The 72089-nt window shown below is 38.7% G+C and overlaps 2 protein-coding genes across 10 annotated transcripts; both read right to left on the reverse strand.

The window, feature by feature from the left end:
• Window positions 1–2581: 2581 nt before the first annotated feature.
• Window positions 2582–41200, reverse strand: Spink7 (serine peptidase inhibitor Kazal type 7). 9 transcript variants are annotated; one of them, XR_009375301.1, is made up of 5 exons: window positions 40920–41168; window positions 38965–38999; window positions 12304–12329; window positions 9959–10089; window positions 2582–2758 (listed from the first exon to the last, which is right to left on the reverse strand). XR_009375301.1 is itself a non-coding variant. In XM_059246402.1 (4 exons), the coding sequence occupies exons 1-4, from the start codon at window positions 40109–40111 to the stop codon at window positions 36964–36966; spliced, it is 393 nt and encodes a 130-aa protein (XP_059102385.1). In that variant the 5' UTR covers window positions 40112–40608; the 3' UTR covers window positions 36761–36963. The 9 variants fall into 9 exon arrangements, 1 of the variants encoding a protein (XP_059102385.1); XR_009375303.1 differs by lacking the exon at window positions 40920–41168 and adding an exon at window positions 40641–40801; XR_009375302.1 differs by lacking the exon at window positions 12304–12329 and having other exon boundaries at window positions 40920–41167.
• Window positions 41201–55691: 14491 nt separating this feature from the next.
• Spink13 (serine peptidase inhibitor Kazal type 13) lies at window positions 55692–62663 on the reverse strand. Its single transcript, XM_059246523.1, has 5 exons — window positions 62458–62663; window positions 61835–61918; window positions 57378–57415; window positions 56217–56344; window positions 55692–55947 (listed from the first exon to the last, which is right to left on the reverse strand). The coding sequence occupies exons 2-5, from the start codon at window positions 61911–61913 to the stop codon at window positions 55899–55901; spliced, it is 294 nt and encodes a 97-aa protein (XP_059102506.1). The 5' UTR covers window positions 61914–61918; window positions 62458–62663; the 3' UTR covers window positions 55692–55898.
• Between the last annotated feature and the right edge of the window lie 9426 nt (window positions 62664–72089).

Consider the following 72089-nt stretch of genomic DNA (forward strand, 5'->3'; position numbering starts at 1 on the left):
CAAAAGCGCCTGCTGGCTGCATAAGAAAATGCATTACTTTCTACGTTAACTTTGAACATCCATAAAACGGACGCCAACTGGGAAGGTATAACCCATAAAGTATAATTGCTCAGCAGCAGAGCCCTTCCCTAACAGCCTTTGACTTGGAAGGACTCACATAACTAAAGGAATAGAAAGGATATAGTACAGTAGGGTTTTAAAGACCCATAATGAACACTTGGTTTTAAAGAGAAAAAGGTAAGAACAGAGGTGGTAAATGTTTCTCTTCCTTGGAGTCTGATGGCAACTAAGCGTGCCTAGTTGCTCTGTTGAGAGACATTTTGAGGCCACACCCAGCTCAGTGGAGAGTGCTGTCATTAATTACCAGCAACTTATGTAGGCACAAGAAGCAGAAGGGATGGACATAATGGACAGTTGTCATCTAGGGGGTTAGTTGTTTCTCATAGGAACACAGTTGGCATTTTGGAGGCTCTTTTTTTTTCCAACAGGACAGGACATTGCAGGGCTTTAGTCACTAAATGCTGGTAGTGGCTCTAAATGCTAGTAGTATCTCTTGACACAGAGATAAATAAAAATCAAGGGAGAAAATCAGAAAGAGCATGGAGTTGGGTGACTGGGAAAGTGGGGAGGGTCTGGGAGGAGTTGGGGGAGGAGTCTTAAAGAAGGGTGAAAACATTAGAATCTATTGTATAAATTTTTTTTCAATAAAATCAAGACTCCCATGTACTTTAAAAGCCTGGTATGGAGCTAGTATTTTTTGTTGTTGTTGTTGTTTTTCGAGACAGGGTTTCTCTGTGTAGCTTTGCGCCTTTCCTGGGACTCACTTGGTAGCCCAGGCTGGCCTCGAACTCACAGAGATCCACCTGGCTCTGCCTCCCGAGTGCTGGGATTAAAGGCACGCGCCACCACCGCCCGGCTTGGAGCTAGTATTTTACTCAAGCATTATTGTGTTCGACAAAGAATGACTTAATATGGATTTATGTGAGGATTTAACTAGAGTCTCAAGGTCTTCAAGACAAAGGAAGAAAAGGAGGAATCTCCAGATTCTAGGACTAGGCTGAGCTTTGTAGTCAGAAGATGGATGAGAGTGGGGGTGAGAATGAGACACCAGCAGAGAAGAAGATGTTCATGGTGACAGAAGAGTTAGATAGAATCTGACAGCAGGTGTTGATATGCCAGTCATAATAAACAAAAGGGAAGTGGAGCCCCCCCCCCCCATTGTGTGGAAAGCAGTATTACTTAAACATCAGTGCTACTTGGGTTCCCTCACCCCACCTTAGTGCTCCACCGTCACACCTACTCTTTGGTCAGCATGCTGGCTTTATTAGCAGTACTAAGCATCATTCTTTGCTGCACCTGACTGCATTAACAATATTGACCACTTAGGTTGTTTGGAGGACAAGGTTGTGTACAAGTTAATAAAAGGACCAATAAATCAACAAATATTCCTTGTTCATCAAATCTATTTTCAGTCTTTGTGACTCTGTAGATGTCCTTGAAGAAGAGAAGAAAAAAGAACAGGAGGAGGAAGAGAGGAGAAGAAGAGGAAGAACAGAAGAGGAAGAGGAAAGGGAAGAGAAAGAGGAAGAAGAAAGAAGAAGGAGAAGGAGAATAAAAAAGAGGAGGAGGAGAAGAAAGAGAAGAAGAAGAAGAGGAGGAGGAGGAGGAGGAGGAAGAAGATGAAGACGAAGAAGAGGAAGAAGAAGAGGAAGAGGAAGAAGAGGAAGAAACTTTCTTGAACAGAAGAGATCAAGTGCTACATTTGTAATGGTCTCATCTAAAGGGCACCAGGAACACATTAAGCATTGAACAAATTTGGGTTGTTATTCATCACAGCCTTGGAGAAGGCATACCTTGGAGAGCCACAGAACATACCTATAAGAAGGCATTAGAAAGAACCTACTGTAGGAGTTTGTATTGTTGAGCTCATTCTGAGGAAGTTTTAGAGAAGGGAGGCTTTGCTTTGGACTGGGTACTCTCATAAAGTAGACACAATCTTTCAATTGGGTGTCTTCAGAAACCTTAATTAGAAAGAAGGATGATTGAGTTTAAGAAAAAGTAAGAATAATTGGTGAAACACCAGTCATTTTATTAGTCTTAATATAGGGGTGTATGTGATATTCTGTGGTTTAGATAATGTGCATATCTTACCAGTATTCAGACATGATTAATCAGTTATTCAACCTTTGTTGTGATTCATCATAGGCACAAAGTGACTTTGTCAGACATGAATGTTCTGTGGAACTATTCATCTTATCATAAGGCTCATACATAACAGGAAGCTAGACTGTCTTGCTTTCCTCTTTCTCAATTGTATAATATTGTTAAATAATTATGTGTTTTCTTGTTTCTTCCCTGGAGTGTAAGCTGCCGAAGTGCATGCATTTTTTTTGTTACTATTGATAACCAAGAATCTAACCAAATTTCTGATTCCCATGAAAAATAATACTTCCTGGCAAAATGACCAGTAGTTCAATTGGTTCTTTAAACTTAGTTATCAGGGAGAACTTTCAATTTATTGTTTATTTCTAAAATCAAACAGTTTCCACATGTCTCATTAATTATATCTCAAGCCAAAGAAGAGCTTTCCACAAGATAAAATTTATTGATTTTTAAAGGTAATAATAATGAATTTTGCCTTATGAAGAAAAGATGATGCTTGATTCAAATGTCTCACTTATGCTGAATGAAGAATAGTCAAGAAGTAGGCTTCAGACATTTTCCATTGAATTGGATTCGAAGAGTGAAATCCAAAGCTCTAAGGAAAAGTGATATAAATATTTATACACAATTTGTATGAAATATAATCTTGCTCCTTCCTCGTCTAATTGTATAGTAAGGGATGGGAGCCTTGATTTGTAAGCTCCTGAGTTACACATGGGCCTGAGCTACTGAGATTTGCTTCTCATCTCACTAAATATTTCTATCACACCTTTCTGCCATGGAGATCCCTTTGTTTTATAACCATAGTGAATAATAATAGATTTTAGCAAAGACAGAAGAAACCTGTGCCCTGAGAGGTAGAAAGAGTTTATGTATCCTGGGAAAATCTTTTCCCTTCTCTGAATTTTAATGATCAGATCTATAAAATTATGACAATTTTGGTAACCTACTGACAGATTTTGGGAGACTCTGTAGAAATGCTGAATAAACTGTAAACAGGAATATCACCTAGCATGAGAAAAATACCGTAATGGTCAAGCAATAAAACAGAGGAGTTATGGAAAAATCAGTGAAAATGTATCAGCAGACTCATAATTACAAGGGAAAGTCAATTACTACATCTTACACGAAATTGCTGTCAATAGTCTTTACAGGCATATTTTATATAAAAGTGGGCTAGCTTCTTAAAAGCAAAAAACACCCCATATGAAACCCATTTGAAATGATGAAACATCTTTTCTATAAATACACCCAGTAAAAACTTGGGCAAGAATATTAAGTTTGGAGTCCATTTTTATATATGAAAGGGAATGACTCCTCCATGCCTACCCTACTACATATTATGGCTATGAGTATTATAAGGGCCTTGCTTTGGGAAATTGTTTTCTCATAGATGTAGGCTTGTATCCTTATTAATTGAAGTCTGAGAGTAACAGCATCTTCCTTGATGTTTGCTTTTCTTTCACTACACCTAGCTCCAGTCCAGTGTCTGGAATTCACCACATGCTTGTTAAACACTCATACGGCAAATGACAGTTAAGAAAGTTTTTGCAGTGCTCAGGATAAAACTTAGGGCTTTATGTCTGCTTGGCAAGGACTTGGTCCCTGAGCTACAGCTCTCAGTCCAAGAAACTGTTTTTGTAAAACTCTAGATTTCTGTACAGATATTAATTTATATTCTTGAGATAAAATGGGAAGCTAAGCCTGCTTCTTATATGGATAAAATTTGCAGGCTTATTTCTAAGTTGGACAAGTCGCAAGTCTCCCTAGGTTTGTTTTATGACATATAAAATGAGAATTAGATATCTTTATATCTACTGTGTAAGACCGTTTTGAATAGTAAAGAAGATAGTTCCTAAGTGGAACCAAACACAGTATCTGGTATATAATACATTCTAAGTTAAAATCACATATATTATTAAGTCTTAAAAAGATTATGATCATGTATTCTTTTAATACTTTATATTAGCTTATTTGTATATAAAGTCCTGTCTATATATATATATATATATATACATATATATGTATATATATATATATATATATATATATCATGTGGTAGTTTCCTTTTAAAACTTAATGTTATGTCACAGTTGTTTTTCAGAAACTTAACGTTAGATACATAATAATTTTTTTAAACTATATTGGTTTATGTGGGATCTGATTGTAACTCAATGGTATAGTTATCGCTAGCATGTGTAACACAGTGGATTCAGTTCCAAACACTACAATAAACAAATGAATCTTTAAGCAAAACATAAAGTCAAAGACTTTGGGTACAATATTCAGCAGAAGCATTACTGTGGCCTGAACAAGGAGGGAGGCATGTGTGTGAGGAGTGCTCTGGGCTCTTGCTTTATCACAAATATGGCCTGGGCTCACATTTTTAATTCCTGAGAAATCCAAGAAGAGAAAAGCTGAAGGCTTAAAGAAGCTAACTATGAGAGTGTGGATCAGACACTCTCTGTTATGGGGGAACTCCTCTGAAACGGTGCAGGAGGCATAGAATGGATTCCGGGACTGGCCTGGAAGAGAGAGAGATGAGCAGGAGAACAAAGGTGTACTAAAGATCAAGGCATGCCACAGACACAGGCTCTTAAGTGACACCACCATGGTGAAAGATGTCCGTTCTATTTGAGAAAACTACACGTTGTAATCTCATTACTGTACGAAGAGATGCTAAGAACTCTTTGAAAAATAGCGTGGGAAATATTTGCCAGGAAAGGGCATTGGAGCACTGACACTCATTGCCTTGTACCTGCAGCAACACAGCTGCATTGGCATAACCAAGTGCTTCTCAGAAAATATTAACTATAAATACACAATCAAGTATAGAAGCTAGGTATTGTCACATTTCATTTTGCCTAGTATTTACTCTCAGAGCTACGGTGCTGACATCTGAGAATTATTCCTCGAAAACATCTCTACTGCTTCCTAAGCACAGGGTACAGAATAACCAAATAAGCTGAAACAGCAACACAAAGGGCCCAATCTTCCTACTTCCAAACACAGAGAAGAAGCTACAGTAATGAAGGTAGCGAAGTAGTGGGATAGAGAGCATACGCACCAGAAGAACGGAGAGTTCAGAAACGGAATATTTATAGCCAAACTATTTTTGAATCAAAGTGCTAAGACAACTCAATGAAGGAAAGAATTGGCTTTTTTCACCGTGTTTCTGGGACAACTGGGTGTTCGTGTGCAAAACAATAAAGCTGAATGCCCTAACACTGTCAGCATCACACAAAACCCAAATAAACTGCACAGAGAAATGAAACTGTGCCAGGAAAATGAACGCAACTGAAAAAAAATGTATATTAAGTAAATGAAGTCAACCCCACTCTCTATGCTTTTTCTCATTGATAGTTTGTAGTTTTACATGTGCACATCGAGTCACATATATATGCGTGTGTGTACATATCTAAAAACACATGGAATGAAAACACAAGTGAAACATCTAGGGGACAAAAGGCCAGGAAAGGGAAGTGGAGAGTGTGATGAAGAACAGGCTCAATATTCCGTATATACGTGTGCAAAACCTTCAAAAACACTTAAAAGTCCAAATCTCATAATGCCCAGCATATTCAATCCTCATCACTGTAAACATACCCAAACAAAAGCAAAACCAAACCTCAAAATAAACCTTCAAGGACTTAGAAGTAAAATCCATCACTCTTTTATTGGATTAAAACATACTAGTCAATTTTCACATCCCCGAGTTAAATAATGACCCCCAAAGTACAAGTAATAGTTCAATTGTATTTCATCAAAATTAAAATCTTTTGTGTCTTAAAGGACATGGTTAGTGAAGTGAAAAGACAACCCTCATATTGGAGAAAAGATTTGAAGTTCAACATAGCTTATGGAAATTGTACACATAATAAAGGATACTTGCAATTGTGCTGTAAAAACACCGATATGAGTAGGGAGTAAGAAAGGAGTCCGAATAAGCATATAAATGACTATTAAGTCTACGAAATAATACCTATCATTAGTCATTAAGGAAACACACGACATAATGTCAGGTACCACTTCCTACTCATTGGCATGATTATCATCAAAATAATGGGTGATAACAAGCATTGGTAAAGGTATCTTGCTGGTGGCATTATAAAACATTACATCTGATTTGAGAACAGCTTGATGATTCTGAAAATGTTAAGCATAAACTTACCATATGCTCCCTAAAACGTCTACTCATAGAATTATGCTCAAAGAAAAATCAACAGTATATGTCTAAGTACATGTTTGTATGTGAAAGTCATAGCAAAATTATTCATGTTGGCCCTAAATGACAACAACCTAATGTCCATGAATGGATGAAAGAGTAAATACAATTGTCATATTATTCAGCCATAATAAGACATGAAGAATTAATGTTCCCTATGGTGTAGACGAGTCTTGAAAAACTCATCTGAGTAACCAAAAGCCAGAAATGAAAGGCTTCATATAGTTTCATTTATAGAAATTGTCTAGAATAGGTCAAATGTAAAAGCAGAAAGTAGGCTAGAAGTTTCCAAGTGCTAGCTGTCCAGGGTTAGAGGGGTTGATTTCTTTTTTATGAAAATTATCCTGATTTGACCTAAGTCATACTCCATGAGAAGGAATGCCCATACCTGACACTATTAGGGTATCCAAGAACCAGAGACTAGATAGCCCAGAGACATAGGGTAAAACCAGACACTACTGGTCAGAAAAAAAATCAATAAAATGACTCCTAATGATATTCTGCTATACTCATAGATCAGTGCCTTATCCAGTCATCATCAGAGAGGCTTCCTCCAGCAGCAGATGGGAACAGATGCTGAGACCCACAGCCTGACATTGTGCAGAGAGAGAATCTAAATGGGTGGTCTCCATCAAACCCATCCCCTCAGAGTTCAGGGAATTCCACAGAGATATTAAGAGCCCGAGAGAATGTAGTACACAGGGAGGACATGGCTCATTGGATCAACAAAGCAAGGTACATATGAGCTCCCAGAGACTGAGGCGGCAAGCACAGGGCCTGCAGGAATCTGCACCAGGTCTTCTTAGTATATATTACAGCTTTTAGCTTAGTATTTTTGTGAGACTCCTGACAGTGTCAACAAGTGGGTCTCTGACTCTTGTGCCTGCTCCTGGGACTCTTCCTCCTGTTGAGCTGTTTTGTTCAACTTCAGTGTGATAGTTTTTGCTTCATCTTATTGCATTTTATTTTGTCACATTTGATTGTTATCTCTTAGAAGACTGTTCTTTTCTAATGAGAGACAGAAAGGGAGTGGATCCAGAGGGGAGGCGAGGTGGGGAAGAGTAGAGGGAGGAGAAACTGTAGTCAGGATATATTGTATGAGAAAAGAATCTATTTCAATAAAAGAAAAATACATAGATAGATGATGGATGGATAGACAGACAGACAGACAGACAGACAGATTAAATGATTGCCCTGAGATCAAGTAGTAGTAGCCTTTAAGAAATGTGACTTATTCTTTACTATTGTATTAAAATTTAAAGTGTATTGTATTTAAATTTGAAGTTCTTAAGCCTAAGAGGTTTTTATTTGCCACAGCCCTTGAGGTTCAGGAGAGGAGGTTAGACAGTGAATCTTAACATAGGACAGAAGTGGAGGGTCAATACTAAGTTTGGGAGAAGAACAGTTACACACTTAGTTCTTCAAAGGACTTCCTATACATGTCATGGAATTATCCTGAAAACCTGAGAAATGAAGCCTTGTGATCATCCAGAAGATACTTTAGTACTGTAGGAGAAGACTGTAGAACGGGTTAACTGGCCCGAATGAGTCAGTAAACATGGAAAGAGCAATAGCAGCACTGATTGTGAAGACAAATTGACAATAAGCCGTCAACCATTCTGGGTTTTTCATTACCATCCTTGGTCAAAGCATCATATCCCAAGAAAACCCTTAGTCCTGAGAAGACCAGGATGCTTGTGTCTCCAGCTGGCAGCCACCACAAGTCATGTAGGCTATTATTTACTAAGGCCCACCATGCTAAGCCTTCTTTATGTATTATCTTTTCAATGAACATAGCCAATCTCTGGGGGTAAGCATGTGATTAAGATGTCCTAAACCACATAGTTTAAACATAAACCGAGATCACAACCCACGTCTCTCATAGTAGAGTCTTTATTTCCAACAATGTGTTATGAGAGACTGAAGCAAAATGTCAAGTGATAACATTTTTTTAAATAAATGCCGGGCGGTGGTGGCGCACGCCTTTAATCCCAGCACTCGGGAGGCAGAGCCAGGCGGATCTCTGTGAGTTCGAGGCCGGCCTGGGCTACCAAGTGAGTTCCAGGAAAGGCGCAAAGCTACACAGAGAAACCCTGTCTCGAAAAACAAAAAAACAAACAAACAAAAAAAAAAACAAAAACAAAATGCTGAAAAGGTTGCTTTAAATTTTGAAGTGAATTTTACACTCATTGTTATAATCACTCTTGAGAAGCATCTAGTTTCTTAGTTTGTTTAGCAAGCACTTATTACAAAATCTAGCAATAGATTGTGGTGATATTATGTTCCCCAAAATATCATGCACCCTAATAAACTTATCTGGGGTCAGAGAACAGAACAGTCACTAGATACAGAGACCAGAAAATGGTGGCACACACGCCTTTAATCCTATCACTTGGGAGGTAGAGATCCATCCGGATCTCTGTGAGTTCAAAGCCACACTGGAAAAAGCCAGGCATGATGACTCACACCTTTAACCCCAGGAAGTGATGGCAGGAAGCAGAAAGGTATATAAGGCATGAGGACCAGGAACTAGAGTTAGTTAAGCTTTTAGGCTTTTGAGCAACAGTTCAGCTGAGATTCATTCTGGATGAAGACTGAGAGGCTTCCAGTCTGAGGAAACAAAATTAGCTGAGGAATTGGTGAGGTGAGATAGCTGTGGCTTGTTCTGCTTCTCTGGTCTTCCAGCATTCACCCCAATACCTGGCTTCAGGTTTGTTTTTATTAATAAGACCCTTTAGGATTCGTGCTACAATAGATATCATTTCTTACTTTACGCAGCTTATGTGTGGCAACAGATTAGAAATATGAAACAGAAAATTAAAATATTGGGGGACTACATGTATTATGAAAGAAAGTTATGATTTAATATGAGAAATACCAGAGGTGAACTGTACCTGTGTTCAGGGAAGACTCTTTTTCTCTGGGAAGGTAGATTTACCACTTAAAAAAGAGATCAATTTAGGTTGAAGTACAAATGAAGAAGAAGCAATAGCCCTGGGAAAAGCCTGGGGACATCCTCTTGGAGAGGAGGAAATTTTGTCCAGAAACAGAAACAGGCTCTATATGTTTGAAAGTAACTGGAGAAGAGTTAGTGTGGCTGGAGCATAAGGAGTGAGTGAAGAAAAAACTGAGTGGAGGTATGAAGCTAAGGCTTGAGGAATCAGGAGACTTCTCAGTCTCTCTTACGGCAGGGATAGGACTCATCCTAAAGCCTTCTGACCTGGAATACTGAGACTTCTTGCTTTGGTCTGATCTTGCCAAGGGTGATTTTTTTCCAACATTTTTGAAGATAACTTTTGACATCTATTCTCTTAGTAAAACTAATATTCAGAGCACATTCAGAAAAGCTTCTCTTATGAACATGAAGGTGGGACTCAGTGTCCATTTCTATCCTCTCCATCACCCACAACCCTCAAGTTCAGCCAGTTCAGACCTGCCAAAGATTACAGAATCATATCACGAGTAATTGATATGCACTTTTTCAAAATAGTAAATATCAGTCAGCTGTTATGAGTCAGGTACACATTAGACTCTCTAAGGGGTTCTGATTTGGGTGTCGTGCCAACTTACATGTTGATGAAACAGTACACGCAGAAATTGGGATATGTAACATTATTAGAAGCACACAATGGGCTGACTCTTATGGAACATATGCGTTTCTTCTGCACAGACTTCTTTTGATAATGACTGCAGGAAATGACCTAAAACAAAACTCACAGATTAAACTTTCTATCCCCCAATGATCTGTTAACGACTTCTAACATAAAGTGTTGGGTATTTTCTTTCATGCAAAGGAGAGCAGTGGTAAAATGTCTCCCTTTTAAACCTCAAGTATCAAAACTATACTTTGATAAATTCAGCAAGCAGTACCTTTGGGATTAGCGTTTTGTAAGGTTACTGAGGCCATGTAGCCCAGACCCTAGGCTGTACGGGAAATCTGTTAGAAGGGAAGAGAACCATTTGGGAGAAATAATAATAAGGACTGAGCATTTTATAGTTGTTGTGGCAATGGTTTTATTTCTTCAAAGCCATATTTTAGCTGTGGCTTCTGGAACAGAATATAGTATTTGTTCTTATCCCAAACACTGGCTGTAGTTCAGGCCTCTGGGAATTAGGTTTCTGGAATAGAAAGGGAAGGAGTTGCGATGGTCAAATCATTCTAATATTTATCTATTATTTTGTTTTCCTCAGCAGCATAAAGTGATATAAGCTTTCCCTGCAGTATTGTGAATATTAGAATATCAACAGGAAGAAGGAAGGCTGGAGAATCAGAAGAACACTGTGTAGTGTACTGATCAGGCAGGTGCTGTAGCACTGACTCACTCTAGCAGTGGAGATCACAGGACATTCACATGCAGTGGACAGCACACTAGGCTTTTCTGTGCTCGGGAAGCCTCCAGTACCTCCCATTACAGAACTGTTGCCTAAGCTTCAGTCACTTCTTTTATGATTCCTTCCAAGTTCGTGTGATGTATTTCTTTAAAATATTTTTTTCTTTAAATTGACAATTTCTGAACTTTGCAAAGAATTTTCCTTAGGCATAATTGTCAATAATAAATTTGAAGTTGTGGTTACATTTTTTTAAAACATTAAAGGATATCAGTAATTTTTGAGACAAAAGATTCATTATCATATTAAGTAAAATAACGACATTACTCAACTTCTCTTAGGGAAATACTGTTTCTATCTTCTTTTTCAGTGATTAAGTCAGAATGGTATGTTTGATAGAGTCTACCAAGAACTGATGCTTTAATGGGGCATTCAAATATGCAAAAGTGACATCTAAAGTTGTATATAGGCATAAGAAAAATATTTATTTTTTAAAGATTTATTTTTACTCTATGCATATGAGTGTTTTGCACATATATATATACTGTATACATGTCTAATGCCCATGGAGGCCAGAAAAGTGAGGTGAATCCCCAGGAACTGGAGTTAAGAATGGTGGGTTCTGTGAACTGAACCTGGTCCTCTGGAAGAGCAGCCAGTGCTCTTAACCACTGAGCAATCTCTTTGGCTTCCACAAAAATATTTAATTAGAGAGAAGTATATGTATTTTAAGTAAATTTATAAGACAATGTTTCCCTGTGGTTTGGGGGGAGAGAGGATGATATGAATATGTTATTCATGTATGCAATAATTTTCCCCAAAATTTATTTTTTTTAAAGATTTATTTTTACTCTATGCATATGAATGTTTTGCATATATATATATTTAAAAATTAGATAAAATTATATACTCAATAACACAAATTGAAATAGCATGTGTCCCCAAACACTATTAACTAGAATCTAGAAAAAATAGGTTGGGGTGTCTCTAGGAGAGAAGAAAAGGCATTGTGAAGCATGCAGAACATCATCCTGGCAACACTAGGAGTCACTGCTTTAAGCAGAAAGACATTTCACTTAGGTTTATGTTGTGCAGATTCCATTCTCAAGATTAAAACAGAGGTTGGCAAACGTTTTCTCTTGAGAGCTAGGTGGTAAATATTTTTGTGATTTTTTTCAGCTCTCTGGCTTCTGCTGTAACCACTTAACTTTGCAGTGACCTGGAAACAGCCATGGGTACAAAGGGAGCAGCAGGAAGGAGCACATTTTGGTCCCAAGAAAACCCTGTTTTCTAAAGCAAGTGACTGTGGTGTGCCAGTACTGAAGCAGGTTGACTGTAAGGGAGTCAGTGGGATAGGAAGAAGAAAGGAGACATTGAACAGGGAAAAATTAAGAACTTCCCTTGCCAGTGGTAAAGGGGTATGAGAGTGTCTGATCAATCCCCAGGATTGATTTTGACAGTGATACTGATCATATGAAACCGACATCATGAAGATTGAAAATGGCCAGATGCTAACTGTTCCACATGGTTTAAAATAAAAGAAACTACAAGAGTGGAAAATTATTATTATACAGAAGTGAACTTACCTGAGGAGATGTGTCACCAATAACATCTGTAATAAAAATGTTAAAATATCTAATAAAACAATGAGGTGTTGAAATGCTCACTGTCAGTCACATAAATATTGACCATAGAACTGAGAAAGTTGTCTCCTTAACACAGAGTTACAAAACATGCCTCATCCCCACATTTGTTTCCTTTCTCTCTTCTTGTTCAAGACCCTCTTGGGGTGGAGAGATGGTTCAGCAGGTAAGAGCATTTGTTGCTCTCACAGAAGACCTGGGTTCGATTTCTAGCATCTACATGGCGACACACAACCATCTGTAACTCTAGTTCCAGAGGATCTGATACCCTCTTCTGGCCTTCATGAGCACCAGACACAGACATACAAACAGGCAAAACACTCAAACATATAAAAGAATATACCTTTTTAAAAAGCCTTAATATTTTGTCTGAAAACTCAGCCTTGATCTATTCCTAGATTTAGTGCTGACCTTAGGCAGGGGGGACGTAAACCCAAGCTTCATTATCAGGGACTCAGCAATGTCATACACTACTGGGATACATAGGTATTGAGTAGATTTGTTTCAGAGAAAGGATGAATTCTTCATATCATCCTAGCTGTTTGTAGACAGACCCTGTAGACACCACCTTCATTGGCTATTTCTGTCTCTAATAAAATCTTTCTCTCTATATATTTTCTACCTGTTGATAAGGAAGCTTCTTTTTGTGGAAATTCTATGACAGTAGTTACCCACATTATTAACACTTCTTTTACCTTCGTAGTTTACATTCTACTTCACAACCTTGATTTCTTTCGAGCACTGCTTCTGGGACATCCCTTCACCCGTCCCTCTGCTCTCCCAATGATGTGACAAATCACACCATCTGCTTCTATTGTTGTCAGGTTCATGCTGAGACGTTCAAGAGATCTTAGCATTTATAGTCCTTTAATAGTATGCTATTTTCAAACCTGATGCTGCTCTGTTCAGAATGCTTTGTGTATGCACACCAGCTACACACTGTAAGAGTCAAGGGGAAAGAACTAGAAAGAAGAGTGAAAGAAACACTGATAGTCAACACAGAGGCCAAATTATCTCTCATCTATTGATTGCCGTCCTCATAGGCCATTGCTTAAAAACCTGAGTCTAAAGCTGTCTGTGGTAGATCTCTTGTAATATTTTTTAAAAAAGGACAAAAATGGAGTTAACCACTCATATCCATTCTGGTTAAGATCTTAAATTATTCATCTCAGAGAAAAAACTCAAGTTTCCAAAAATTTCTACATCTAAATAGGAGTACTTATTTATTTGCTCCCCTACCCTGGAATATTAAATGCTCATTCCTTCCCTGGAGTTCTTTGACAGATTCTTACATAAGAAGTAGCTAGTAGCCAAGAAAGCCAGGAAGAATGCTTTTGACTTTTCCATGGAGAGCAACGCAATTCCTCTGCCTGGATTCCTTCAGCCCGGAGTTTCTTAGCAAGTCCCTAGACGTAGATTCTGCTATGAAACCAGTGGTGATGGCCCCATTGTGAAAACCTCAAGCCTTATTATGATGTCACTCTGCAAGTGTTCTATTGCCACGTGACACCAAAAGTCACCATGTTATGAAGCACCGAGAAGACTTCCAAGAGAAAACGTTTCTTGTTGACAGACTAGAGTGATACCTTGTTCTGTTTCCTTTTTTGACTGTCATTTGGTTGCATAGAAGTGCATTCTGCTTTTTCTCTATAAGGAGGAGACGAAGGCATAAAACACTAACTCAGAATGAGTAGCTCTGGGGACTCTTTTTGCAAAGCTTACATGTTTGCCTTCTACTCTCTTTTCCCTCAACCTTAAGATTCTGATTCAGTGTGTCCAGAGCGAAGAACTAATAGAATATGGATCCACAACTTTGAACTAGAGGGTTATCTTCCATCCCTTTCTCCAATACTCCCTAGAGGCAATTACTACTTTATTATCCCTTACCATACCCATTCCTACCTCTCTGGACATATCCAAATTTAACCCAAGACATTTAGATAAATGGAGCCCTGGCCATGGAAACTCAAGAGCATTATATGCTATTTCTATTATTATGTTTGGATTTGAAGATCACACACACACACACACACACACACACACACACACACACACACACCAGTGATTCTACAATGAAGGGTGTAACATGACAGATTCAATGAAGCTTAGCTCAGATCTTTATGAAAATGACACCGTGAGAAAATCAAGCTTACCTTTTAAGAAAGTTAAGATTAAAAAAAAAAAAAAACCTAAGATCTGTTCTCAGTTTTCCTAGGAACATGAAGTTATGAGTACTATGGCCTGTTTGGCCAGAGTGAACTGTCTTGGAATAGATGGTTCTTTGTACAGAGCAATAGAGTAAAAAGAAAAGTGAGATCAAGAAGCTTAGCTGTCCACTCTTGGCCAAACAGTTTTAACGGGGTAAGTTCTGCCTCCTTTCAGAGCCTCGGTTTCCCACTTGTGATATAAGCTGCCAGTCTTGTGGACTTTGAAAGTCATCTCCAGATTGTGAGGCATGATGTACAAATCACTTTGGACATACATTAGGACAAATCCTGTCAGGCCATATTTGGGATATCATGGTAAGTTCTGGATTCTCCACTTAGAGTGGGACTTTGTGGGCTGCCAACATGGCCAAAAATCTGGACATTAAGTCTTATGACTAGTAGAAGAACTGGGGCAATTTGCTATGGAAGTACAGATTCAGAAAGACACTAGAAGATCTTTGAATGCCGTGGGGTTTTCAAGTAGAAGACCAAATTCATTTTTCAGTTTGAGGGTGAAGATAGAAGGAAGGGTAGCTGACCTTCACATCATGTCTCACAATAACTCGTAGTGTCTTGATTCTACAGCTGAAATAACCAATGCCAAAAAAGAATACGGGATTCCCTCTAGGTTCCTAGCACAGAAGTTAGCAGCAGCCGTATTCAAATCCAGAACTCATGAATGTAACCATTCTGTGATCTAGCCCTTTGAATCAACATAAACACAGAGAGGTCAGGGCATATCCTAGTCTACTGCATCATGTGCGTCTAGCCCCAAGCCTGGCGCTTGTGTGTCAGTTCTTGTTGCTCAAAAGATTATCTGAACAAATAATGTTTCTGAATACTCAACATGCCTAACAAAAAGCGGGCTGAATTGTGGGGACCTGAATTCCTTATTTTAGAGGCAATTGAGGTAAAATCAAAGGTTTAATCATCATCTCTTAGAGGTGTTGACTCAGCCTTCTCTTTGAATTGTAAGCTGAAGGAGAAATTTCTCTCTAATGCTGTAATCTTGTGGCTTTATGGTTTCTGCCCTCTTTCCCCTCAACCTCTCTCCCTCCCTCCTTCCTTCCCTCCTACTTTTCTTTCTCTCTTTCCCTCCCCTTTCTTTCTCTTCCTTCTCTCTTTTCTTCTTTCCTCCACTATCTCACTTTCTGTTTTCTTTCTCCCTTTCTCTTTTTCTTCCCATAGAGTCTAACTAGCTACACCGTTCAGGCTGGTCTCAAGCCTCAAACTCACAACCCCCTGCCTCAGTCTTCTAAGTGTTACGATCACAGGGATGCTAAATCTCACCTGGCATTTTTTTGAAAACATGCTTTAATAGCAGCCATAAAATGAATTTTCAGATTGCCCTGTACCTGAAAATAATATGCCACCATCTCTGAGATGACAGTGTCTCGGTGTTCCTTAGGAGGCAGGAAGTCAAAGGGACTGTTGTCTGGTAAAGACAGCAGCAGATGGGAGCTATACGATGAAGACAGAGGAAAAGATAAAAACAGATACAAAAGGCACATGATGCTGAGTTGATGAAGAGCAGTGAGGGCTCGAAGGTGAAAGTGACCAAGTAGGGAAGTGTTCCCCCATCCCACCCCTGTATTTTCATTCTTTCAAACAAGAGAGTTGAATTTTAAGACCCATCACCCAAACCATCCAAACCCCACAGCATACGCCTGGAACCACTTCTCATAGTTTTCATATTAAAGGAGAATTCTCAAAGCACGTTCCCTAGAGATTTTTCAAGAGGGAAGTGAGATGAAATTAGATGGCTGTTAAATGTAATACATGGTGCTCTTGTGATGTCTTTCCTAGTACATGGCAACTTCACAACAGAAAGAGAGCCCGTGGAGAGCAGGGGTACTCTGCACTTCCTTACTGCTGTTCCACCAGAGTGCACCACAGTGCTTTAGAAGCTCAGTAAGTTTTTATTGGATGGATGATACAGTCAAGAATGTCAAGAATGACCAGAGAATATCAATGATTATGTACTGAAGCAGTAGCGTAAGACTGAGTTTTGTTATTAGGGATCAACTTTTTAAAAACAACAGAGAGATAAAATTTGATCTATTGGCATTTGTACAACAATGATTTGCTTCTCTTCCTAGGTACTTCAGACTAACACACATGGTGGAGGGTGGAAATAGGGAGTCCTGACTCAGAACACTTGCCAATGTGATACATTAGGGATGGCAGAAGATTCTGGACAAAAGAAAAAACAAACAAAACATTTTCTAGTTACCAGAACTAAAGGCTTCTGTCTTATATGTGAAAACTTTTCTTATTTTTCCAGGTTTCAGTAATGAACGTATATGAACCAACAAGTCACAGAATTTATTTCCCTGGCTGGATCAAGAACAAAAACCGTGGTTTAGGCCCTTTGAGCTACTAATTCTTACTTTCAGCCAACAAAGAAACTTCTAGCAAAAGTAACATCTAATGGTTTTTTGACCATTAAAATATTCTGAAATTTAAGAATTTTCTTTAGGTCCATTTTATTTAAAAAGTAATTAAGTATATAAAAAGGCATTCTTTTCCTGAGAAATAATCATATTTCATGTGTATTCAGAAGCACTTTACCCCTCCAAGGGTAAACATTTCAATTCATCAACATTTGCTTCATAAGAAGAAAGTAAAGACAAATGACAGTTGCTAAGTCTACAGGCGTTTTCTCAGCTTCTATAGGCATTTCATGCTCCACCATCCTGATTCAGGAAACTTGTTTCTGCTTGTCCGTGAATCCCAAGCGAGTGACTACAAATGAAGATTCTCATAGTTGGTGATGTAATATACAAAAGAAAAAAAAATAACTCCCAGTCTGCCGTAGTCAATTCAAATCCCTTGAAGTTACAGTTTTACTTTGTTTTCAACAGAATCAAAATAACTTAAAAGCTTCTTTTTTTAAAATAGAGATTATAATTTGGGGGAAAAGCATAGGGTGGGAGAAGCTGAATAAAATGTCAAGGATACCACACACATGTTACCCATCACATATAACATTTTTTTTTTAAGAACTGGTGGTTATGTGCATTTGAAGATTTGGCTTTAGTTGTATTCTGTTTCTTGGTATGATACCGTCACGTCCTTTAAAAAAAAATTTTTTTTTTTGAGCATACTGTCTCAGTCTGGATAAGTACCCAAACCCTCTTGTGGTACCTCCAGTGCAGCGAACCGTGTTAGGTTCAGCACTCGGGTCGTCTGCAGATTTTTAGCCTACAGAACAAGGTATCAGACCTGTTTCCAGCTGCTGGGTCTGTTGTGGAGTGTGCAATGCAAACTGAAGAGAAGTGGGTTCCCCGAGACCCCAGCTGTTCACTGGGGCACAGCAGACAGCTTGATGGGCTTCCTGAGGGGAAAAATGGAGCAGTTGGTGTGAAGCTGGAGAATCGCAACCAGCTTATGCTTTGGGAAGAGAAACAGTATTCATCTGAAAATCCTGTATATCAGGAGGAGGCTGCTCCTGAGAGCAAGTGTATAACACATTAAATTCTAAGAACAAACGAACAGAAAAAAAACTACATGCAGTTTATTTATACACCCTAAACATAAAAAAGAAGAAATCTGTATTTTTAACTTGGAAAAAACTAAATTTTTGAGCTAGATTTTTCTGGTAGGTTCAAAATCTTTGATATATAACTATTCTTCTCCCAGTCACAACTTATTATGAGTAAATATTTTATATTTTGTAATATTTATCAATGGTTCTAAGCTACCTTGATTATGAGGATTTAGCTATTTAATTTAAAAAAATTTTAAATTTCTTATTATTTGATACTTTCACACATCCATTTCCTTCTCTCATCCCCCTCTTTCTTCTCTCTTCTGCTGGAGCCCACAAGGCCCTCTCCATTTGCCTTTCTCCTTTTGCATATGATGAACTACTTTAATATGAGGTGTCCTTGCCTAAGCCTGGGTAGAAGGTAATCTATTAGAGCAAGGGCGACTTATTAGTGGGTACACCACCGAAGAAAATGACACTCTCTCCTCCAACACTCTGGCCTTTATTTTCCAGGGCCCTTGATGCCTGCATTGACTCTATACATGTTCTTAGGGGCATGCCAAATGAATCTAAGGCTAAAAGCCAAATCGTTACAAGACTCAAATAAACTATATTCTATTGGTCAATAATTACATAAAAATATTAAATAATCAACAAAATCTATCAATTATATCTGAGATGCCTTTAAAGGACTGTCTAGCCTGCTAGATGCCACTAGCTGAAATGCTAGATAAAACAGAAACCCACCTGATAAGATTTTAACAAGAAAAAGGCAATATTTGTATGCTTTGTATATAAAGATATACTTTACTCTTCATAATATTGTTTCAGAGAAGACAATACAAGGTTCTTCAGGGGTTGAAGGGTTAAGTTGTACCCAGAATCCCCCAAAGACCACCAAGAGACCAAATCCGATGCAAAAGCAAAGAGTTTTTTTTTTATTATTTCCAGTTAACTCAGGCCTCTCAGTCTGTCAGAAGCAACAGCAGATCAGGAGAGACCCTGAGTAACCATGGGACAGAGTTTTTATATGGGGTAAAGCAAGAGCAGGTGTCTTGGGGTCTACAGACTACATAGGAACAGACTCAGGCTTGGTTTATGCAAGTGGCAATCATGTTAGTAACTTTCAATTGGCTAGGGTTAGTTGGGGGATTACAGTTATCCATTTGGGGGCAGGCCTGGACAAGTCCCAGGCTTTATCCTTGAGCTGCTGTGGAGGCTGGCTGGCCCAGCACATATTGACTGTGGGAGCTGGCTTGGTGTGTCCTATCTCCCTTGTTCCTACTGACAGGTGCATAATTGTCTTTGTTCATGGCTCTCTCAGAAACTGCTTGCTCAGTCTCATGAAATTGAGGCCTGATCTCTGAGAGAAGCCTGATCAGCTTGTTATGGCATCTGCTTGGTCCTTTCAAAATAAGACAAAAACGTCTTTAAAAAACCAAAAGAGGTTATGAAACCCTTCAGCAGAAATTCAAATGCCTCCCCAAGTTAGCACTTGCCAAATCAGAATGCACCATATTTTATCATGTTGCACTTTACTTTTCAACTGTACTGTTTAAAAATTTTGAATTATGTGAACTGAGAAATCTCTCCACCATGTGTATAATGACAGTTTTAAAAAAAATGAGGCCATGAATTTGAGAGAGAACAAGAGGAGGAACATGGAAAGGATTGGAGGTCAGAAAGGGATGGAGGGAAATGGTGTAATTACATTTTAATTTCAAAACTAAAATATATTTTTAAAGAATAGCTAACCATATAAAAATATGAGGCCAAACTCTAACAACTAGGAGTAAGGCACAGGATCCCTTTGCAAAAGCTAAAACTAAAACAACTGAATGGAATCCTTGATGGATGTGGTTGCTTATCAGCAATCCATTCCCATTGCAATAAAGGAAGCAGTGGGGATCTCTCGGATCTACCACAGTAGAATGAAGCCAGCTTCTCCCAACTAGGAATGCCTTTCTGACCCATCACTCTCATGTAAATTGACCTTCTGCAGTGGACAAGCTGTAACTCCAGAGAAGGACACCTCACCCTGGTTACTCCAGTGGCTTACCAGCCTGCTCCTAGTGGGAGTTGAAGGATTAGACTACCTACAAAAACTGTTCTTGCTTATTTTCCTTATGTGCCGAAACCCCTTGATTTCATTGTTTTAATATTTTGTGCTCGAGTCTTTGCAGTAGGTCTGACTGCCACAGTTCCAGCTGACTGATAATATGGCAAAAGCATCTATTCGTACTCCTTTAGCTCTCTTACACAGGATATATTGCATTTATCTATTGTAAATGGTCCCAGAACCATCTTCCAATTCTTTCCTGTGAAAGATTTGAACAGATCGAAGGGTCTCCTGGATCCTAATTAACTACATCTTTAAACATCAAAGAAGGGCTGGAATGCCAGTGACTTTTTGGAGCATAGTGTTCCAACTTTAAGGAATTCAAATTCTGGGAGGTTGTCTGATCCTTCCTCTCCTGATTCCCTCAGAGGATTCATTTCCACTCTCATAGAAAAAAAGAACATGGATGAGAAAAAAAATCACAGCCCACTTTATGATGCTCTGGAAATACAAATGTATGGACCAAACTGATGCTCCACAACTCTAAAAGGGATATGAGGATCAGAGGGAGATGTAGTAGGAAGCTCTAAAGGGCTGCCATAGTGGGATGCGTTAGACCTTGGTCAGCTCTCTTGAGCTTCAGGATTATACATAAGTCTTCATCAATCCCTGTCTAGCTCACTGCTAAGACTTTCTATGAGTCTCAGTCTGGCTCTGGTCCACACCATCTTCCTCTCCCTATGCTGTGTCTGGGTGCCTCTTTCTCACCTCTGAACTTATGGTAGAATCTGCAGCAGGTGGAGATCTTCAGCTTACTTTTCACAACCTCTGTTAATGTATTTAGAAGAACCAATAGAATTATAAATGATTATGACTGACTATAAATGAATATACTGACATTGTGCATGGAGGCAAAGGGACAAATGGGATACAGAAAATGATGACTGAATGAGCTTGGGATTCAGCTTCTAGACAGAGGTCTGCTGAGCCTGTGAGCATCAACCCTGCACAATAAAGCTCTTTCCTGGATCATATCAGATTGGGTATCTTATTTCCCAATCTACCCCTTTGCTCACAATACCTGGACTATAGATGAGACTGTTTCTTACTCTCCTAAAGTATAGTCCATGATCACAGCTAGTGATTGATAATATATTATTACTTGGACCCAAGCCCATGACTGCAAAGTTCATATTCTTAACCTTCATGTTAATTTATTGTTCCCTTACTTATGAGGCATAGCTTCAAAGAGAGCCATGGGTATTTCTTAAATTGCTTGCACATTACTTGAAGGATTTTATTACTGTATAAAAAATTCTCTGGAATATGTTAACATGAAATATGTTACTGAATCAGAATAAAATGATTAAATCATGTTCTTGATGAGTAAGTCCTCACATAATCATTTTATGGTAATAATAGCCAGCCATTCTATAACCAAAAGCAAAGGGCTGCATTGAGTTCATCGTAAGAATTGTGGTATTTGTATTCACCATAATGCTGTGAGTAAGCAATATTTCCTTTTGTAAAAATGAGAGATTTGAGACACACAGAAAATGAAGTGACTCATCCATTTGCGTATTATGACAAAGCTGGAGGCCAATAGAATCCTGACTTTGGTGCTTTTGACCTCTCTTCTATATACATTGATTAATAATCATTTGAACGTAAAACAACTTCCGTAAAAGCAGCCTTGATATAAAAAAGTTAATTCTTAGCAAAACACAAAATTATATGGCAAAACACATTTAGTTTGGATGACTGTGTATGATCCTAAATTACATCTTCTACACAATACAGGATGAAAAGAAGAGCTTTTGTTGTAGATAGAAAAATGCATCTGTGATGATTAATCTTGACTGTCAACTTTATTGGATTAGGAGTCATCTAGGTGACTTGATTCTAGGTGGATCTGTGAGAGCATTTCCAAATAGGTTTAAACTGAAGTGCCAGCACCTCCCATGATGCTGGCAGCACCCTCCCGTGAAATGTAGTTCTGGACTGAATAGAAAAAGAGAAAAAGGAAAAGCAAAAATAACAGCTGAACACCAGGATTCATTTTTCTGCTTCCTGACTGGACACAATGTGACAAGGTACCTCATGTTTCTACCACCAGAGGGACTATGCCCTGTCCAACTGTGCACCACAGTAAACACTGTCTCTCTTAAATGATTTTTTCTTTGTCATTATGTCCTAAAAATGAGAAAATTAATACACATGTTATCTTAACTTAGGATTATGTAAATTTATTAGTTATGTACAACATTTTGTAAGAATAGACACTTTTTCCCCCAAACAGGTTTTCATATAGAATAAAATCAAAATGACTCATTTGGAGTTTTTTTTTTCCCCCAGCTCTTAATCTGTGCCAACTGACTTGGGGCTTTCTTCAATGCTTTGTATAAGAAAATAATTGCCAGATTCAACTCCCACAGCAAAAATGGGATTATCATGATTGTCCTTCTTGGGAAGGTGGAGCACAGAAAAGGGGCCTTATATTTATCTTCATATGGAAGATAAGTTTACTAAATGATTCCAAAATATGTTCGAGTCCTCAATAAACATGAAATGGGTAAGTGCATGACACAGTTTAAAAATTGTTAAATCTTGTGTTGGTCATAAATTAGTTAATCAACATTGATTTCTAAATAAAATATCGACACAAACTTGTCATGAGCATACCTGACTGATTATTTCTGACAAGAGGACTTCTGTTCACAACAGAGATTATTTCTGACAAGAGGACTTCTGTTCACAACAGAAATTAGTTGAACGCCAGTCACCTTCCAGGGACCTCTTAGAAAATTTCATTATACAGAAGGGAGTTGGGGGTGAATGGTTGACTCCAGTCCTGAGATCAGGTGATCAGGGACTTATTGTCAGACAGAAAAGTAAATAACAATGTAAATCAGAGTAGTTTATCGTTGTTGTGAAAGAAGTCTAGGATTTTCTGGACACAGGTTCTTGGTTGAGAAGTCAAATGGAAGTACTATGGCTAATTGTTCTTGAAGTACCGAAAGTGGTGGAAGGCAGTGATATGGAGGCAAGAGAGCTGCTCTGACTTGTCTGAGACCGTTTAGGTTCTGTGTTCCCTCCTCTCCAGATGTGTCATCTCTATTAAGAAATGGCCATTTCCATGAACAGAACCCCAAACAAGTTTAAAAAGACTTAGTGAGTCATTGAGAAAAAATTCCTTTGAGAGATGATTATGTAATATGACCTAAATGAATACTAGTTTACATTTGGCTGGCATATTAACATTCCTTAGTGTGTTCACATCTTTTGAGTCAGTTGACTAACATATAAGCTTCAGGAGGGCAGTGTCATCTCATTTTATAAAGACAGAGACCGGGCTTTAGATTAATTTGTCCAAGACCCCAGAACTACTGAATGACGGTATGACAAAGCTTTAGAGACAGGTCCTTGGGTTCAGCACTCACTTTCACACAATAGTTTCATCTTCATGTGGGTTTGGTGCCGTGATCAGGGTGTCTGTTATCATTTGCTATTTGATTTTTTTTATTTAGATTCTTCTTCAACAGGACAACTTCCAGGACACGTTATAGCATGGGCCCTAAGCTTATACGTGCATTCGCTGATCCTAGCTGCCATGGTTTGAACACACCGTGAACGCACACTCTCCAGTAGGAAATGAGCTGCTCAAATATGGTGGTGTAATGAAAGGAGCAAATCAGAGGGACAGACAAGCACCTGGGAGTCTGCTTCTTCTCTCTAGGAAAACATCTGGCATTCTTGAAGCACTAGAATTATGATCTGTGTGAGTATGTTAAACATCTGCTGGTGTGCAGACTGAGTGGTCCCTGATTCTTTGACATTGATTGTTTCCAAACAAGGCTAACTAAAAGTTCAAGTGTATGTGAGTGGATCAAGAACTAGAAATTTAGTCTGAAGAGGTTCCTCAGTGGTTAAGGACCACATTTGATTCCCAGCACACACATAGTGGTTCAGAACCATCTTTAAATACAGTTGCAAGGATTCAGTACCCTCTTCTGGCCTCTGGGACACTGCACACACATGCTGGACAGACATACATGCAGACAAAATACTTATACATGAGATAAAAATAAATAAAATCTCCTGTGGGAGGCTTTCTTTGACCACCAGCCCCCAAATCATGACATGGAGACTTCTTACTAGTTATGACTGCTCAGCCTTATCTTATGCTTGTCCAATTAGCTCTTATAACTTAATTTAATTCATTTCTCTTCATCTACGATGTGCCTCAGGGCTTTTTACCTTTCTTTCATTCTTATGTCCTACTCTGTCTCTGGCTGGCTGGCCCCAGGAGTCTCCCCCTCTTCCTCCCTCGTTCTCTCCTAGAGAAATCTAGGCTCAGGAGGAAAGGAGAGAATGAGGAGGAAAAATACATATAGAGCAATGAAAATAACTTTGAATTTGTATCAATATACCAAAATCCGTACCAGTGGCTACATCTTCATCACAGTCCTTTCTTCTACAGTTTAGGAACACTGGGGAAAGAACGTAAGAGCCAGAACACCAGGAAGTCTGCAGTGGAATAGTCTCTCCTAGAAATGGCTGCACAAACAAGACTGGAACAATGGCACTATCAATGGATGTGTTAATGTGGAAGTAGTAAAACTATGCCAGGTTCCACCCCTCGACAAAGAACTACAGGCAACTAATGACTGTTAGGACAAGGAGAATTAGCCTCTCTCAGTGATGAGCCTCTTTATTGGTTATTCCATGCAGAGTGATCAGCCTTGAAATTATATACATACCATGGACAAAAATAGACTCAGCAGATTGTATACACACACACACACACACACACACACACACACACACACACACACACATGTAACAATGTTAATCAAAGAAAAGAGGCTACCAGTGTGAGAGTGGGGCATGAAGGAATTTAAGGGAAGTTAGCTGAGGGTGGTTGGAAAGAGAAAAGGGGGGTAAGCGATATAATGCTCTATCAATTAAAACATTAAAAATTAAATTTAAATTTAAAAAGCCACCCATGGCTCTATGAAAAACTACTGGTGTACTTACTTTTTGCTTGCTGTTTTTTTTTTTACTCTTTTACTCTTTGCTCTTTGCGGGGTCTGGCACCCAGCTCCCAAATAAATACACAGAGATTTTTCTTACTTATAATCTCCCTGCCTTACCTTTGTTTGTTTCTAGCTAGCTTTTCTTAAATTAGGTCCATCTACCTTTTGCCTCTGGGCTTTTACCTTTTTCTATTTCTGCATATATCTTTCCTTCTTTCCTTCCTATGTCTGGTTGTGTGGCTGGATGGCTGGCCCCTGGCATCCTCCTCTCCTCCTTTTCTTTTTCCTCCTCTTTTTTGCCTTCTATTTATTTTCTCTGCCTGGCAGCCCTGCCTATCCCTCTCCTGCCTAGCTATTGGCTGTTCAGCTCTTCATTAGACCAATCAGGTGTTTTAGGCAGGCAAAGTAACACAGCTACATAGAGTTAAACACATGCAACATAAAAGAATGTAACACATCTTTGCATCATTAAATAAATACTCCACAGCGTAAATGAATGCAACACATCTTCAACTAATATTTCACAACATACTGGCACTTTCTCTCACCCATGTTATTCAGAGGCCAAAAGTCATGGTCAGTAACAGTAAATGGACATAGTGATCATGGCCTGAGAAGTCTGAGTGACAGAGCTCACATTATCTTTCTGTCAATAAAAATGACATCTAGAAATTTGTCCCAAAGTGCTGCTATGAGAATTGATATTATTATGCTCCTAGGAAATACAATGTAAGACTGTTTAAGAGCTTAATTCTGAAGACAAATTCTGTTGTCAATCAAAGTTCCACTGTTTCCTATTTGTGTTGAAGAACGTATCTGTCATGAAATCTCACTGTTCTTAAGTAAGGGGAAAGAAATGCCAGTCATTAACTTGTTGTTCTTGTTTATTTGTTGTTTCCAATTCTCATGTATTATGCTTTATAACAAAATTAGGTCTTAGAAATACCATGGTGAGTGTTATGGACATGGTCAGGAATTTTGTAATCTAGACGTAATAAAAAGCCTGTCTTCATTGAGCTGTGTTTTTTTAAATTATTTTTTAATTGAGTAAGATCATGATTTTAAGCATTTAGTACAGAACCTAATACGAGATTTTCTTCAACTAGTGTTTGTAAACTTAGAAGGCATGCAATAAATATCTAAGAAACATTAAGAAGTGTCTCAATTAGTTTTCCTTTGTGATCTCAAGGGTAAATAATGTAGACTGACCTTGATAAAAATAAGAACTTTTGAAAAGAACTTCTGACTGCTTCAGGTAGTGAGAACCTGCTTAGTTTCGGGACCCAAAAAGAAGCCACATCAGTATCTGGCAGGAGTCACAGGATTGCTGCCTTGTGTATGAGGACTGTAGTTCTCTGTGTCTTGTACTGCAAACACTGATAATGGGACTTACTGGATTCTTACGATGTTCATGAATCGTCTACACACTTCACATTCATGAGCGTGTTTAAAACTTATCTAAATCTTATGAAATAGTCAAAGGGAATCCAAACATAACTGAAGATGGAGGAATGTGAACCAAAGAGATTAGAAACTTGTTCAATTTCACACAGCTAGACAGTGGTGAAGAGAAGCATTTTCTATTTCTTCTTCTGCTGCTGCTACTGTGATTATAGGATTTGCTAGAACTCCTCAGACTGATGTTTGAGGACCACTGGTCTTTATGAGTTCTTATATGCAAGCTCCTGAGATAGATGCTATGCTGAGGGAACAAATTAAGGAAAAAAAACAAATCAAAATGTGTAATCACATAAAAAATATTCTAGCTTTTATTTCACATCATGAAATAATTAGTAAATGTCAGTTTATAAGAATTGAAAACTTTATATTATTATTCTGATAGTTACATTTTTTAATGCTATTGTCTGTCCCAAACATCTTAGGTCACTATTTGGTTCGAGAGGGAAAAAAAGCCAGAGAAAAACAAATATTCTTATGGTTTAACAGACAAAATGGAACATAAAATCATACTTATGATATTAGACTCAGTATGTAAAAGTTGTACATATGTGTAAAAACTAAAATGTTAAGAGCTTCTTAAAGATAGTGATCTTCCTAAGTCAGGTGAACAGTTAAAGAAAGTGTGTCATACATGTATAGAATTTTACATAGCCATAAATAAAAATAAAATTATGACATTTCCAGAAAAATCCATAGAACTGGAGATCATCATCATAAGCAAAATAAGCCACAGCCAGAAAGGCAGATATGACATCTTTTCCATTCATGTATGGAATATCTATCTATCTATCTATCTATCTATCTATCTATCTATCTATCCATCTGTTTGTCTATCTATATCTATATATATTAAAATATTTGTGCCTGACATGAAAGCAGAAGGTGGACTATTTAGGAGCAGGAAGGAAATCAGCAGAAGAGGAAAAGGAGAACAAAAGAAGATAATGAACACTGAGTGTCCAAAGTACATGACATATATATATATATATATATATATATATATATATATATATAAAACTGTTACAATGAAACATCATTTTGTATAATGAATATACACCGAAAACCAAAAAAGAAAGATTCTTATGAATAAAAAGAAAATATTCAAAGAAGATTGTGACTTTTTGTCCTAGTTTCTATTGTGATTTGTGTTTTATTTCTCAATAAATGATTTTTTTTTAAAACAAGGTACTACAACTGGGTTGTAAAACACTAAACCCTGCTAAATTACAAGATTATTTCCTTAAATTGACTCAATTTCCAGAGTTACTTTTTTACCAAAAATTTTATTTATAAGATGTCCTGAAATTTTTACTTTGTTCATCATGGGAGCTTTTTATAGGGAGAGAGGAACACTCAGGCAAGCAGAGTAACGCACACTCTGCTACATCCTGTTCTCTCTCTGTACATTTGGTCCATTTAGGCTGCTTTCCTGGTCACACTTGCACTATTTGAGCAAACTAATAGATCCCTTGAAGCAAAATGCCCTTGTGGTCAAAGAAGCCTGCAGTTATTTAAGGAAAAAGTGCATTTTCCTTAAAACTAAATGTATTGATGCTCTCAGCAAACCCCAAACTCAGAGCAAATTTATACTTAGGCTCATCTACTTCTATTGCCCCTGTCTTCCCTATCGCTCCCTTATTTAATCATAAGTCATGAGTAAGAGAAGAGTGCATATGGCAGACATGTGGTTTAACAATAGCATAAATGTTCCAATGTCCATCAACCAGATCCATGAACCATTTCTTCAAAATGTTTCCTAAGCATATTCCCTAACACCCATTCTTACTGCTATGCTGTCCATCAGCTGTCACCTGGTTCCACCTCCGCTTCCTCTCTTAGGTAAAAAAACACTTATCAACCGTCCATTTGGGGACGGTTCTTCATATGTGGAGCCAGTGAAGTAGCTCTCCTTCTCTCTACACTTGCTAAATAATACTTGTCCCATTTGTTATTTTCAGTCAATATGGAATTCAAGTGAGGGGGGGACTCTAAGATGTTAGAATAGTGAATATATAGCTTCAAACACAAACAAGATTGGGTTTGTTTAATGTTTCTTCTCTGAAACTTTAAAAGGTACATATTCAGGTGAGGCATCATTAACTATAGAACTGGTAGTAGGAAAATAACCAAATGTCCAGTGTAGATACATGATGATCAAAACCAAACCCCTGTTATAAGGAATCCCAAAGCCAGAAAAGATACAGAGTAGCCTTTACCCCTCAAATCAGAAAGTGGCACAGCTCTTCCAGAGTCAGTCTCTGATGGGATGGTCGTATAGTTTCATTTTGTTGCAGTCAAGCCAATTGGCTGACTTCTGCTATGATAAGTGGTTGACTGTGTTGTAGCTCAGGGCAAGAACAGGCAGGGCTGTCAGTTAGAACAGAGTTGGGAATAAAATATGTAAGTTCAAAATCACCTATATAGTTATTAAGCAAACTATGACAATCATAGATTTTTGTTATTGTTTTTTAAACCCACCATTTGTTGGTTAACTATGTATCAGGCACAGTATTACATACTTAATATTCATTAGTTGAAGACAATGTATAAGAAACTGAGATATCTGTTTTGACAGCTGGGCACTAAAAGTCAAAAGGCAAAACCTTCACCTGAGGTTACTCAGAAATGGCTCACCTATCTTAGACCCTAGCACTTTCTACCTTTGCAGTCTCCTCAAGCTTAGCCATTGCATCATGCAAACTTTACAAATAATTCATATGATAAGGAGGTCAAGTTACTATCTATTGGATGTGATGACAAAAGTTGAGGAAATGTGGGACTTAGAGATAAATAAATAAGGACGTGGAGCCCAAAGTGACAGGTAAAGCCGAGGCAGGGTGAGCAGAAAGCACAGTGAAGTCTTTCGTGGTGGTTTTGAATCTGTGCCATTAGGCTTCATTTCTAGAAGCACTGAGGTGGGGAAGGAAGAGAACACACCCTCGAGGAATGAAGGTTTGTGGTGCTGGAAGGTCTCATGGAGGACAGGGCTCAGGAGCAGTGTGGCCATCCTCAGAGCAGGGTACTCACACAACGGCACACAAAGTTATGAATGAGGAGCAGCATGGTTGTGAGAACAGAATCAAACCCCAAAGCTGGGCTTGCTCTTTGAAGAACCCCTAGAGCATGGCCAGCTAGCTCAAGTTGTTTTAGCCTCTGAGCCCGCTTATAAACACCAAATGCCTCATGTTCTAGAGAGGATTCAACAACCACCAGTGACGTGAGTTTCAGAAGCATTTGTACAGACTCTTTCTTTTGTTCACACAGGTCTCTTCAAAAGCTTAATTCTATATTGGCTCATGACTTTGGGTATATGAGTTTTCAGGATGTATCCATGACTGTGTGTTTAATTAAGGAATGTCTTTGTCGCTCTCGCTTCTATAGCCTTGATCTGTGTGCTCGCTGTTAAAGAACATCGCAATGTTATTATGTTAACATCATGCTCTCTGACAGAGACATAGGTTATGTGTTTCTGAAAGACTGGATTATTGGGTGAAGTAATGTCTGCTTCCCTTAAATATGTGGACAATCTGCTTAAAAATGAAATAGGGTGAGGTGTCTTAGAATTTGTGTCAACTTCAGTTCTGGAAACAGATGATTCACTTAAGTTACTTTATTTGTGTGTCTTTAAAATCTTACAGCAACTTTCCTTTCAAGTTACAAATGAGAATTCCAAAGTGGTGTTGTAAAAGATGGCAAAAAAATGTAATAAGGAGTCTTAGGTTGTGGCATGTACGAGCTCACTGCCTGTTGATTACTCTCTCAGAATGTCCAGAGCAACATTAATTGCTCCCCATTGTTTGTGTGTTTGCTAATTCTTTTAAGGAAGCTTGATGAGGTGTTCAGAGTGTGAGTTTGTGCAGAACACGGACTCATGTAGCTAGATCAGAAATTGATACTAGAATAAGACATCATTGTTTGGCTGCTTTCCCACTTGTTGGCGAATTCAATTCATTTAGATTTTGAACACATGGCTTTCAAGGTGTAAGTTCAATATAGCATAGAAGGCAGACAGCTATAGAAACGATGGGAGTAGAATATTATAGGTGCTAATCAAGGAGAAACAGACACAGAGGGCAAGCCTTTTAGAGATGAGAGCAAAAGGGCAGAAAGATGGTATTGAAATCAGAAATCTGGAAAGAGGTGTCAACACACGCTAACGTAAGAGCGCACGGGAGTTTCTGAGAGCAGTGACTAGGCAGGAAAGAATAGAATAGAGAGCATGGGTTTGGGGATTGAAAAGGCTGGTAAGGAAGGTTGTAGGGAGTGAAACTCACCAAAGCATTTTTTATTGGTGATGAATGAGAGATGAGGTCTTTGCTTTAGAAAAAAATCCTGTGGAGATGATTGGAAAATAGAGTACTGGAGGAGCGAACAGTAGAGAGAAGAAAGAGGAAGAGGGGGGCTGAAATATGTGACCCAGTAGACAATTTCTTTTGTGTTCCTGCTTCCTGGTACTTCCTTACCATGCTCTTCATTTCTTTTTTACTTTTTGCATGCACATAAATGAACATTTATTCAGCCATAAAGAAAAATGAAATCATGGTACTCACAGGAAAATCTGCGGAATTATGTCAAGTAAAATGAACCACACAAAACATAAGCAAAACATCACATATTGTCTCTCATTTGTGGAATCTAGTTTTAAAAGTGTGTGTGTGTGTGTGTGTGTGTGTGTGTGTGTGTGTGTATCTTACTTCTTAATCCCATGATCACTTTGCCAACTCTAGTGCAAATCCCTCTTCCAACTCTCTTCCTTGGCTAACTTCTATTTATCAGTCAGATTTAAGTGAATGTGGTAACCTCAAAACAACTTTAAAACATGCACTTATATGCATTTATAAAAATGTAAAAATGAAATGTAGAATCTTATATAACTAAAAGGTTAATAAAAACACCTTGGTGATAATGAGTATCACCACACTGACCTTGCTTGTTACCAGCAAAAAGGAAAACAGTGAAAGGGTAAATACAAAATATTCTTCTTTAAGATTATTTGCATGGTGCTGGAAAGATATCCCAGTCATAGGGAGTATGTTCCTCCAGAGGATCCAAGTTCAGTTCCCAGCACCCGTGTCAAGGGGCTCACTACTGCCTGTAACTCTAGCTCCAGCAGTTCCAACTCCCCTCTTCTCACTTCCATGGGTACCTGCAATTATGTATGCACACACACACACACACACACACACACACACACACACACACACACACACACACCAGAGAAAGAGAGAGAGAAAGAGACAGAGAAACTTCTTTGCAGATAAGAGATATTTTTTTAAAGTTGTAATGTGTTGGATGATTCAGTACTCACGGATTTTTCTAACTAAGCATGTTACTAAATTTTCAAGACAGTTGAAACCAACCAGAGACTTTTTTAATAAAAGAAGCGTGAAATTGCCCGAGTGAGAAGAGTGGAACAGTATGTGACCATGGCTGTATCATTTGTTTTTCACTACAGGCTCAGTGGTGAGTGGGTGTTCTGGCTGAGGCTGCCGGGACGTGTGTGTGCATGATGAGTGCTGTTGTTATCGGTCAATTTCTAAGGAAAGTAGGGGCCAGACTCAGTTCCTCCTGGTGAATAGCCACAGTTCTGCCACAATGAGTCCAGATCAAACTTTATCAGCTAGCTGTTCTTGTCAACCTACTGCTTTTAATTCCTTTAGTGACTTGATTCTGAGAACTCCCCTAGAAAGGCTGGTCTGTGTTTCTTACGCTTTGTAACAGAATCTGATGCTATCAGAGCTACCAAAATTAAACATCCAGCCACACTGAAACACAACAAAACACCAAAAACCTGGTCTCTTTGTCTCCAACTGCACATCTGAAGCTGAGAACAGTTCATCACCCGTGTTGAGTTGAGTCCACTCCTGTTGAATATAGCAGTTTTAGAGAAAGAAGGTGTCATTAGTAACATGGGGATAATAGCCTCCTACTTCTTGTTTTTCTCTAGTTTTTTTTTAAGGTTATACATGCTATTCCTATACATCCCAGGCTAATACAGAACTACGTAGCCTGTATTATCCTTGAACTTACAATTTTCTTGCTTCAGCTTCCCAAGATTTCAGTCACATAACATATTTGACTGAGTTCTTGGCTTTTAAAGTGATGCAAGATGGATCCATAAATACTAGAAATCAAAAATTACTAATAGGGGTCTATAAAAGGCTGCCAGCACTGCAAACATGTGCCTTTAAAGATAGAGCACCATTTGGTATATGTGCTTTAAAAAACTATCTCATTTGAAATGAGAAATTTCTCATAAATATTTCATAAATGATATCAAACTAGCACAAAGCCATTAAAAGAATTTACCCGTCTTATTTGAACCAGTTGATTATCAACCTGTGAACCATTCCTCCAACTTGACCCTTGCTTTGAGGTATGAAAGATGCCAATTTATCTCATATAAATGAGAGGAAAGTCAGTGACAATTATGCATGGTACCCTCAGGAAATGTGGTCAGCCTGATGATTCTGCAGGTCCGGTGTCAAGACAGCGTGTCCTTTCTATTCTTATCTCATTCCTTGTCTTTCTGCCTGCTGTTGAGTTTGCCGGCCAGCTAGCATCTAATTACTATGGGGACCATCACATACACTGAAATAGGAGCTGCTATCAGACTCTTGATTTGGCTTTTGCTATTTGGAGGTCTAAGGCACTGATTGTGACACACAAAGCTGTGGTTGTGTGACACACTGAAATCCTGTTTGTTGCTTGCTGTGAATAACTCAGCTTTCGGGTTCTGACAAAGCATGTTGATGCCATTTAATCCTCCATTTTTCAATGAGGAGAAAGAAAGCCTTGATAAACCACCAGCAGTTTTACATTAGGAGATGGATGTCCAAATAGAGTAATATGCAAAAGAGGACAGTTATTTGTGATGCACAGCATCACTGAAATCAGTGTTCCTATTTGCTAGGCCTTTTCCCAATCTTCTGAATGTCACAGATGTATGTGACATTGTCTAACAAATGTAAGGCCAAGATCACAAGAGAGACTGTCAGTGAATGAGTAGGAAGCTGACATCTTGGACTAGAGAAAAGGCTCAACAGTTAAGAGCACTTTTTGCTCTTGCAGAGGATCCAGGTTCAGTTCTCAGCACCCACATGGTAGCTCACAACCATGCAGAACCCCTAGCTCTTGTGGATCCTAGAGTCTCTTCTGAAGTCCTCAGACGCAAGGTATGAGTACATATACATACATGTAGGCAAAATACACAAAAATATATACATCTCTGTATTTATATATTAATAATAAGTATGTCTAAAAATTTTTAAAACTAAGTCTAATTTCTCATACTTGCGGCACACCTAATCTGATCCAGACATGATACTCAGTATCATTGTGTGTAGTTTAATTTTTTACTTTTTTAATCAATATTTTTATTTTATAATTAACTTAATTTTACATATCAGCCTCCTATACTCCTTCCTTCCACCCCCAGGCTTTCCCCCCAATCCACCCCCCACTCCCACCTCCTCCAAGGCAAGGTCTCCCCTGGGGATTCACTCTTTTACTCTTTGGGGGCCTACCACCCAGCTCCCAAATAATCACACAGAGACTTATTCTCATTTATGAATGTCCAGCCTTAGCTTGGCTTGTTTCTAGCCAGTTTGTTGACTTAAATCATCCTGTCTACCTTTTGCCTCTGGGCTTTTTTACCTTTCTCTATTTTATATGCTTTTCTTTACTTCTTACTCCATTGCTGGCTGGGTGGCTGGGTGGCTGGCCCCTGGAGTCCTCCTCTCCTTTTCCTTTTTATTGTTCCTCCCTCCTGTTTCTTCTTGAGCCTAGATTTTTCCTTCTATTTATTCTCTCTTCCTGGCAGCCCTGCTTATCCCTCTCCTACATAGCTATTGGCTATTCAGCTCTTTTTAGACCAGTCCAGTATTTTAGGCAGGCAAAGTAATACAGCTTCACAGAGTTAAACAAATGCAACATAAAAGAATGCAACACATCTTTGCATAATGAAACAAATATTCCACAGCATAAACAAATGTAACACATCTTAAATTAATATTCCACGAGAACTGTGTTGTCTATTTAACAATAAATGGATATTCTTGCCAGTTCATCAATGTAGAGGCCCACAAAGTTTTCCTATTGAGATCTGAGCTTGCTTTAACCCAGCAGAGCTGCATTAGGGAATTGCTTGACCATGTGTATGGTTACGAAGTAATTGGAAAGTGTCTGCACTTGGCTGTGCTAGGGGAAGGTCTTTTGTTCCACCCCTTGGCATTCCTATAAATAGCCCTTTAGAAGATCCAGAAGGGGCCAATGGATTAGGATTCAGGCCCTCCCAAAGCTATCCTGTGTTTTTATCTGTTTCTCTCCCCTCTATCCTTCTAAGTCTCAGCCCTCATTCCTCAAGAGTACCCTGGGGTAAAATGTGGGAGCCAGTCTTCCAGCTGGTCTCTCATATATCAAGAGAAATGTTGTAATCACAGGCCAGTGGCTACCATTTCGTGCACCTGTCTTAGATTAATCAGTTCCAGTAGCATTTTATAGATACATGCAGAGCAGCAAAACATCTGAGTCACCTGAAAAAGTCATCTCTGGCAGAGGTGGAGCAAAATACAATGCTCTGCTATCTTCTTTCAATTCTCACACTTCAAACGACTGTTCATTTGCTCCTTTCCACAGTCAACATAGTGCCATTTTTTTCTACATCACTAGATCTTGAAGAGACATGTAGAAAATCAGCCAATGGGTGGTTGTATTTCTCACCTTAGTAGGTGTCCCATGGCTTCAGACACAGAAAGTGAAAGCCATGAACCTGGTCACCACCTGTGCTCACCAAATGGATAAAAAAAAGTGAGGCAGAAGCCTGGGTGCTGCATATCAGGCAGAGAATGAAGGCAGTTCAATTGTTCCATGTAGAGGGTATTCAAGGATGGCAACAGAATACAATGGTGGACAATTGGATAGTATTCCCTGGGCTCTAAATGTTGTGGATTTATTTTCAAAGCCTGCCCAAAAAACAGTCCTCTTTCCCTTTTGTTTTTAAACACCACCACCACCACAAAGGATAAGGCTCACTTCTGGACTGTGCAGGTCTACAGAGTCATCAAGTAGTTTTTATCTTGTAAATTTTTTTAAATTAATTTATTAGTTATATGTGTTACATAGTATGTGTCCATGTTTTGTGTTGGCACACATGCATATGTGCATATGTGAGTGAAGGACAACAGTTAACCTTGGCTTCCATTCCTCAGAGCCTCTGGCTAGGATCTGGGGCTCTCTGATTTGGCTAGACTGTCTGATCATCAAGCCCTGGGGACCCACCTGCGCCTCCCTCCCCAGCACTGGGATAATATGTGCATATTATCACTCGTGGTTTTCAATACTGATGCTGGGGACCAAATTCATGTCCTCATGCTTGTGTGGTAAGTACTTCACCAACTGAACTGTCTCCTTAGCTCTGTGAGCTCTTTCAGCTATTTGAAAATGTATTTATTGGGAAAGGAACACACTTCTTTGTCTGGTGGTCTTACTAGGTCTGTTGGTTGATAGCCGTGTGGACATAATTTAGAGATAAGTACAGCATGCCAACAACTGGACCTCTACAGTAATGTTTACATTTTCTCAGGGGTAATAACTTTTCCATTGGTGTTCTATTGCAGATTGGCCCAGAGGCAACAGTGTGCTTCTAGAAAGAAATGGAACAACCGCTTCTCTGGAAGTAACTTCTTAGAATGGAAGAGGTTTGATTTATGGAAATATGAAAAAGAAGTGAAAATAAATACCGGTATCACCCATAGACAGTCGTTACAGACTGGAACACTGGTATCAACCATAGACAGCAGTTACAGATTGAAACACCAGTATCATTCATAGACAGTGGTTACAGATTGGAACACCAGTATCAACCATAGACAGTGGTTACAGATTGGAACACCAATATCATCCATAGACAGTGGTTACAGATTGGAACACCAGTATCATCACAGACAGTAATTACAGACTGAAAGATGGGGAGGCACTTGTGTATCTACCTAGCTCTTGTGTATCTGTATGTAGACATCTTGTGTGTGGTCAGGGTGTGCTTGTTTCTGAAAACCACTCTGTGTTTATTGTCCAAAAGTTCTCCTGAACAAGAATTATCTATTTTTTAGTTTACCTTACCTATGAAACAAACAGAAGTAAACTAAACTTTCTGGAGAGATTATTTTTTATTCAGATGGGAAAAGGAGGTCGTTTGACAGGGGACATGAGTCTGTCACTGCACAGTCACTGGGGATGACTGAATCTAGATCCGACCCCACTAGAACATCAGCAAAGAAGGGAAGTCTGTCAGAGCCCACACATGATGCACACAGTGGAGGTCTCATTGTTCTTTCTTTGTCCATGGAGATGTTAGCAGTGTCCTTCACGAAGAAACTGAATTTTTCCATTACTCCTCCTGAGGGGAGGCATGATTCACAAGACTCAATAAAATCAGGAACATATACAAGTTGAAAAGAAGTACAAAAATTATGAAGTAGCAGTGGGACCTATTTTACAGATAAGAACAAGACTGTGGTAGAACCTCTTTTCACAGAAAGGAAGACTGAGTTCCAAAACATCACACTATTGCCACAGAGGAAGGGTTCTCTGCTTCAGTGATAACTCTATCCCAACCTACTTCTTCCACTGATCCCAGAGGGGAGAAGATCACCCAAAGCATTGAAAGAACAAGACTTCACAAAGGGAGATGAGGTAGCCCGTCTCTCAGCTTTCCTTGGTCAGCAGGGCAAGGAGGGAGCTGAATACTCTACTACCAAGGAAGACCGCCACCATGTCTCCTTCTCAGAGGCTCATGGCCTTGAACATGCCTGTTTCATGGTCCAGGGCTGTATATGCATCTGTGTCAAAGAATTTTCCTTCTGTGAAAGGAAACTTCCCAAACAGAAATGTGTGTGTAAACGTGTTTTCTGGGCTCAGGCTCAACTTGATATTTGAACTTGCTAAGATGACCACAAAGGTGAAAACACAGGACATAGGTGTCCCAACACTGGTGGCTAAAAGATAGGTAACAACGATAAATTTGGTATAAGATAATAAGTGCTAAGTTTCACCTTGCATTTTAAAAGGGTGATATTTACCTAATTACTATTTCTCTAAATGCTGTGCAGGCCAAACAAAGCCAAACACAGTACATAAACAAGGCATGTCCATGGGATTTTGATTCAACAATAACAGCCGGTATCTTTTATTTTAGAAAAAAAAAAAGGCAAAACAATCATTTTCATTGCCTATTCTCCCTTAAGACTACTGATACTTACTCAGGGCCTGTAGCAACTTGAGAATGAAGTCTAGATGCATTAATGTTGTTTAGTATTTTAGAAGTCACGTGAGATAGTGGATTCCAGACAATCAGTTACTCAGGAACCTTTCTTCAAATAGGAAGTTATATGGAACTCTACTTTTTAAAATAGTAAAACTTGAACTTGGGTTTGGGGGCCACTCCAAAAGGCCACTTTAACCCATTTGGTGACTCCTGATTTGCCTCTAGGTTACAGGGACAAATATGAACTTGAAAACTCATGACTTCCTGGAGTTTTAATAATTAGAGAGATGTGGCGGGATAGGAGCAGTTTAAGTTGGCGAAATAGCTGGTCCAAATATGGTCTGATTAAGCTCCAATTGGATTTTTCTTCCCACCCTCTATTCTGCATAGAAATAAGTAAACTATAAAGAGTTAAGAAGTGTCTTGATAGGAGGAAGAATCTGCATAGAGAACATTGTTCCTAGATACACTTTCTTTGCATTTGGTACTCACAAGATCTCCGTACACAGCTTGCATTTATTCCCATAGGTGATATAGTCCGAACCACAAACTGGCATGTTTTCAATGGGGCAGGGGATGGCTACCACTGGGTACTTCTTGTATATGCTGCAGTCCAACTGGTTCTACAGAAGAGAACGTCATGGTTTTTTTCCTCAAACACCTCAAATATAACCACCTTGGATCAACTCTCCATGCTACAAGATCTGGAGTCACTCTTGTCTCAGGTGTTCTGGTGCTGTTGAAGCTATTTTTATAAAGAGGACATTAGCATCGTGACAAATACCAGTAGTGCCAGTACCCTTCCTTCTTTTAAATGCTGCACTTGGTGAGCAATTGCTGAGCGTTTCTGTGTCAGACAATTCACTTTAGGTTACGTGATTTCCCATTATTTAATATTTAGAACACTCAGATAAGAGAAGTTCTACTATAATGCCCATTTACAAATGGAGAAGACAGTTCTTCATCTGTATTGCTTTTCCTACACATACGACATGATCTATGCATCGATATTTCACAAGTATTTGTTGACTAAGTGATTGCCAATAGCCAATAGACACTGAAATTAAAATTTTGTTCAGCATACTTACCGTCGCTAAAGGGTGACTGGTGACTGTGGTCACTTCTGAAAGACAAATACAAGGAAGTATTAAAAAATAAAGCAAAACCAGAATTCCATTAATCAATGTAGTATTGTCTTTCGATCAAAGACTTTTCATTTCTTTTGGCAATGAGTCTTAGCATAGACCCCATCATTCTGCAAAATAACAGCTGTTTATTTAGGAACCTGGATGGCCAATGGGTAAGCTCTTAAATCAGGAAGGCAAATTTATTTATTCTTTCTGGAGCTTATGGTGTACTTGATAAAATCAATTGCCACTGAGTCCTTATCACTGATACACTTTCTCTATTAATCAACATGAAGAAATGAAAAGGGCTACGTGTGGTGGTGCACATATTTAATCAAAGCACACTGGAGGCAAAAGCAGGCAGAGCTCTGTAAGTCCAAGGTCAGCCTGGCCTACACAGCAAGTTCCAGGCCAGCTAGGACTACATAGTAAAACCCTGTCTCAAACAAACAAACAAACAAACAAACAAACAAATAGGAAAGTATATGAGCATCTTTAATATGTTAGAAATTGATTTTAACTAAACCTCTTTACACAACTTAAAAACTGAATCGTTAACTTGAGCCTTCTGGGGCAGTGTGTTTAATTTCAATCCTACTGTATGGACTTCTGCATCTCTGCACTGAGGAGTAGCCATCTACTGACACAGTTCCAAGTATCCTTACACAATAGAATTCATAAATTAGGACCCCCTTTTGTCCTGGGTACCAAGTAAGAATCCTTTCAAGAAAAGGCATTAAATCTCACTCTCTCAAAGTACAGCTAGAACCACTCTCCTTCCTGACCAGAACTGTTCTCACTTTAGATCCACTTGATCAGATGATTATATCATTAGCTTAGACCCTAGGGGAAAATGTTTGGAAAGGAAAAAAAAAAAAACCTTCAGGACTTTATATGGCACTGTCTAACCCAACTCACCCGAGCTGTTGCAGAGATAGCTTGCTGTGAGGAGCAGAAGGAGACCCCCAAGGACCTTCATGGTGGATGAGGGCTGTGATGAGGACGCTAGTGATCTGAGATTGGCTTGAAGCTGAATGCGCCATGCACCAGGAGAGGGATCGTATTTATAGGGAAAGCTTTGGTTTCCCCACCTTTCCTGTGAGCTCATCCACAGTCAGTGTTGGACCTGAGAGGCTCTCAAAGCATGCCACACCCCAGTGGTGCGGCAGTACTTGACGGTTAATTACTGCTTCCCTTCTCACCAATAGGGAGGTGACTTGAGGTGACAAGTATTTTTCTGTCTGTTGCATAAGTAAGAACTGTTACTTACACTAAGCTTTTCACAGAAGAGATTAAGCACAGGTTTCTTCCTCATAGACAAAAAGATACCAGGCTAGTTTATTTACCTGAATGGAAGGTATTAAACACAGGCAAGTCATAGTATACCTACATCGAATTTAGGCTCCCGAGAAGATAAAGTTTTCTTTTCAAAGCAGTGAACCTATTAAGCATTCTGGGGTCTGGCAAATGTAACAACAGCTTCGGCATTTATGAGGTTTGGAGAAAGGTGTTAGCATTTCCTAGCTATGAAACCTTGGGTAAGTCATTGGTGAAGCTGTGAACTTTTACCAGGCAGGAAAGCACAACATATGACATTTGCTTGTAATTTTGAGATTTCTATGACTCAAAGCTTGTACCTCTGTGAGTGGGTGGTCAGGTGATGCTGCTACATGGCTGACTATCACTTCAGTTGCCAAATGGGCAAAGTAGTCACTGTTTAGAATGGTGCTGTCCAGTGAGGTGAAGAAATATTCTGAAGGATGTCCCTTTCCATCAATGAAATACATATCCCATCCCAGAAGAGTTGCCCCTGTCGTGTCCCTTCTCTGTCACATAGCTATTGGGCTCAGGGTCTTTTCCAGCTGTAGATTATAGTCACTCTATATAGGATACAGAATGATTATAGTCACTCTTACCTTGTCCCCTGAACGTCAGCACAAGAATGACTGCAAGTCGTTGACAAACAGCAGAGTGTCTGCCTCAGAGCCTGAATGTCATCCCTGTCCCATGGGGGTTATCATTAGTCACAACAGAGCTCAATGCCGTTAACACAAAAGCCTGTTTTAAAGCAGAGTGTGTTTGAATATGCACTTGGGATTGTTAATATTCACCAAGGAGACAAGAGTCAGTACTTGGATTGCCGGCAGTTAAACTGTAAACTGCGTTGTCCAGGCACAGTTTTTCAAGTGCCTACCATTAGTCTGCAAAGCTCAAGAACATGCATGAAAACCCCGAAAGCAGTAGTAGATAAAGCTCATTGTAGTAAGCTTAATTTTGTATGTTCTGAAAAACAGCATATACAAATGATATTAAACAACTAATAAATGACATTGTTATCACATTAAAATTTAGACTTTTACGTATTTGGTGGGGGCAATGTAATCTTGTTAAAAGCACTAAAATTGTATACCATGGATCTCATTTGAATTGTTCATCTAAAAGCCATTGAATACTGTTATTTAACTTTGAGAGACATGAATTCTTCATCTTTGAAACACAACTAATTTTACCCCATGGGATGTTTTGGACTCTTAAGTGAACCTTCACACACACACACACACACACACACACACATACACATGAGGTAGCATGTCATGACAATTTGGTTGTATAAAAATCACAGAGTATAATTATACACACACACAAGCTATCATATATGTACATATAATCTGTATGGATGTGCACATACATATAGACATATATCAAAATACATATATATTAAGTTCATTTCTTCTAGGACTATTTAAACAAGATAGCGTTAAAGCACAGGATATATAATACAATTGAGAGCCATAGTAAACCTGAGATATACAAGACTGTGCCTGAAATAACACAGTAACATACTGTTTTATAGTAAACGTTCTTTTCATATAAATAGAAGGAGTAAGTACTAAAATATTATATAAAGTATATAATACAACATATATTAGTTATTAATCATCATTCATTATCAGGTATTGTGTACGTGTATTGTACACAATGTACTTTTATATGACCAGAGGTGCAGTCGAGCTGGATGCATTTCATCATTACAAATAGTCTCACCACGATGAAACACAACTAATATGTACCCCATTGGATAAAGTAGTTACAATGGCTAAAAACAACTAGGTAATGGGGATTTTTTTTCAACTTCACTATAATCTTCTGGGACTATCATTCTATGTGCAGCATATTGTTGACTGAAACACCAATATCTAAAATATGACTATGTATCTAATTCTTTTATGAGTGTGTGTGTGTGTGTGTGTGTGTGTGTGTGTGTGTGTGTGTGTGTGCTGTATCAAGTGCTGGGCTCATAATCAGATATTGATATGGTAGCTCATGTTGGGGAATGCAATTTTCATGACAACACTTTGAAGAAGTTAGTTATTGCCCTAATTAACCAGCTGAAGCTTCAAAGACTTACATAATTTTCCTAAGGTCATGGCACCAATTCCTGGAGAAGACTGTGCAGAGTTGAGTCACAGGCAAGAAGTGATGGTTCTACTAAGGACAAACAGTTGTAAGTTCTATTGTTTGTTATGAAAGTTTACAGATAATGAGTACCAACCTAAAGCCATCATGTTTCAAGATGAGGTATATAAATATATATATTTATAAAGTTTTAAATAACAGGGTTTTTGTTTTATTTCATTTTTTAGCAAACAAAAAAAAAGGAATGCTAATGAGATCGGGGTGATCAGGATGCTGTAGAAGTACAGGTTCACAAAGTATTCTTTTGGATATTTGGGCATCAGGGAAAAGAATGAAATGGCAGAAACTTTGGCTACATTCAGCAAAGTCTTGTATTTACTGAGTATCTTGAAGCCAAGGGCAAAGACGCACAGTGGAGGGTGGTGAACTAGAGGCCTTTAAAGGGAAGACATAGGGTGACAGATGAAGCCACTCCCTCTGTCACAGAAGACAGGTGATTAGGTAGGTAGGTGAATGTGGAGACTGCTGTTTGGAGAGATCAGGCCGTGGAGCCCATCATAATCTGCCTTGGATAATAGAAGAATTGAGTTGCGCTGTAGCTTGAGAAGGTTTGGCACCAACATAGATGGGAATATGTTAGATCATCCAAACTGGATATAAGAACTGATGGCCATTAAACAAAGCTCCAGCACATTTTAATGCACATTTTTCTCAAAGTCCATATAACACTGAGTGATCTTATGAATGTTGAATGAGTACACCTGTGATTCTGACAAGCATGTCTCTGTGTTAGGGAGTACCAAGGTTTGGAAGAGAGTCCCTTGTTCTAGAAACTCCTAATTTCTTCTGAAAGATCAAGTTTTAAACAAAATATGAACTTAGTAGGTGTGGAGAACATAAATAATTGTTTATGCAGGCTATGGTTAGAAGGCAAATGCCAGGATTAATTTCTCAAGGGTGGGGCTGAGTTCATGACACTCTGGGTGTTTACAGAAATAAAGCGGAGGAGGATGGGCGGAGATTAAGAGTGAGGAGGAGTGAGGTCAAGGGATCAGGCATGGGGTTGGTTTGGGTTTTGGAAACTACTTCTGGGAAGCAGGAATTTTCATGCTGAACACTGAACCACACATTCTGGAGAGGGGTCACAGTTATGGAGTGGGAAAACAGTCCATTTCAGGCCAAGGGTAGTTTGTTCGTTCCATATGTTCCTTCAAAGCAGGAGCCTTGAATTCTATAAGAGGACCACTATTGTGGGCCCACATAGTGGGAGGAAGTGTAAAAATAAATGCAGAACACATGAAAACAAAGTCAAAGGCTTTGGAGTCTTGCATATTTTCCCAACTAGATTTGGGGTACTCAAGAAAGAACAGGATGGCTCATTAAAGGGCTATACTGGAATAATGATTGAGCGAGGTATTCCTGGGTCAGCTACTTGGAGGGATATAAGGGAAATTGCATCATAGATGGGCATAATCCAGGGACAGAACAGTATCTATAGCAGCAGACTATCATAAGGAAACTAACATATCTTAAGTAATTAGTATCTACTGAACCTGTGCTCTCTGGATCTGGATTAGTTCACTTAAAACAATCTTATGAGATAGGTAGAAATAGCCACTTTGTTTTAGCTGAGATTAAAAACAAAGGCTTAAAAGGTAGCAGTTTAAACCAAGGAATGATACATTTTAATTCTTCTAATGTAATGAGAACCCAACTCTTCCCACCACCGGGGCTGTGGTTATCAGTCCCAGCACTGCTGTGTGCTTGGTCGGTAACATTCTTGATATACCCTGTGCTCCTCTTGTGAAACATTGTTTAATTAGCTTCTTGCTGCCTTTGTTCCATTGTGTGATAGTCTCTGCTGGTTTGGTCTCATCTTTCCCTTCCTGAAAATAGTATATTTTCAGGAGGGGAGAGATGCTGTACTTTTTAATAAGCTTGTTAGGCATAAGACAATAACCTGTGCAAGACCTCTGGACTCCAGCTTTTGTGTTCTCTATCCTCTATCTTTTCTTTCTCATCCCTTGGAATGTCCCCTTCAGGACCATGTCACTAAAGAATGACCATCTGGTCCATGTCAACAAATCGTTCTAATCATGAGATAAGATGATGTGAATAAACGATAACAATTTTCCTTCTGGTTCACATCCCACATCCGGATATTGATTGGCACATACACAGCTGTCAGCAGTAATTGATAAAAATCACATCTACTGCTCTCAAAGCTGAAAGGATACCTACAACCTAAAAGTCAACCAACATGAAATAATGTCTTAGTTAAGGCTGCTGGGGAAAAGTACCAAAAACTGAGGAGCTTAAACGTTAGAAATTTCTTTTCTCGCAGTTCTAGGGAGATCTCACCAAAGCGTTGGTTTGGCTGGTCTACCTTCTGCGGCCTCTCTCCTGGGCTTCCAGACAGACACGCTTTGTGCTGGCCTTCACATGGCTTATTCCCTAAGCGCATACACTTGGCTTCTGTTCTTTCCGTCAAGACACCAACTCTACTAGGTTAAAGCCCCATCGTTAAGACCCTCTTTAGCCTCCATTTCTCCTTTCTTGGCTATGACTCCAGTTTTCCATTCTTCTAGTCCAATCTTCTGGAACTTCCAGAATACAACTATACCTCTGTTACTGTCCCCTTTCCCGCAAGTATCTCCTGCTCACAGTCATTATGTGTTTTAGCCAAACTGTCCTCTTTCCCTGAAAATGTCAGCAAACGAATTTCTTCTTGGGTTTGTATTTTGACTCACTCTATCAATAAACAGATAATCTTGGAGACTGAAATTGGGAGAAGTGTGATTCCTGAGGTTTTACTTCGTTTTTACCTCTGTATACTGTATTCCCCTTAACTTCTGGTCCTTTCTATGGCCCTCTGTGAGAGGCTGCTTCTACAAAATCCTATATTTTCCCTATGTGTGCATACCTATGATAAAGTTTTGTGAATTAGGCATAATAGATAAACAACAATAACTGGTAACACAATGGAACAAGTGTAAAATATACTGTAATGGATGTTATTATACAAGGTAGTGTATTGTGTTGCATTATACCCTAATGCATGATGGTGTGCGATGATAGGTTAAGATGAGATAAAGTGAATGATATAGATGTCTTGATGTTGTACTACATTGCTACAGCATGATTACTTGGACAGGAGCAATGTGATATGCAACAACAGCACATCCGACAACCAAGAATGACTAATGGGATCATGTCCTGAATAGTGCGGACATACTAGAGAAAGGTATGACTCATATCCTGGTTGAATTGTAGCGTAATGGTGTGAGGTTTTATCATTCTATTTAAAATAGCATGTAATGTAAAATTTATAAATAGTTTTTTTTAGCCTGTGTAACATTTCTATAGCATAGTTGACTGGGATACTTAAACGCTAAGAAAGGAAACTGTAGATAGCAAGAGACCATAGGTCTCTCCTCTCCAAATAGGAGTCCCAGACTTCCATGGGACTCCTCATACCCTTGCCTCCTGCAGAGGATCACATGGCATGTGCCTACCCAGTCCTTATCTCTGGGTAGAGACCCTAGATTGGCAGTTCTGAACCTGTGATATTGGACATCCGCTCACCCTTCCTTTCCAAAAAAGAACCTCAGACTCTCACTGCAAACTCTATCCACCTCCACTGCCTGCCAGCTGACCATGTGTTTTCTTGTCCACTTGCATGCCCAACCTCTCTACGTAGGGGTCTTAGATTCCCACTGCCAACTCCACTCACCCCTGCCTCCTGCTTAAGGACCGTGGGTTCTACACCTGCTCACTCCTCTTTTCCAGATAAAGAACCTCAAATCCATCTGTCAACTCTATCACTCACAATGGCCTGCCTGAGAATAGTGGGTCCCACTATGTCACATGCTCCTCCTCTCCAAACACAGACTCCACACTCCTATCACAACTCCACCCACCCCAACCAACCTAGTATGAGACCTTTCCACCTCCCCTAGAGTTCTGAAGATTTGCTGTGAAAATCTTATAACTCTACAGAAATTAAGCTCCTGGATCAGAAGCCTCACTTAGCCCTAGCTGAACCAGGACCACATCTGATACCTTATTTGAACATCAACACTGAGTTCCCCAAGACTGGACTCTAAGCCACACTCATCCTGACAAGGTGGGGAAACACAACAGATTTAAATACCCACTAAACAAAGTAAAGACCAGATACCCATACCGAGAAACACTAGCAACAACTTAGCTTCAGATGCCCCAGTCCCACAGCAAAAGCACACATGATGTGAACAACCAAGACAATATGTCTCCTCTAAAAATTATTCCTCCCAGAGAAAAGCAACTTGAAAGATGTACAAGACAATGACTTTAAAGGAACAATAATAAATATTTTTAAGGAACTCAAAGGGGATATGAATAAATTCTAGAATGAAGATCATGAAAGAACAAATAAAAAGGTGAATTAAAAACATGACAATTCAAGATAAGAAAATTGAATTTAATGAAGAGATGGAATCTATGAAGAAAAGACAAATTTAAAATTCTAAATGAAAAAATCCAGAAAGTCAAATATAAGCTCTGAGAAAAGCCTCACCAAGAGAGCATCAGGTCTTGAAGGCAAGGGGAAGAACTGATCACTCGATGAAAAAAAAAGTGTTAAATATGGAAGAATGAGAAGAAACCTGGGTTAAAGGCAGAGACAATATTTAAAAAAAAAAACAGAGAAAAAAAACTTCCCTAAACTAAGGAAAGAGGTGCCTATCAAGATACAAGAAGCACACAGAACACCCAATAGACAGGACCGGAAAAGACACCCCTCAAGACATGGACGGAATAGGCAAAACACTAAAGGTACAGAGCAAAGAAAGGACACTGGGAACAGCCAGAAAGACAAAGTCACACCCATCAGAACAGCAGCTGGTTCTTTCAACAGGGACTTTGAAAGTCAGAAGGGCTTAGGACAGTGTTCTATAGGTTATGGCAGGTGGCAGACGCCAATCCAGACTATCATTCACAATCAAAAGAAAAGCTTTCCATAATGGAACAGATGCAAGGAATATATAACCAGTAAGCAGAGGATAGCAGAAGGAATATTTAGGACTTAAGAGAGGGTTGAACAGCTGGGTGGTAGTGGCACACTACCTTTAATCCCAGCACTTGAGAGGCAGAGGCAGGTGGATCTCTGTGAGTTCAAGGCCAGCCTGGCCTATAGAGCTAGTTCCAGGACTAGGGCTGTTACACAGAGAAACCATGACTTGAAAAAAAAATGGAGGGGAGAAGGATTAAACATAATTAAGGAGGCATGGAAAATACATAAACAAACTTTATTAAAAAGTCACAAAATAACAGGAATTAGCATACAGTTTTCCACATGGCCACTCTATTCACAGTAGCTAGGAAATGGAAACAACCTGAATGTTTTTCAACTGAGCAATAGAAAATGAAAACATGGTGAATTAAATCATAATATCCACAAGTAAATGGATGAAAGTAAAAAATATGCTGAGCAGCATAACCCAGACCCAGAAAGACAAACACCACAAATTCTCTTTTCTATGGTTATTAGTTCCAAATCTTTAGGTGTAAGTATATAACCGGGGTAACCACAGAAATAAGGAGAGCAAAGGATTTCCATATGTGTGTGTGGTGGCGAGGAATGCTAGAGAGAAGAACAGCAGGGTACAACTTCTATGAAGAGGAAAATAAGAAAAATGTGGAGAGCTTTAACTAAGGATGAGGGAGGGAAATGCCAATTCAGGATAGGGAAAGTGGGGTTAAGATACTAAAGATATTTGCAAAAGCCATAAGGAATCATACTATCTTTTATTTGCCTAAAATTATAGGTAACATGTATAATCTCTCTCATATGTGTGTGTGTGTGTGTGTGTGTGTGTGTGTGTGTGTGTGTGTGTGTGTGTGTGTACAGCTGTTAAGAGAAATGAAATCACAAAATTCACAGGTAAATGGATGAAGCTTTAAACACACATTCGAGTAAGGTAAGACTCAGGCAAACAGAGCATGGTTTTCCTCATCTTGTATGTTAGCTTTGGGTCTTCTGATATGTCTATTCCACTTTGAAAACCCACAGTGGTCAGGTAATTAGTAAGGCATTATGGGGGGAATGATGTCAAGGAAAGGGAGATAGAACAGCGTGGTGTAAAGGACTAAAGAGGAATAATGGGACAGGAAGAGTTGAATGGGGGTGGGGTGGGTGGTCAGGGTGAAGGAGAGAATATTGGAAGGAACAGCTAAATAATCTAATAACTAGTGACATTTCAAATAATTATAGGAAAACCTATTGTAGAAGCTTTCTAAAGTATGTGCACAAACATATATAAAACTAATCTAAATAGAGTTATCCCAATAATGGTGCAACAATGTTCCCATTAGACACCACAAAATAAAAAAAAAAATACAAAGCCTTGTACCTGAACTGGTTTATCTCTTGTGCTGGATAATTTTATGTCAGCTTGACACAGCTAAAATCATCTGAGAGAAAGAGACCTCAGTTAAGAAAATGCCTCCATAAGACTGAACTGTAAGCAAGCTTGTAGGGCACTTTTAAATGAATGATTAATGGGAGAAGGCCAAGCCCATCACGGGTGGTGCCATCCCTGGGCTGGTGGTCCTGGTTTCTGTAAGAAAGTAGGTTGAGCAAGCCAGAAGGAGAAAGCCAGAAAGCAGTATTCCTCTTTGGCCTCTGCATCAGCTCCTGCCTCCAGGTTCCTGCCCTATTTCTGTCCTGACTTCCTTTAACGACGAACAGTGATGTGAATAAACCCTTTCCTTCCTAAGTTGTTTTGGTCAAGCTGCTTCATCACAACAACAGTAATTCTAAACAGGACACCCCTTTTTGAGTTGTTGGCAAGTGAGGAACCATAGAAGCCAAATATTACAGCTTATTGCCAATTCTCTAGGCTGCCATACAGAATTGGATGGTAAGACCCTATTGCCAAAGACAACACACACCTGAGTCACGGGACAAGGATAAAACATTCTAGTACTCAACTGTAAGCTTTTGCCCCACTGGATAGTATTCAAAGTGATGGAAGGTGTTGAAAATTATCAGAGGAGAATAAAGAATCACCAGTGTTACCCAGCTATGAACCCTCCTGGCTCCGGTAATAAATGGCCTGGCAAGTCATACCCAGTAGTCCAATAGTGGCATGAACATTGTGGATATAACCAATCACTTTCTGATTTCATTTAAGGCCACTGTATAAATTAAAACCCATTCTTGATTCCTTTATGGTCTGTGGATAGACAGATCATAGGCCCTAGGAGAGAACTCAATACTAATATTCTGAAAAATGGACATAGTATTAAACCAATTCCTAATGACATCATTATACCCACAGATTAGTGCATTGTCAACCTTCATTTGCACTATATGGCAATTGACACAGAGAACTACAACTGGTAAATATGAAGAAGAGATTGTGAAGTGACCGGCCCTAGACCCATTTATCTTACCCCATTTGCCCAAGGCTCACAGATCATTCCAGAAGAGGGCCAGAAGATTTAAGAGGCAGAAGTGGAAGAGGGCTACAAGAAAACAGTGTTTTCTGGAGACAGCTAGGGCATTTGTACATGTGAATTCCCAGCAGTTGAGACAGCACACACAAGACATGAGCAAGTCCAAGCCAGACAAAATTTCAGCATGGAAAGGGGAGGCAGGCAGTAAGCTCCACTCCTGAGTGAGAAGTTATTGGCCATTGAAAGCTGCTGGCAGAGGGAGTCAGTTTTCCTTCAGAGTGTTGTTCCTGTTGGGTTGACCCCCATCCAGGAAAGACCATTCAAGGGAAACATTACTAAACTTTGGTCATACTCTTTGTCTTGATATAATTAATGCAATATTTTAATATTAAATAATCTATGCAATAATCCAATGAATATAATAAAATATAATTCTTCACTCAAAATCCCTTGTACCTAAATGTATTACAGGTGAGATATCTTGAATTTTCAGATTTGTAAAGTAATGCCCATCTTAGTTGTTTTTTTGTTATTAGTGATGTTGTTACTTGGTGGGTTTTTGTTAGTTTGACCAACGTTTTTGAATATGGAAATCATCCTTCAGTTTTTCTCCCCACAATGTTACAAGTTCTCTTTCAAAACAGATAATGGAAAATGAAACAGACCAGAGCTTAAGCAGTGGTACAAGAGAGGACTTGTGTGAAAAAGGAGAAAGCATGAGAAAGGAGTAGGCAATAGGGACAGGAATATCTGTGGAAGACAACAGGCAGGTTTTGCATGTCTAGGAGTGCCAGAGAATCAGAAACACATATGCAGAGCAGGTAGTAGCCTTTAAAACTGAAATGTGAGTTCTCAGAAACTGCAGTTCCAGTATGAGGAAGAAGTTGGCAGCACTAAAGTGTGCTGTGAAATGGAAGTCTTAGCAAAGAAATGGGGTTATCTGGGTAAATCACAGAAATGAGAAAAGTGGAATAATAATAATAATAATAATAATAATAATAATAACCCTAATGATCTGGTAACACAAACATGAAGAAGAAGGAGCTATTGACATTTTTGAAACCAAACTGAGCTCCAAACAATGTGGTGGGATCAGAGAATATGGGATTATGTAGGAAAGAATCTGTCCTAATTCCTCAAATGGGTCAGCTTTTAGCTTCTGGCTTCTCAGATATAAGTTATGGTACACCATATGGGTGTGTTTTGTTTAGAATAGGAACTGGGTACACCACATTATAGGGTGGTGCTGGGCACAGTTGAGAGATGAGGGTAGGGTGGACCAGACCATATGATTCATGGTGGGAGCTTTAGGTGACTTGATATCAATTGAGTTGGAGAACAAGTTCAACAGTGTGGGCAATTAATCAATCATCAGGCAATCACAGTCATGTAAGGAAGCCTGCCATCTCAAAGGGTAAGCGAGGGTTTATTCTGGAGTTAAGTACTAAAAAATATGACTTGGGAACAGATTGTTACCATCAAATCCATGTTCCAATATGGTAACAATTTGATGAGGGTTTTATAATAATATAACAAAGCAAACCATAAATAAAGGCATTTTGAAAACACATCAGTGGAAACACTCAGTAGGTGAATTGAAGCAATGTAGAAAAGACTGTTCTGGAGACTCATATGTTCTCTGATGGTATTCTTAGTCTTTTGGATAGTAGAAATGAGGCTTTTGTTTAAAGCTTTGTTTTAGCTGTTAGTCATAGAATATTAGGACTGACACAGAAGTGGCCAAGGGATGGCTATTAAGGTAGATAAGGATAGGAGGCCCAAGATGAGTTGTAATTAGTCTCTGGCCCTGCAACATTCCAACATCTCCACACTTGTTGAAGTTCTAAATTTAGCAAGCCAAGTCACCCAAGCTAGAGCCATGGAGAGGCCACAGCAATTTTGCAATAATTTTTAGGAAGACAAATTATATTTATCAGACTCAGACATCTATGTATTAAGGACCAAAGAGTATGAGCTGCCGCAAATAAACAACCAGCAAATAAAGAAGAGAAATAAGGAGGAATGGATGTGCTTGGAAATAGATGTATGTAACCCAAATTCCTAAACAGTATTTTAATAAAAACCCAGAACCATATATTGGGGTGAAAGCTGAAAAATCAGAGAAGCAGAGCAAGCCATAGCCAGCCTCACCTCGCCAACTCCTCAGCAATCCTGTTTCCGTGAATCCTCAGATTGAAATCCTCTGAGTCCTCACCCGAAAGACCTCAGCCAAAAAGAGCCTGACTACTTCTGTGTCTCCAGCCAAAAGATTTTAGTTCTCTGTCTCCTCATGCCTTATATACCTTTCTCTGCCCACCCATATCATTTCTTGTCTCAATTTTTCTAGTGCTGGGATTAAAGGCGTCTGACTCCCAAGTGTTGGGATTAAAGGTGTGTACCACCACTGCCTGACACCTATGTTTAATCTAGTGGCTTGTTCTGTTCTCTGATCTTCAGGCAAATTATTAAGGTACACAATATATCACCACAGATAGAAGCTGCCCACTCCAGACCTCCAGAGCATGGTAACTAGGACAAAGGAAGGAAGATGGAGTTGAAGTGAGGGCGTCACCAACTGAGTAAGAGCCACACAAGAGCCTGAATGGTGAGGATGGTAAATAAAGCCAGAGTAAGTGAAGAGAGAACAAATGGTAAAGCCACAGAGGATGGAGTGAGCTGACAAAGTGTGCATATTTAGGAGTACAGGAGAAAAAATTTAGGTCCTCAGCCCAGAAGCTGTGAGGAGTCTGGGCGGTGGGGTTGGCCAAGTGAGAGAAGGAAGCTTGTGGATTCACTACGAAATAGGCAGCAGCTGAAGAGGAGGGACTCATGAGAAGAATATCTTGTAGTTTGCTATTTTTATTATCCAAGTTAGAATTCTCATTTGAGAACAGTTCCATTCTTAAAGAGACAATCTTCCCAGAATCATTTCCTCCGTTCTCTGATTTTTCCATTCTGCGCCATCTTGTTGAACATATGCAAAAATGGGGGACCCAGTCTTAATAATTGTTGGCACATGTGTATATTAGAATTGCCTAGAGAAGTTAAACAAAGCACCAAAGTCTATATTCATTAAAATGATGGGCCAGGCCGGGCTGTGGTGGCGCATGTCTTTAATCCCAGCACTCAGCACTCAGGAGGCAGAGGCAGGCAGATCTTTGTGAGTTCGAGGTCAGCCTGGTCTACAGAGCAAGATCCAGGAAGGTGCAAAGCTACACAGAGAAACCCTGTCTCGAAAAACAAAAAAAAAAACAACAACAACAAAAAAAAAGATGGGCCAGAAGTTCTACCTTACCAGTAATATTTTACTAGGGGTTATGGGTTTGTTTATTTATTTCATCTTGATGTAACTTTGGTAGATCATATAGACCAAGAAATTCATTCATTTTTTTTCAAGTTTTCATTTTGGTGTAGTCCTTTTTTTTTTTTTAAGTATATCCTTACTATTCTCTGAATTTCCTCAGTGTCTGTTGTAATGTTTTCATTTTTATCTACAATTTTATTAATTTGGATTCTCTCTATTTTCTTTCGATTAATTTAGCTAAAGACGTGCCAATCTTGTTGAGTTTCTCAAAGAACCAACTCTTCATTCCATTAATTCTTTGTGTTGTTTGTCTCCTTGCTTGTTTGTTTCTATTTCATTGATTTCAACCCTGAGTTTGATTACTTATCCCCGCCTGCTCTTTTTTTATTGTTATTTAACCTTATTTTTCTAGAACTTTCAAGTATGTCATTAAGTTATTAATATGAGGTCTTTCCAGTTTTTTTTTTTTAATGTGGGCACTTAGTGCTATGAACTTACCTTTAGAACAGCTTCCATGTGTCACGCTGTGTTTGGGTATGCTATGTTTTCTTTTTCACTCAGTTCTACATAAGTTTAATTTCCTTCTTGATTTTAAATAAGTTTAATTTCCTTCTTGATTTCTGACTTGATTCAATTTTCATTCAGTATTGAGTTGTTCAGTTTCCATGAGATTGTAAAGTTTCTCCTTTTTCTGTTGTTGTTGGTATCCAGCTTTAGTCTGTGGTGGTCAGACAGAATGCAGGGGTTTTTGTTATTCCAATTTTCTTTTATCTGTTGAGACTTGCTTTGTGTTCTATGATTTGGTCAGTTTTGGAGAAAGTTCCATCAGCTGCTGAGAAGAAAGTATATTCTGTAGTGTTCAGATTGAATGTTCTGTAGATCTCTGTTAGATCCATTTGATTCATGGTGTTATTTACTTCCAGGGTTTGTTTGTTTGTTTAGTTTTTGTCTGGATGAACTATCAATAGTTGGGAGTTAGTGAAGTCACCCATTATCACTCTGTTAGGGTCAATATGCTGTTTTAGCTGTAACAATGTTTCTTTTATGAACTTGGGTTCTTTTGTGTCTGGTGCATAAATGTTTAGAATTCCAATATTCTTGCAGTGAATCTTTTCCTTTAATGAGAAGGCAATGCTCCTCCCTATCCCCTCTGATTGGTTTTGGTTTTATGCATATTTTTAGATATTAAGATGGCCATTCTTATGTGCTTCTTGATTCTACTTGCTTAGAATACCTTCATCTATCCTTTTAACCTTTTACATCTATCTTTGATGGTGAGGTGTGTCTCCTGGATGCAGCAAAAAAGATGGATTCTATTTGGTAATGTAGTTTGTTAGTCTGTGAGACCTCAATATTGAGAGATTTATTAATGAACAATATTTATTGATTCCTGTTATTTTGATGTTGTGGTGTGGGTGTCTTTTCCTTTCTTTTCATATACTATTCTTAGTTTATTCTGTACAAAGTAGAGAGGACAAGCTAAGGGTAGAGTGAGGATTTTCACTCTCAAAGCTCATCCCTGGTGACACACTTTTTCAGGAAGGACATACATACCTCTTAAACCTCACCTATCTGTGGACCCAAGTATTCAAATGCCTGAGACTTTTGGAGACATTTCTCATTCAAACCACCACACCTATCTTAAGATTCTAGATTCTGAATGAGTGGATATTTAGACAAAAGTAAAAGTCAATTATATTTCTTAAATTCTTAGTTCCTAAGTCAACCACTAGCAACAATAATTGCCAGGTGGTGGGATATTTCTGTTATAAGTCAGAAGCTCATATTTAACAGCAGTGAGTCTCAACCTGGGGGTCAAGACCTCTTTAGGGTTGAACGATCCTTTCGCAAGGTCAAATATCAGATATATGTATTACAGTTCTAAAGCAGTAGCAAAATAATTTTATGGTTGGGGTCACCACAACATGAGGAACTGTATAAAAGGTTCGCAGCATTAGGAAGGTTGAGGACCACTGTTTAACGGCCTTCATCTTAATTACTACAAAAAGGAAGAGCAGTATTGGTTTTTATCGGGGCATACAATCATGTTTAAGGTGCAAGTTAATTAAGCTGAACAGATCATCCTTCTGCATGGCCAAGGACAGTGATATGACCCTAAATTAAACAGTCAGTGGCAAAACTGATGGGCAAATTCTGATCTCACCTCCACACTCTTACTCTTTCTTTCTCTGAGTAAGAGACATCCATGAGGGTAACACTCCTCATCTCTCTCTGGTATTTTAATTCTCCAACAATGGGAAATGTAACATCGATTTAGGGATTTTGAAAGCTAAGCCTGGGTAACCCCATAACTTCCTACTCTGTAGTCTAGCTTTCATGGGAAGGATGTTTTCTTTTTCATTTTATGGCTTCCTTAAGTGAAATCAGTGGAGCAAAATATAGACAGAGAGACCCGGTGAGTTTAATTCAAGAGAGAAGTAGCAATCTCACTGTACTGACAGACAGTTGATCTCTCCACATGGAAGCTGACTTTAAACTATTAGTTTTCAGAAATGAGTAGCAATCATTTCATTTATTAAAATGTTTATTTGCAAAAAATATGACATTTCCCCCATTGTTTGGATTCCTTTGTTTGTTTTGCATTTGGTTTGAAATTTGGATTTAGCACAAGTGTACATATAGTTTTCAAATTAAACGTCTCAAATTTCCAAAGAAATAATTTCCAGAATGAAGTAATGAAAAGAATAAGCAAGTGAAGGTGTTTCATTAGTTGCTAGTCACACTTTCCATATTTGACAAATGCAATATGACGACCAAATTCCCTAAAGAAAAGAGACAGAAAATTAGTTCCTTAAAGAAGGTGGACGTTGCTCTTAAATGCACTTTCACTGCCTCATAATAAAGTCCTGAAGTTGGGAATGTCTCTACAATTCCATGTGTGCCCATCTTTTCCGATCCTGGTGCCATGTCATATTTTACACATGCCTGATCTATGTGCTGATTACTCATAATGTGTCAACATAGTTTTTTGTATCTTGAAGCAGTATAGAGTAAAAAAAAATACACTAGTTACATTTTATTTTGAACTTACCACTGATCAATACAAAAGAAGCACTCATTCTTGTAGGTTAAGCCATTTGTAGCGCAAACATATGCTACCACATCTGGACAGTATGCTTCATAGTCAGGATCTGTCGGGTAGTACATTTTGCATGGGGGCTGGAAACATGAACATGCCAGGAATAAGAGTTTATTTTTTCCCATTTATCGGTTACCTTCCACTTCTAACCCACATAGAAATAATATTAAATCCTACTAGCTGTATGTTTAAGGATTTCCTGTCTTCTGGACTTCCATTGGGTGAGTTTTTGTTTCTTTTTAATGTAGTGACTCCATGTGTCCCATAATCACTTGAATGATAATCATAATAGAATCCCTGCTAAAACCCAAGTGCACAGTTTTCCTTTGACCTTATCTCCATTCCAGTATGTTGTTGTATAAGAAGTTAATGAATAGACATATCTTTACTCATTAAGTGTTTGTGACCTTAGAGGGGAGAGGGTTCCCATGTAGTTGATAAGAATGGGGAATGTCTACAGAGACTAGAGATAAGTGATGTTTGTGACTGAGCAAGCAATGGTTATTTTGCTAAATGCTCAGCTATATTTAATCTGTGTTTTTTTTTTTTTACTATAACATTTACTAAAACATATTAATATGTTATAAGGATTATGCTGCATGGGAGGAAGTCCAGCCTGGAGAGATTAAGATGTGCGTCCAACTAAGGCCATGTGAAAAATCTGTCAATGCATGTAGCTGGAGTTTTCTCCAGTCCCGCTCGGGCCCCTGCAGTTCAGCAGCCCATTTATAAAATAATCACTCAGAAGCTTATATTACTTATAAACCGTGGCAGGCTTCTTGCTATCTAGTTCTTATATCTTAAATTAACCCATTTCTATAAATCTATAAGTCGCCACGTGACTCATGGCTTACTGGTATCTTAACATCTGCTTCTCATGGCGGCTGACTCAGCCTCTCACTTCCCCTTCTTCTCCTCTCTCTTTGTCCCGCTTATAGTTCCTGCCTGGCTACTGGCCAATCAGCACTTTATTTATTAACCAATTAGAGCAACACATTCAGAGTATACAGAACATCCCACAGCAAATGCACTTCACCTCTGTGGAGTTTTAGACACCAGTGAAGAGAGTGATCAATGAGAAGGAGAATCTAGAAGCGAGGAACTGAAGTTTACCTTAGGCCAGCTAGCAGGGTTACGTGATTTGATAAGTGCTGCAAATAAAGTACAAACACAATCAGTTAAAAGAAAAAGTGCATGATGGGATATGACCTCACCCACTAGTCACTCACTCTCATAAAGCCGTGTAAAACAATTTAGAGCAACAGAATTTATAGGTGATACTCCTTTGTGGACTGCTTTATTTATTTATTTATTTATTTATTTATTTATTTATTTATTTATTTATTTATTTATTCATCTCTCTATTCTGTATATACTTTTCACAGTTCACACTTCATTTACAAATTTGGTGCCTCATTGGGGGAACAGTACTGGGCTGCGTGTGTATCTCAGCTACATTGTCTGGCATGTGTGAGATCCTGGGTTCTGACTCCAGCATTGCAATATAAATAAATTAATCAATTAAATAAAAACAGTTTGGAGTTGTATGAAGTATATAATGTTATGTCCAGTAAGTTTTCTTCTTCTACAATTAGGACAATTATATGTGTTTTCAGATTTCTATTAAATTGCATATGCTTTATAAGGAGTGTATTCCTGCAGGCCCTGCTAAGATGCTAACTTAATTTGGGTACATGGATGGAGAACATACAAGTAGAACAAGATTCTTGCTTTCAGGAGACTGACTCTGAGAGCAGGTTTTGTCAGATGCTCTTGGTGCCCACAGACAGAGAACAGCTGTGGGAGAATGAACGAAGACAGGGCCTACCATGGTTCTGTTTCTATTTCAGGTGGCTTAAAAATACCGTGCAGTATTTGAACTAGGAACAATAGTCCTAAATTACAAGGTATGCCTCAGAACGTAGGATTAGAAGTACAGCTCAGTAACAGAGTATTTGAACAACACGTGAAATGCCCTGAACTCACTGTGTGCCCTCACCAAAAAGCAAATACCACAAAAGTAAATGAAAAGTAATGGAATGAAATATTGAAAAATTCATTCAGAAGAGGCAATATAATTGCATATATAACTCATGCACACACACACACACACACACACACACACACACACACACAACAAAGATACAGAGGCAAAATCTGTAAAAGATAGTCAACTTAATTCATGATAAGAGTTATTTAAAATTATATTAAAAAGCCACTTATCACCTCTTATGTTAGCTCCTTAGAAGGAGGTGTTTTCATTCTTTAATAGTGAGAATACAAAAGCATTTGTTTATAAAGAGGAAGTTTTCAATATTGAACAAGTAACATTTGAATTTACATTTAACTCATCACTCCCAATTCAAGACTTTCTTCTGAAGATACACCTCCAACAATACAAAACCTCATGCACAATATTATGTATTGAAGCACTATTTGCTGTTATACACTAAAATGAAATCTCTAGTAGAACAGTTGCCAAATGGTTTGTTGCATCTACTCAGTGAAATTCTGTATAACTGAACAACAGAAAGGAAGTCCCCTATGAACTATGATCTCATGGACTTCCAAGATTCAACACAAGTTGGGAAAAAATAAGTTGTAAACAAACATCTATAGTATGCCATCTTCATGTAGACGGCTAGAGGGTAGTGATGTGTAACTATTATTTGGATAAAAATCAACACAGGAAGCCCAGAGAATTGAAACTGAATACAAAGAAGACGGTGTGTGAGTAGAGCAGAAAAGATAATGGAATGGGGCAAGCTAGCTCTTTGAATGTAGCTTTTTGTTCATTTTGCTTTCATTAAAAATCATTTCAAATTGGAGCTGGCAAAATGGCCTAAGAAGTTGAAGCACCTGCTGCCCAAGCCTGAGGACCTGAGTTCAAACCACAGAGTGTACAGTGGAGGAACAGAGCTGATTCCTGAAAGTAGTTCTCTAGCCTCCTCCACACATACGCATGGCCACAGCCATGGCCACAGCCACACACACACACACACACACACACACACACACACACGGTATACAAACACTCACACAAGAAACAAAAGAAGGGTCAATGACCTAAAACCTCCTGGTGAGCAGCGAAACTCCTGACAGGAAAGTTTACACTCAGATGACATCTGCAGGCAGTTAGGAGCTGGGAAACGCTTGACAAGGAACTCGACACACAGGTAAGAACTTCAGGTAGAATTGACAGCTTGGCGATGCAGAAAACAGATCTGCAGATGGCATTTTCCACCTCAAAAGTTCCCTGTCCTGCCCTGTAAGACCCTCAAGCCTTGGTGCACGATTTCTTTTCATGCCTGCCCTTCGTTGTTCTAATAAAGGACAATCTGCTTCTGTAGAGATTGATTCCCCCAATTAATTAATGAATGAATTTTGATGTTTTTGAGACAGAGTCTTTCTATGTGGCCCTGGCTGTCCTGAAACTCACTATGTAGACCAGGCTGACCTCAAACTCACAGAGATTCCCCTGTGTCTTCCTTTAGAGTGCCTGGCATCCTTTTGTTTTATCTTCAAGTTGCCTTATTCGATACCTAACAACAACAACAACAACAACAACAACAATACAAAGTATTTTTTTAAAAAAAATACTTTGACAAGAAAGGCTTTATTTGGATCACAATTCTAAGATTTTAGTTGATCATTTCTGAGACATCAAGACAGGAAATCACCCAGTGCAGTCACATCACATCAATAATCAAAATCAGAGAAAGAATAAGTGCATCCTCGTTTGCTTTGCCTTGCTCTCAGTGGGCTTTCTCTTCACATACTTTTCAGGACACCTTGCCTAGAGAATGGTGCCACCCACAATGGGCTGGGTCTTCATACATCAAGTAGCAATCAAGACACACACTGGCAAACTTAATGTAGATAGTTCCTCATTAAGACTCCCTTCCCAGGTGATTCTAGGTGTCAGGTTAAGACTTAAAACTGACCAGTACAAATACATATTTAATTTTTCTTTAGAATGAAGTTATTATCACTGAAATCCTATATTCAAGGATGATTTGAGTTAGTTCCACTATGTCCATTTTAGTGGGGAAAATGTTTCTCTTGAAATATGTTTTTTCTTATCACTGTTTCTATTTGTTTTCACTTTGGTGGTATTTCCTTGATTCCCTTAGATTTTTAGGAAATATTTTAAAATATATTTATTTATGTGTTTATTTAAAAATTACAAATATATCTCTGTGTGTGTGCACTCATGCACACATGCGTGTTTGTGCACATTTTTTTTGTATAAATGTGTCACTATGTGCATGTGGAAATCAGAGGACAACTTACAGGAGTCAATTCTCTCCTTCCCCCATGGGTCCTGGGAATCAAACTCAGGTCATCAGACATGGTGACAAGCATCTTTACCCTGTAAGCCATCTGGACATCCATCATGCTGGTTCTACTTATTTATTACCTAGTACTAGCAACAGCACACATTCGAAGGTCAGAGGACAACTTGCAGGAGTTAGTTTGTTCTTCTACCATGTGAGTTTTGGGGATTGAACTCAGGTCACCAGCCATGGGATCAAAAATCCTTATCTAATGAGCAATCTCATACCTCCCCATGACCATCATTAGTTAACTTTTTTGTATATGAGTTATAACATTGGTCCAAAAATAAAGACTGTGGAAATTAGCATAGCATTTTGACAGCATAGGACTAGATAAATAATGAAACAGAATTAAAAACCCAAAGACACACACAACTATGGAGAATTGAGTTTAAGAAAAGAGTAACAGGGCAATCCAGTTGAAAAGGAAGGGCCATCTTTTCAACAAGTGATGCTGAGACAATTAAGTACCTATAAGGAAAAAATAGAACTGTGAACTATATTATATTACAGCATACAGAAAAACTAACTCAGTGTAGATGACAAACATAAACCAAGTTCAATACCATAAAAATTCCTGAAAGAAGCAATAAAAGACAAACGTTAGTGATCTTAAAGGAAGCAAAGATTACCTAGATATTACACTAGAAGCATAATCCATGAAAAGAAAAACTGACTTCATCAAATTTTGAAACTTCTGCTCTTTGAAAGTCACTTAATAAAGCTCTAAAGCCTACCCACAGACTGGTAAACATTTCCAAGAAATATACCTGGCAGGGAACTTATGATTTAGACTGTGTTAAATCATTGGTTTTTCTTGTACAATTCTCAGGCACACACCAACAGCATTCACATAAAATGCCTGTGTTCTTCATTGGCATTTCCCCCACTGTCATATTTCAAAGAAATTTTTAATTCCATGTGGAAATGCATTATCTATTCTAGGAAAAGGTATCATGTTCACACAATGTGTTACTTATAATGGGTACATTGAAGTGTTCTCTGTACTAGAAGATGTGGTTTGGTTCCGAACATAGAGCAGATTAGAATCTACAATGTAGAAAACAACGTTGATTTTTCCTCTTAGGAAAATACATTTTAATAATATGTCATTTGGACTAACATGCTCAACATTTCATATTTCAGAAAAACACTGATCCAAAGGACAAAAATAAATGACTTTTTTCTCTACAGCTTTAAGAAAATCAAATTTTTATCTCTAAGATTGCTCACCTGAAAAAGTAACATGTGTCAAAGTAGAGAGTAGCAGAGAAAGTGTGATCATTTGGTACAAGCAGCTGCTTCTCCTCATGTCTTCTGTGGTGAAGATTAAGAAAATGCCCATTAGTTTATTCCCAGTCAACTGTACAGATAACTTTCCTAACTCAAGGCCCTTGGGGATGCTGTATCGACACCAAGTTGGCCACAGTGGTCTGACACAGGCTCCAGGCACTTAGACATGAGAGACTCTCTTTGCTCTAAAAGAGGACAGGAAAACTATACCAACAACCCCCTCTCCCCACCTCATGTGTGCCTGAAATTACATTCTGTCTAGAATAGAAATCAGGCTCCACACTTTCCAAGTCTATATCATCAGTTTCAGCCTGCATTCCTGCTATTTCTTCTCAAAATTGTAGCCAATGGCACACAAAGAACTGAGTGGGACCCACAATAACTGAAGCTTTTCTATTTTTACATGCAGAGAAAACTAAAGGAAGGTGTTGGAAGAAAACAAAATAAGCCAACCAACTGATGACAACCATAGAATGGAAAGTGGGGATCTGAGATATGGGGAAACCAGACATACCACCACTGACCTTGTTTGACAAAGCATAGAGGAAACAAAAAGAAGTTACCTGAACGAACTTTCTGTTGTTAGCTTGAAGTCACAGCTGGCCTCAAGAGGAGCTGGCTAGGGGCTGGTGAAGCCATTGAGGTGGGTTCCTAACTTGGCATGAGTTTATTCTCAAGGCTGTTTCTGAATTTGATCTCTCTTTCAAGCCACCCCCTCAGATGTTTCACGCTTCAGCAGGCAAGGCCAGACCTGGGAGATCTGTGCTGTGGTTTCTGGTTATGAAACATAAGAAATAAAAGCATCCTAAATATCTAACTTTTGCAAAGTGGATTAATGACCTGTTACATTCCAGCCTATTTGGTAAATGTTCTTGGCAAATTGCAGCCTGTTCCCAGTCTTCCCACATTCCTCTGTCTTTACTTTTTAGAAGTCTTACCTGTTTTATACTCAAGCTTTGGTTTCTTTCTTTCTCTGCTAACCTAGGAAAGCCTAATATTCTTCTAGTCAATAATATTTCCAGTGCCACTCTCTCAATTTCTGTATGTGTTGCCCTCAACAATACCTCAAGATAGGCAATCCAGAAAACTGACCTTTATCTGAAAAACATCACCTCACACTTTAAGCTTCTCTGGTGCCATTGGCACATTCTGTTGTTTTGTGTCCTGGATGTGTCCAAGTCTCAGGGCCTGACACAGATAGTCCCTTGATGGGTCCATCAACCTTTTGAGACCTTGCTATTTTTTCTCTGTCCTTCTTCTAAGTTGGAGTAAATTCGACTCTAATTTCTTTCAGACCTTAGTGGTGAAAGATAGAAAAAAAAATCTACACACTGAACTTGACAATCCCACTCTGCAAGAGATTCCCTAGAAAGCCTCTCGTTTAATGGCATATTGTTGTTAGGCTACCTAATGCACCTGCTTTTCTTTCTTTCCCACATCCCATCTGTACTTCTGTGAGTAGAGAATGTCACCTCTTTATTACTGAATGAACAAACAAACACAGGACACAAGATCTACAACACTACTCCTTTCCCATCGAATTCTGGAAATCACGTCATCAAGTTTTTTCCTTCTGTTTCCATCCTTCACCTTATGTGGGTTAGCACGGGGGGGGCTGCTAGTTCATTGCTCCTCCTCTTCCTTCCTTCCTTTCTATAAGTTCTTTGAGAGTTTAGCTTCATACAACATGTTTTGATCATATTTACCTCCCTTTTAACAATTCTTTCCAAATCTGCCTTATTTCCCTTCCTATCCAACTTTATGTCCATGTTTTTTCAACCCTTCAGAACAAAGTTCTGCCATTCAAATATCCCTGGATAGGGTCCTTCCCTGAAATGTGATTGACTTACCAGTGGCTACACTCTTAGGAAAAAAAACTGTTTCTCCCTCTCCCACCAGTTACCAATTGCCATTTGCTCCATGATTAAGGGTAGGAATGTGTCCCAACTTCCCTCTCCATGCTGGTATTTGGTTTGGATTGGGCTTGCTCAGGTTTTGTGCATGATGTCAAATTTCTGTGAGTTCATATGTATAGCTGCCCTGCTGTGTCCAATAAAAAGTTTCCTTTTAGTAATCCATCACCTCTTTCTATCCCCTCTTCTGATATGTTGCCTGAGCATTAGAAGCAGGAGATGTGGAGTATCTGTGTTCCTTTTAGTGCTGAGAATTCTGTAGTTTCTTATTCTTTATTCTTTCCACATTTGCCTTGTGGCTGTGTTTATACCATCTACTGCAAACAGAAGTTTCTCAGATGACTGTTAAAAGATTCACCGAAGGATGGGTATAATAATATGCCATTAGGAGTCACTTTAATACTATCCCCATTTAGTAGTATAATAGTATCAGATTCTCCCCTAAGGCCTATAACCTGTCTAGACATAGATTTTTGGCCCAATATTTGTGCCATATGTGGGTTTTATCTTGTAGAGTATTGCTGTGGAATAATCCTCTTGTATACTGTAAATATTTGTCACTCGAATTGTTTTAATAAAACGCCAATTGGCCAGTAGCCAGGCAGGAAGTATAGGCAGATCAATCAAACTAAGAATGCTGGGAAGAGGAAGGGCAGAGTCAGTAGTTGCCAGCCTGATGCAGAGGAAGCAAGATGAGAATGCCATATTGAGAAAAGGTACCAAGCCATGTGGCTAAACATATATAAGAATTATGGGTTAATTTAAATGTAAGAGTTATTAGTAATAAGCATGAGCTACCAGCTGAGCATTTATTATTAATATAAGCCTCTGTGTGGTAATTTGGGAAGCATCTGCTGGATATTTGGGAGTTGCTGATGGGACAGAAACTTCCTCCTACAGAGTGTGACTTAAATCCATTTAGAAAATGGTTGGTTACTCCCATGATGCTCCTGCCACTATTGCACCAGTGGTCATGTCTTCCCAAATCTTATTCATTGGTGTAGCTAACAGGGTTTACAGCAGGGCATGAATGATGATGATTTCTCTACTCTGGTAGCTTCTATAGCATCTTCCAACATTATTAAAGATATCTTACAGGTATGAAGTCTGTACTAGTTTTGTTATACCATGAGCTCACAACTCAAGTGGTGGTATCTTCAACACTAAGGTTTTATTCTCATGTTTTGAAGGGTAACTAAGAGCAATTACAATAGCCTGTAATATTTTTTGGAGAGTGGTCTATAGGCCCTCATTGACCAACAACTCCAAAAGAAGTAACCTATTCCTGGCTTTTTTTTTTTTTTTTTTTTTTTTTTTTTTTTTTTTAATTTTTATTTTGCAATACAATTCAGTTCTACATATCAGCCACAGATTCCCTTGTTCTCCCCCCTCCCGCCCCCCTCACCTTCCCCCCAGCCCGCCCCCCATTCCAATCTCCTCCAGGGCAAAGCCTTCCCCACAGACTGAGATCAACCAGGTGGACTCAGTCCAGGTAGGTCCAGTCCCCTCCTCCCATGCTGAGCCAAGGGACCCTGCATAGGCCCCAGGTTTCAAACAGCCAACTCATGCAATGAGCACAGGACCCGGTCCCACTGCCTGGATGCCTCCCAAACAGATCAGGCCAATCAACTGTCTCACCCACTCAGAGGGCCTGATCCAGTTGGTGACCCCTCAGCCATTGGTTCATATTTCATGTGTTTCCGTTTGTTTGGCTATTTGTCTCTGTGCTTTATCCGACCTTGGTCTCAACAATTCTCTCTCATATAAACCCTCCTCATTCTCGCTAATTGGACTCCCAGAGATCCACCTGGGGCCTAGTCATGGATCTCTGCCTCCAGGTCCATCAGTAGTTGGATGAGGTTTCTAGCACGACAATTAGGGTGTTTGGCCATCCCATCACCAGAGTAGGTCAGTTCGGATTGTCACTCGACCATTGCCAGCAGTCTGTTGTGGGGGTATTCCTGGCTTTTTAAGTGTTAGCTTCTGGTGTTAGCTTCAGGTATTGCAGGTTTCCATGTCTTCTTTGAAAGGTCTTCAGTATTATTTATCCCTCATCATACTCCCTCCTCCATCCTACCCTCTGCTCTGGTTATTCCTAAGTCTTCCTATTTAATTATTTCATGTTTTACCTTTTATAACAGTGATTTATAACTCCCCTATCTTGAAAGTCTCTCCCATGGCCATTTAGTAATTCCCTGACCTCTGTGGGTATTCCCAATCAAACAAACATATCTGAAGATTCAAAGCTAGCATCCTCAGATGAGAGAAAATATGGGATGTTTGTCTTTTTGTGTCTGGGTTACCTCACTCAGAATGATTGCTTTTAGAACCATCCACTTATCTACAAATTTCATAATTCATTTTTAATAGTTGACTAATATTCCATTGTGAAAATATACCACATTCTCATTACCCATTCAGCAGTTAATGGATATATAGATTGTTTTCATTTTCTGGCTATCATGCATAGAGAAGCAATAAATATGGATGAACACGTATTTTTATGATATAACATAATATGGAGTTCTTTGGGTATATACCCAAGAGTAGTATAGCTGGATAATGTGATAGATCTCATTTTATCTTTTTGAGGAACCACTACAGTGGTTTCCATAGTGATTGGACCAATTTTCTTTCTCATCAGCAGTGATTACATATTACTCTTTCCTCATATTCATGCCAGCATTTGTTATCATTTGTAGTTTTGACTTTAGCCTTTGAGAGGCAATCTTCAAGTATTTTTAATTTGCATCTCTCCTGTGGCTAAGAATGATAACCCTTTTAAAAGTGTTCTTCAGTTATTTCTATTTTATCTTTTGATGACTCACTGTTTAGTTCTATACCTTATCATTTAATTGGATTTCTTATTCTCTCTCTCTCTCTCTCTCTCTCTCTCTCTCTCTCTCTCTCTCTCTCCTAGATTATAATCTTCTGACAAATGTTTGCCTGGTAAAGATTTTTTCCATTCTCTAGATGGCCTCCCTAATGGGGCAATGGTGTTCTTTGCTATACAGAAGATTTTTACTTTCATTAGGTCCCATTGATCAGTTGTTGATTTTAATGTTTGCACTTCTTAGGGTCTTTTCCAGAGAGTTCCTTCCTCTTCCTAGAAGGTCAAGAACATTCCCTGTATTTTTCCTCTATTAGGTCCAGGGTATCAGGTCTTATGTTGATAGAGTTGATCTAGTTGGAGTTTTGTGCAGGGGGAGAGATAGTGAAAGGGTTTCACTCTTCTGTGTGTAGCTTACACAGCTAGAGCAGGACCATTTGTTGAAGATGATATTTTCCCCGCAATGTACACTGTTAGCCTACTTGTCAAAAATCAAGTGGCTCTAGAAGTGTGTGGGCTGTATGTTGGTCCTAAATTCTAATCTACTGATCAAAGAATATGTTTTTATGCCAGCATCATGCTATGTTCATTACTATAGCTCTGTAGTATAACTTGACATCTGGATGATACCTCTACCAGTTTGGTTGTTGTTATTGTTGTTCAATATTGTTTTGGTCATCATGGGTCTCTTGTATTTCCATATGAAATTTAAGATAATTTTTCAGTTTCTGTAAACAATTGCATTAGAATTTTGATGAGAATTGTATTGACTCTGTGAATTATTTTTGTAGGATTCCATATTCACAATATTAATCATACCTATCCATGAGCATGTGAAGTGTTTTTCAGTATCTTAAATTTTCCATTATATAAATTTTTCACTTCCTTGTTTAGACATATTTGAAGATGTTATTTTTGAGGCTATTGTGAATGGTATTGTTCTTGATTTCCTTCTTGGTATGTTTGCCATTTGTATACAGGAAGGCTACTGATTTTTGTGTGTTAATTTTGAATCCTGCTTGTTGAATGTATTTGTCAGGTGTAGGAGTTTTCTGGTGCAGTCTGTAGAATGTTTTATGTGTAGAATCATATCATCTGCAAATGAACACACTTTGACTTTTCCCTTTCCTAGGTTTTAAATGGTTTTTTTTTTTGAGATTATAATATAACCACATCATTTCCTCCTTTTTCTCCTCTTCAAAAATCTCCCATATATCCCTCCTTTGTCTTTTTCAAATTCATGGCTTCTTTTCTAATTAATTGTTGTTTTACACACACACACACACACACACACACACACACACACACACACAAAGAGAGAGAGAGAGAGAGAGAGAGAGAGAGAGAGAGAGTGTTATGTTGATGAGACTTTATGGGTATAGTTTCTGACAGTCCTAGGAAACACACATCTCACAGCAAGCTCCCTGTTCTTCTGGCCCTTACAATCTTTCCAGCCCCCTTCTTCTACTATGATCCTTAGGTGTGGAAATTGTATTGTAGATATATCCATTTCTTGGTAAGGGATGAAGACTATACTTACTTGTGGATTTATGGACACATATTTAGAATGTATTTACCAGTTATGATGGTTTAGTAAAGTACTGGTTGTACAATCTCCTCCAATATCCATTTCTTCATTAACCTTTTCCCAGTAGCAAGCATGGGTTCCCTCTGTCTTAAGACCAATCAGACAGCTGTTGGTTACCATCAAGTATGAGTACTGATATCAGGGTTATCATACCATGCTGGTTATTGGGGCTCATAGTCACCAAAGTTGGGTAGGACTGTTTCTTTCTTTCTTTGGATACTGCTGAGGGCTGTGGGAGCATACAGCAGGTGACTACTAGTGTTTGACAAGTCGACACACCAGATGTGTAACTCCCTGTTGGGGAGCCCCACCTGGCAAAGCTGTGGGGTCACTGGCTGTGGAAACAGGTTATTTTCTGTCTGTAACTTCCTCATGTACCACCATTATACCTCCCTATGAGAACAGCTGTGGGGTGCTTTCCACAGCCCTTTGGTAGTGTGTTTTACATCTCTGGGCACACATTTGGCTGTGGATTTCTGTTTAAGCTGTGTAATTTTGATGAACAGAAATATTACCAGAATATTCTTCTTTACTGAGACAGGAAAGTAACAGTATTCTCAGTCTCAAAGACAGCCTTTTACACATTTTGCAACAACCTTAGAACTAGTCCAAAACAGACCACGCTGCCCCTGCAGAAAATACGCAAAGACTAATTTCCAGGTGTTATTTATTGCTAAATCAAGGCCAGGCTGTTTACATCAAGACGTAGTCCTTGCAGTAGCTCCCTTTCTGCACGTACCCTGACTGCTCAAGGTTCGGTTCAGCCAGTTGTTTCATGTCTGGGACCCCTCACCCACTTAGAGCTACATGTAAGGGTCAGTGTGACATTACTAGCCTAAGAGAAACTAAATAACTTACCTTGTGTTTTGAGAACGGGTAGGGCCCTGAAAATGTAAGTTATAACTGTCCAGAGATTGACTGAGCGAGAGCAGCGGTGGTGGTGTGGAGAGAGATGGCTGTATAGAGCTGTGAGAGCTGCTGTAGAATGTGTGTGAAGTGTGTGTGTATGTGTGTGTGTGTGTGTGTGTGTGTGTGTGTGTGTGTGTTGAGTGAGAGATGAAGAAGCATGAGAGAAGTGTGAGGAAGTGAGTAGGTGATAGAGTGAGTGAGTAAAGAGTGAGTGAATAATGTAGAAGTATGTGTGTGTGTGAGTGAGTATGAGAGAGAGCTGTGTGAAAGAGCTGCTGCTACATGGAGGAGCTGTGCCTAGGAACTGTGTAAGTGCTGTACAGTGAGAGAGTTGTGTAAATGAGGTGTGTGAAGATTTGTAACTGTGTGGAGGCAAGGAAGATGAAGCTGTATAGAAAAGAGATATAGAAGAGAAATGTATGTAAAAGATAGATGTGTGACGTGCGAAAACAGGTGTGACTGTGTAGAGAGATGTATGGCTGTATGTATGTACATAAAGAAAAACATGTAGCTGTATGTATAGAATGTAGCAATGTGGAGATATATAGCTGTGTGAAGACAGAGTCAGAGAGCACTCTTAAGATGAAGTAAAAGAGAAAGTTAACATCAGAAAGCATGTGTGTTTTCCTATGTATTACCAGTCAGATGGAAACTTATTTGTAAATAGCTTCAGATAGAAAAAAGTCTAGCTCTTGCTGCCTTTGTGGATTTTCTTGCATTACCCTGGAGGTGGCCTTGGAGGAGGCTCTCTAATAGGCCCCTGATAGGTACCTTCTGATACCAAGAAAGCTAGTCCTCAAGGAAGAAGCATTTCGGCCCGTTTCAGTCCAGGGGCTTCTGAACCCTATTTCTGAAGTACATGTCAATAGATACTTACCTTCCACCTCTCGGGGGCAGCCGAAAGCAGAAGGAATATTTTATAATGTTTAGATTCTTTTGGACAACCTTGACCAACAACCTAAAAGAGGGTTCTCATGCCCAGTGTTGGGGTTTCTGTTTGATAGTCTTTGGCTATTTTAGGTATCATTGTCAACTTGTTTGTTTTCTAATAAGACAGAGAAAGAAAGGGTGTGGATTTGGGTGAGTTTGGACATATGGAAGATCTGGGAAGAGTTGAGAAAAGGGAAAAAATAATAAGACTATAGTGCATAAAAAAACTATTTTCAGTTAAAAGAACTAAAAAAAGAAGTTTCCATTCAAAGAGATAGAAATGAACAAAATGCACAGAGATAATTAGAAAGATAACCACAATTAGTAAAATAGATTTAATAAATAATAAGACAAAAATCAAGATCCTTTTTAAAAAAAAGCTAAATTGATGAGGAAAATAGTTACAACAGACTGGAAAGCAAGAAAATCATTGAAATACAGTAAATTAGAAAAATGTAAAATTGTATACGTTCTATACTTTATTAAAAACAGATTTGAAGTTCCATAAGAAATTAATGCTTTTACAAAAATGTAATTTATCAAATTTAACCACATTACACATATAAAATTTAAACGCACATAAAACCGATAACAAACCTCGCTCAAATCATTTTGATGATTTATTGTAGTGATTAAAAGAAAACTCATAGCCTTTATAGTTTATACCATCAAAAAATTTTAAATGTTACATCTCCATTCAAGAGCTAGCAATAACAAAAGACTAAACAGAAAAGCACAAAGATAATTAGAAAAATTATAAAACACAATTAGTTTAAAAAAATCAATAAATAGTATGTCAAAATCAGGGCCCTTTAAAAAAATAAATCAATACTGCATACTTCAGTCCTGACGTGCTAGACAATAAGTTTCTAGTACAATGGTCACATGACTGTTATAGAGTAACTAACTACTTTCTGATTTTAAAAGTATATCCATTTAAAAAGTATAAATGTCTTTTAAGGTAAATCCAACAAACAATGAACAGGGCCCTTAAAAGATCTTACTAATAAAAACAAACCCAGAGCCAGGTACTGGGGTCAATGCTGAATGATCAGAGAAACAGAATGAGCCATATCGAACCTCACCTTGCCAATTCCTCAGCTGATCTTGTTTTCTTAGACTGAAAGCCTCTGACTCCTCATCTAAATGGATCTCAGCTGAACTGCTGCTAAAAGCTGAAAGCTTAAAAGGGGCTCTAGTTCCTGGTCCTCACGCCTTATATACCTTTCTGCTTCCTGCCATCATTTCCTGGGATTAAAGGTGTGTGTCACCATGCCTGGCTGTTTCCAGATGTATCTCTGCCTTCCAAATGACAGGATTAAAGGTGTGTGTGCCACCATTTTCTGGCCTCTATGTCTATCTAGTGGCTATTCTGTTCTCTGACCCCAGGTAAGTTTATTAGGGTGCACAATATATTTGGGGACACAATATCATCACAGGGCCCCAGAATTTCAAAAGAGAATTCAACATGAAGTTGGGTGAATATGGAGAGTGGGAGGATCTGAGAGCAATTAGGAGAAAGGAAAGTATAAATCTATATTATATGAAATTCTCAACTTTTCAAAACATTAAAAGAAGAAATCATTCAACCTTTGTAACCAGAGAGCTCAATATCATAGAAATGGTTTTGAGAATGAAAAAAATTAAGAAAACTTTTATATGCAAATGAAGCAAATACAATTTACATTTGATAAAAAGTATATCATAATAACATTTTAACCTAACGTATGTATTATTAATAAGATAGTAGGGGAAGAGGGTGGGAAGTGAGAGAATATGAGAAAAGAGACAGCTATTTTTAAGGGGCATTTGAGGGGTAGTAAGGAAACCTAATACAGTAGAAGCTTACTAAAATATATACATATATGAAGATAATCTAACTGAATAAAAAATAATGGAGGAGACAGAGCCCCAACTGGAATTCTCTCATCACCAAATGAAGCTTCCAGTAACAGCAATGATTAACATCTAACTGAGTTGCTTGCCAAAGGGGTCCCATGGGTACTTTCAAACAACCCAGGCTGT

This window comes from Peromyscus eremicus, chromosome 19 (genome assembly GCF_949786415.1).
Source record: "Peromyscus eremicus chromosome 19, PerEre_H2_v1, whole genome shotgun sequence".
Taxonomy (NCBI): Eukaryota; Metazoa; Chordata; class Mammalia; order Rodentia; family Cricetidae; genus Peromyscus; species Peromyscus eremicus.

What these genes read in the sequence shown, in the direction of transcription:
- Spink7 (XM_059246402.1), bottom strand. Translation starts at nt 40,111, where the DNA reads ATGAGCTCACAGGAAAGGTGGGGAAACCAAAGCTTTCCCTATAAATAC. An exon ending in CAACAGCTCGGGTGAGTTGG is followed by an intron (nt 38,988 to 39,912) that starts GTTAGACAGTGC and finishes AAGTGACCACAG; the next exon opens with TCACCAGTCACCCTTTAGCG. An exon ending in CCAGTCACCCTTTAGCGACG is followed by an intron (nt 38,494 to 38,964) that starts GTAAGTATGCTG and finishes CTGTAGAACCAG; the next exon opens with TTGGACTGCAGCATATACAA.
- Spink13 (XM_059246523.1), bottom strand. Translation starts at nt 61,913, where the DNA reads ATGAGGAGAAGCAGCTGCTTGTACCAAATGATCACACTTTCTCTGCTA. An exon ending in GACACATGTTACTTTTTCAG is followed by an intron (nt 57,416 to 61,834) that starts GTGAGCAATCTT and finishes CTTTATTTGCAG; the next exon opens with CACTTATCAAATCACGTAAC. An exon ending in TTCTTTTGTATTGATCAGTG is followed by an intron (nt 55,948 to 56,216) that starts GTAAGTTCAAAA and finishes TCTTTTCTTTAG; the next exon opens with GGAATTTGGTCGTCATATTG.